At 59.4% G+C, this 69,485-nt stretch overlaps 1 protein-coding gene across 1 annotated transcript; it reads left to right on the forward strand.

The window, feature by feature from the left end:
* The first annotated feature begins 16,551 nt into the window (after positions 1–16,551).
* EPHA8 (EPH receptor A8) lies at positions 16,552–48,360 on the forward strand. The gene is made up of 17 exons (XM_054720706.1): positions 16,552–16,645; positions 21,837–21,901; positions 28,307–28,970; positions 35,718–35,873; positions 37,565–37,900; positions 40,930–41,054; positions 41,144–41,306; positions 42,493–42,586; positions 43,861–43,928; positions 44,742–44,906; positions 45,117–45,302; positions 45,580–45,641; positions 46,178–46,387; positions 47,210–47,359; positions 47,446–47,636; positions 47,933–48,106; positions 48,246–48,360. Exons 1-17 carry the CDS (start codon positions 16,552–16,554, stop codon positions 48,358–48,360), a joined length of 3,018 nt encoding a protein of 1,005 aa, XP_054576681.1.
* The last annotated feature ends 21,125 nt before the right edge of the window (positions 48,361–69,485 follow it).

Below are 69,485 nucleotides of genomic sequence, written 5' to 3' on the forward strand. Positions count from 1 at the left end.
CTGGTGCGGGTAACGGTAGTCCCCCCGTGTCTCCCTCTCGAGTGGCACTCTGCCATTTTCCCATCGCTTTCACCTGCGCCGTTGGTCCTCGCAGTCCCGTGAAGGTGAGGGCAGGGTCTTCGCTGTTGCCCCTTTCAGGGTGAAGCCTTCAGACGCCCGCTCTGTGGTCCTCGGCTGGTGAGCGGTGGGGTTGCGCCCCGCTCTCCGCCAGCAGACGCAGGCTCTCCCGCCTCTCCGCGCTGCCCCGCCTCCGTGGCCCCCGTCATTCAGGGCACTTCCCATCGCTGACTTGCCCATCGTTGACCCTGGCAGCAGTGTTCTGAGGAGAGGAGCGTGGATTACTATTTTGCAAATGAAAAACCGAGGCTCCAGGAGGCACCATCACTCAGACACGCGAGGAGCCAGCAGGAGGGCCGCCGTCAGAGCCCACTTTGCCCGGAGAAAGCACGAGGTGGGGCCGAGTCAGAGCTGAGGAGCCCCACGTCCAAGGTCCACCGTGGGCTGCCCGGCGCTCAGGCCTTGGGCAGCCACCCACCCCGCGGAGCCTGTCTCCCTCGCTGTCTGCTGCGCGCGGGGTGAGAGCGCTCGCCTGCCTCTGGGTTACCGAGTGAGAGCCGTGACGGTCCTGACTGAAGAGGGCTCGGGAGCCATGTTAGCTACCGGGCCTGACCCCAGGAAGGCCAGCTGTGGAGTCTGGACTCTGGGGGCGCAGGGCACCCGGAGGAGGGAGTCTGTGCAGGGGTGCCACCCCTGGCCTGTTGAGGCTGCCGCCTCAGGACTAAGAGGCAGAGTCAAGGCCTGCGTCCTCCAGGTGGGGCCTGGCTGGCTGGGAGACCAAGAGCAGAACCCTAGGTTTGTGGGCTCCTCAACCTACCACTCAGGAGGCCTGAGGAGAGGGTCCCCTGGATACCTCAGTGGCCCCCTCTGTTCTGACCAGAAGCTTTTCCACAAGCCTTCCTGGGGCTCGGACCCCGGCTGCCAGGGGGAGGGGCGGTGACAAGGCTAAAACGTTCCCAGCGTGAGATCCTGTGTAGCCTGCCGAGCGCACCTACTCGGGCCAAACTGACCGCCTGCAGGCCTTGCAGGGGCCACCCTCCCCCTCCTCCACACGTGCCCCTGCCAGCCGGCCCCACCAGCTTCTCCCCTCCTCCACGGCCCAGCCAAAGTGTCTCTCACTCCTGTGGGTGCCTTTTCAAGCAGAGCACGTGCTGAGGGGGTGGGCTCGGGGGCCGCTGGAGACCCCAAGACAGAAAAGGGAGGCCCAGGGCGCTCTGGGGCTGTCTTCACAGACCTTTCAACTGGGATCCGCTCAGGACGCGGATGTAACACTCATGCCCCGGCTGCAGCCCCAGTGCCCGCCCTGAAGTCCGGGCGGCCTCGTCGGCCCGACAGGGCTCTCCAAGATCTGACCTCTGCCGTCCCTCAGCTCATCATCCCCAGTCCTGGCCTCAGCTGCACTCTCCAGGTTGTCAAACTGCTGGGAGCCCCCCACCCCCCACTCTGCCTGGCCCCACCTCCGGCCAGGAAGGAGCCTCTGAGGGTGCCGTCCCCAGGCCCGTCCTCCCGTCTCCCTGGACAAGTCCTGCTCAGGCTGGAAGACATGTGAGCTGCGACTCAGACGCCGCCTTTTCAGGAGCCGCTCCTGTGCTGCTGCTGAGCGCCCGCCTGGGGTTTAGGTGACACGCAGCTGTCTGCGTCGGCCTCGCCAGCCGGGCCGGCCTCACAGGGAGGCCAGGGCGGCCCCGTTACACAGGGGAGAGGTGGGGTCTTGGGGAAGTAGAGGAACTTGCTGAGTAACCAGCCAAGCGCACCTACTCAGGGGCCAAACTTACCTGCCTCCAGGCCCTGGCCCGGCCGCCCTCCCCCTCCTCCACACATGCCCTCATCTCAGCTGCTGGGAGACCAACTGGGACTGAAACCTGGAGTCCGATCCCAGAGCCTCAGGAGTGAGACGGGGAGGTGGAGGGCTTGGGGGAGGGCACTGGGTGGGCACACGGGGAGGTGGAGGGCTGGGGGGAGGGCACTGGGTGGGCACACGGGGAGGTGGAGGGCTGGCGGGAGGGCACTGGGTGGGCACACAGGGAGGTGGAGGGCACTGGGTGGGCACGGGGAGGTGTCGCTCTCCATCCTTTGTCTCTCCTTTAACTCCTTCACCGCACTCGTCAGGATCTAACTTACTTCCTCGGTGGCCGGTCTCCTCACCGGCACCATCAGCACTGCGGGGCGGGCCGGCCCGGCTGGTTGCGGGTGGATTCCCAGGTTCCAGCAGCAAATGTGTGCGCAGCACACGCGTGCCTCCCGGCCCGGCAGCGGCTGAGCCCGTGGCATCTGTCCCCGCCCACCCTGACGAGGACATGCGGCCAGACGGGTTACCTGGCCCAGGATCAGGGCTGAGTGGCAGAGCCGGTGGCCAGGCTCGTCTGCTCCAAAGCCAGACACGGCCACAAAGAGGAAGCTGCACCCAGAGAGGCTGCCCACAGGCCTGCCGCCGCCCAGCCGGCTGAGGGGTGGGCTGGGGGGCTGAAGCCGCAGACCGGCTTTGTTCCCGCACAGCCCGCAGCCCGTCCCCAGGGCCCCGGGCGCAAGCAGGTCGTGTTCTCAGGATTGCGTTCTGCCCTTCGTCAGCGTGTGAGGACTCAGCCTTCGTTGCTGCCCACCGAGCTTGGCCTTTTCCCTCTCAATGAGCACACTCCGTGGCCGCGGCGGCAGAGGCTCCGGCCCCCTCACCATGGAGGCTTTCGGCCGAGGTCAGGAGCCTCCAGCAGCCCTGGCGGGAGCCTGTCACACTCCTACCCCGCCACCCCCCCACCCCCCGGCCGTTGTTAGAACTCTCAGAAGTGCTGCCTGCTCATCCGTTTCCTTCCCAATCCGTCCCTGAGACCTGAGTGCAAATCTCCCGGACACCGATCTCTGACTGTGACCTGCAACAAGTCCCCTCTGGGCCTCCCCCTCCCCCTATTCCCCTTCCCCATCCAAGGGAGGTTCAGAGTCCTGGATGTGTAATGGCTCCTCCAACTCAGGTGTTCTAGAACAGTGAGGTCCAGTTAGAAATATAACACGAGTCCTGGCCGGTGTGGCTCAGCTGGTTGGGCGTCATCCCGGGCACTGAAAGGTTGTGGGCTCCGTTCCCGGTCAGGGCACGGCCCAGGTTTCAGGCTCGATCCCCATGGGGGACGTGCAGGAGGCAGCCGATCGATGTTTTTTTCTCTCCCTCTCTCCCTCTCCCTTCTCTCTCTCTCTCTAAAAAAAAAAAAAAAAAAAATCAATAAATGATTTTTAAAAAATAATAAGAAGTATAATATGAGCCACATGTGTAATTTTAAATTTCCTAATACCCACATTATGAGGGTAAAGAGAAACAGGTGAAATTAGTGTAATAGTATGTTGCACTTAATCCATTACTTCCAAATTATTTTCCTTTTCACTGTAATCAGTATACAAATACTAATGAGAGTTCACGTTTCTAATAGTCGTCTCATTCAGACACTAATTTCAAGGGCTGCACCGCCACACGCTGTGCCAGGCTGCAGTCCTCGTCGTGTCCGCCCCAGCCTTTGCTCTCACGCATCCGGGATGCGGCGACTCCTGCCCAGGCCGGGGCCACCTGCTCTCCCAGGCCCTGCCCACCTGGCTGAGTGCCGGTCGGGACCGCAGTTACAGGGCCTGGGACACCAGGAGTGCGCTCCTAGGCCGGAGGGATCCTGCGTGGCCCGGAGGCACCCACAGCCCGGCTCCCCTCCCTCAGCTGGGAGGAGAGGAGGGGAGAAGGCCCGCCTTCCTCTCCCCAGGAAGGGCGATGTGGGGGGAAGGCAATGGGGGGGACAGATCTCAGAACCCAGGTCCATTTTACTGGGGGCAGGGGTGGGGGTGTCCCTTCAGCTCAGATTCGACTGAGCCAGGTGCTGGGCTACCTCCCAAGAGCCAGTGAGATGTGTGATGTTCTGCTCCCAGTGTTTTACTCAGGAGGAAACTGAGGCTCAGAGAGAGGAAGTGACTCTCTTCCTGGCTCCCAGATCCCTCTTTCATTCCATCCCTCCCTGTCCTCTCTCCTTCCCAGCCATTGTGTATGTGTGCACATGCATGTATGCGTGTGTGTGTGTGTGTGTGTGTGTGTGTGCATGGTGGAGAGCTACATGGGAATGAGCCCCCTTCACACGCACAGCCCTGGGGTTGAGCATTAAGTTCCTGTTGCAAACTGCCCATTGCGGGGGGTCAGGGCAGCGGGTGGCTGGGTCAGAGCAGCACTCAGATCAGGGGACTCAGGACGTCCCCCCTCACCTCTGGGACAGCATGTCCCCGGGTGGGAGGGGGCTGGGGGCTGGAGACAACTCCCTTCTCCCACCCCACCGCTGCCCTGAGCCCAGGCTCCCTCCACAGCCCTTGGAACGTGCCTGTCTTGTTCCTGGCTGGGCCCCACGCCCCCAGGCCTGGCACTGAGCGGGTGCTTCGTAAATGTGGGTCTCACCCCGCTCCCATCTCCCTCAGTGTGCCTCTCTTCATTCTCCCACCTCCCCACCCATCTGTCCCTGCCTCCCACTGTCTGTCTTCCTGTGTCTCTGTCTCCACCTCTGTCCTCTGCTGTGGGTGGTCCCTCTGTCTGCGTTTGACGTGTCCGTCTCTCTGTCTCTCTCTGTCTTGCCTTGTGCCCTCTGGGTCCTCCATGGTCCCTGTCCCCTTGTTTCCTGTGCCTCTCTCTCCCCGGGCCCCTCCCCCTCCTCTCCAGCCCCCTCCCCTTCCCTCTCAGTGTCTGTCTCTGCTCTGGGCCCCGCCTTGCCCCCCTCTCTCCCTGTCACTGTTTATGCCTCTCCTCCCTGAGCTTCAGTGGAGGCGGCTCCCCGGGAAGGCAGGCGCCGAGCAGCCAGTGAGGGCCCCTGGATGACAGCGAGCCCAGCATCCCTCGGAGCTGTCACCGAGGAAATCACACACCAGCGCCTGAAATTCAAATTAGAGTTTTGCTGAAGCTGCTAAAACTCATCAAATACTATCTTTGAAGTTCCCGAGCCAGCTGGTCACTGCTCATAAACGAGTCCCTGCTGGAAATGAGATGGTGGGCAGAGGTCTGGACAGGGCCACCATCCCAGGGCCCGGGGGTGGGGGCCCGGCCTCCACACGCCCTCCCCCCGACACGTCCAGCCACCCACGGTCACCAGTGGCTCCCTCAGAGCATGCTCCCTGGGTCAGCACCAGCCCCAGGCCGACACCTGCTGCCCCCACCTCTCCCAGAGGAACCCTGGACTTAGAAACAGAGGCAGCAGCCCTGGGCAGGGGGGGTCCCGAGGCCCCCGGTGGGGGAGGTCTGACTGTCCGGCCCCGTCCCTCCGCTGCTCCCCAGCCATGTGGCCAGGAGCCCTGTCCTCGCCCCTCCAGGCCTCTGGGAGCCCTAATGAGGGTCCTTACCACAGGCTGTGTGAGGGTTCAATGAGCCACAGTTGCTGCTGGATAAACAATGACTGTTACTATTATAGTAACAATAGCAACGGCCAGTGTAGTCAGTCACCACCATGGCGAATCCGCATCAGGCGGCTCTCAGAGCTGCACCATTTCATCCCAGATCAGCCCTGTGGGGACACTAGTAGCATTATCCCCCCATTTTACAGACGGGAACATGGGGCTGGAGAAGGTAAGAAGCTCACTCACAGCTCCTCCCCACCGACGGTCTCCCCATCCTCCAAACCCAGGGGTTTGTCCTGAGCTGCCCTTTGCCCTCTGCCCTCCCTCGGTCAGTCCCTTCTGGGAGGGAGGTGGCCTGAGGGATAAGGCCCCCAGGGCCGTCCCTGGTCCCTCTGCCTGCCTGGAGTCCCCAGCGCTCGAGCCAGGCCGGCCTGCTTCTCCACCACTGCCTGTCCCCGCCCTCAAAGGCCCCCTCTCACCTTTTCCACCGCAGATAAGCCTTGGGGGGTTGGTCTCGCTGCCGGCTGCCACCAGGCCAGCACAGGCATTTTCCTGCTCAGGTTCTTCAAAATAAAAGCCCGTGGCACCTCGTGTCCTGCTGCCTATAACAGATGACCCCCAGAAAGGGCAGACGTAGCTGAGACTGGAGTGGGAGGACTGAGCCCTGAGGCCCTGGGGAACGTGGGAGAGGGGCCCGCTGGCTTTGGAAAGGGAGCCCAGGAGGGAATAATGGCACTCGTCACGCTGGCCCGGTGCCTGGCGCTTTAGAAGGATGGTCCCGGCGGAGCGTGCCTGCGGCAGAATGGGCAACGCTCTCTGCGGGAGGGCGGCTGGCCCGGGCTCTCCAGGGGTGGTGAGGCCCGCGGCTGAAGAGCGAGCAAGAGCCAGGACACGGAGCTCTCTTGGTGGGGAACTGCCACAGAAGAAGGGATTCCTGAACGCTTCCTGAAAATGCACTCCTACAGGACTTGGTGGTTAAGTTCAGACTAAGCAACCTTCCTACTAAGTGAGCACCTACTACGTGCCCTGTGCTTAGTGCTGTGTGAACAAAAGCACTTGACCACAAAGGAAGCAGTTCGAATAGAGCCTCTCAGCCACGAGTGCCCGGCAGGCTCTGGCTCCCAGAGCTGCCAGGCCACCGTCCCAGCCAGGCTGCAGGGACCACAGACCAGCCAACATTCCCATTGAGTCAGACACCCATCACGGCTGCTCCGGTGACTCAGGCAAGATGGGCTTCTCTGATAAGGAAACTGACACCAAAGAGCGGGAGGCCTTGCTCACACAGGAGGCAAAGGTCACACGGGAGTCAGCGCCAAGGCCAGAACTCAGAGCCAGGCTCCCCAGCCAGGGCTTTGAATCCGACCAAGCGGGCCTCAGAGCACGCGGCTCTCGGTTAGGAGCCTTCCTCCATGGCTGATGCAGCTGAGTGTATCCGGCGAATGGAATCGCCGGTGCCTGCTGTGTGCCAGGCCCCGAGCCGCATGTGTGAGGCTGAGCTGGGGGACAAGGGGCGGGGAGGATATTAAATAGGACCTGACCCTCATCAAAGCCATTTCCGAAGGATGCAGGGGGTGAGCGAGTGCTCTGCAATCTGCAGGGTGGGGAGGCCATGAGGGGTGCAGAGTGAAGGTGCCCAGGCCTCCACGCTGGACCCCAGCGCCCCCATTCTTAGGCCAAGGGAACTGCTGGAACCGTCTCCCGGGTCCTCATCCCACCCTTCCGTGCTGCTCTCTGAGCCTGGGTGTGCGTGCACGCGTTTCCAGGCGTGTGCACGGGCCGCATGTGCACGTGTGATGAGCAGGAGCTGCTGACAAGCGCCCCAGGTGTATTTCAGGGGCCGTTAAAGCTCCGTGTTTAATGGCTGGAGCCACAGTGGTCACGGCTGTCATCGGGGATTTCACGGGCTCGTTTACATCTTTAGCTTCCTTCTCCGGAGACGACTTCATCATCCCCAGCCCCCCGGCCCCTCGGCGATGGTGGAGAGAGGAGGGGGTGGGCAGAGCGCTGAGCTCCACGTTGGGGTTCAAAGCTCTGATGAGGGGCCAGGCTGACAGAAGAAGCCAGAGCCCAGACCGAGGGCCAGGGCAGGGCTCAGGCGGGGTCCAGGGTCCCCAGCCACCAAGTGAGCCAGCAAGTGGAGGCGGGTGGGGCCAAGCAGTGGCTCTGAGTGTGGAGATGGGGACCAGGACAAGCAGGCGGTGCATCCAGAAGCCGGGGGTCGGGATGGGAAAGGTCAGGAGCTCCAGCAGCTGCCGAGAGGAGAGGAGAGTCTGCGGACGCAGCCCCCTGGGAGGAGCAGCCGGGGAGCTGCTCAGGCCTGTCAGGGGCCTGGAGACTCGGGGGCCCTGGCGGAGGTCTGACGGACCAGGGCTGGCATCTGGGAGAACCCAGAACGGCCCTCAGCAGCCGTGGTCTCAAGCGGGGGGCGGTGTGGGCTGGACTCGGGGTAGTCAGGATCCGTGGATTCTTGGCTCATACCAGCCCTGTACCTGCTGGTGCCTTGGAGCACGTCACCCCCCCCCGCCCCCCTTTAGGAAGTGGGCAATCATGAGGCACCCCAAGTGTGGTGGGTCAGATGGACAAACAGGCCTTGACCACACTCTGGCCAGTGCCCGGTGGACTGAGGCAGCATGGCACAGCCCTCAGCACAGGCCACACATGCCTTCGGTCTATCGCAGGGAGCTGTGGGGTGGTCACGGGTAAGTGCCGGGCACTGGGGGGCACCCAGCACAGACTGCGGGGCCTCAGTCGAGGGAAGGCTTCCCGGAGGAGGTGCCATCCCGGCTGAGGCCTGCGGGAGAAGTAGAGTTAGCCCCCGTCACCGCTTCTCCCCCCACCCCGTGAGGAAGTGGCGGGGGAGGGGAGGGTGCCAGGAGGAAGGAGTGGCGTGTGCAGAGGCCCCAAGCAGAGAGGGGCTGGCAGAAGGTGCGGCCTCAGCGAGAGGCAGAAGCCAGACCAGGGCGGCCTTGGCTTCTCAGGCCCAGGAGCCGGGCTCTCTCCCGGGACAGCGGGGTCGCTGCAGGGGGCAAGCAGGGGTGGCATGGTGCTTTAGAAAGCCCTGGCTGGTTTGGCTCAGTGGCTAGAGTGTCAGCTTGTGGACTGAAGGGTCCCAGGTTCGATTCCGGTCAAGGGCACATGCAGGCTCGATCCCCAGTAGGGGGCGTGCAGGAGGCAGCAGATCAATGAATGATTCTCTCTCATCATTGATGTGTCTATCTCTCTCTCTCCCTCTCCCTTCCTCTCTGAAATCAATAAAAATATATTTTTTAAAAATCGTCCTGACTGTGGGGAGGTGGGATTGGAGATGGGCCTGGAGGCAAGGAGGCCCGTAGGAGGCTGTGCGGGGAGAGGGGGAGGTGATGGAGTTACAGAGGGACGGATCCGAGGACGGTAGCGAGTGGAAAGGGCTGGTGACGATGACGCTTCTGGCTTCTCGGGGAGGCAGAGCGGCTGAGCCCCCGCCCATCGCTCCCGGCTGGGGCCAGGCTGTCTCCACCTCATCAGCACGCCCTCCGCAGCCCGGGGCCTGTCACCGGCAGCCCCAGGAAACATCCCCTCTGAGAGGCAGAGGCAGGCCTGATGGACCTGTCACCACGGTGCCATCGGCCGCCAGCCCCTCACCGGGTAATCTGCTTTCACCAGGAGCTCTGTCCTTCAGCTCCCGGCTCCCGGCTCGGAGCAGGGAGGGCGCCTGCACGGGCTGCGCAGCTGCCTTCCTTCCCCGAACAAATGACCTTGGGCCGGGCTGCACGGCTTGGCCGGAATTCAAACCGCCCGGCCGGCAGCCCCGGCTCTCAGCCCCTCTCCCACTCTCATCCCAGGGAGTAAAGCTGCACTTGGGACCGTTCCAAATCCAACGAACGGGACTCTTGGGAGGTTTGTAGGCGACCCCGGGCCCTGATGGGTCTCGGGCTCCGGAGTCCCACTCTGTCTCCCTCCCAAGAAGCCGCCCGGCAGAGGGGGACACACACAGTTAGAGTCAGATGTACTGGGTTCACCTCTCAGTCTGGCTGCTTCCGAGTGGGGTGACCTTGGGGGATCACCTGCCCTCTGGTCGTGACTACCCGCCGCCTCCCCACGCGCACGCCGTGGCCGCCCTTTTGGCTCTCCCTCCGTCTGACGCTTCAGTAGCTGCGTGTTCCCGCCTCTGCCGTGACGTGACCTGTTCGCGGTCTGTCTGCGCCACCAGACGAGCGGTTCCCGGGGGGCGGTTGACGTGTCCCCCTACCCTGCACCCCGCACAGCCCCACCCCGACACCGCCGGCTCAGGGAGTGTGGGTGGATGGCACGGGATGGAGGCGGGACAGGGGCTCTTCTCTGTCCTATGGCAGAGGAGCAAACGGACTGGGATCGGGCGGAGGGGGTCTGTGGGGGTGGTGCCCGGGGCTGGCGCCCACGGACTTTGGTGGCCTGACTGAGGCGGCTCCATAAGCAAGGGCCTCCCACAGGAACAGGCTCCCTCCTGGCCGGTGACTGGTGATGGTAGCTGGGGTGGCGGCTGGGAAGGGGGTGGCCGAGGTGTGGGTGGGAGTGGCCCCGCTGGTCACGACCCGGCTCTGGCTCCTGCAGTCAGACCTTCCAGGCGGTGATGGTGCCGGAGCCACTACCCCTCCCATCACCCGCTGCCTCCGCAGTTTTAATGAAAATCAGACAGAGATCTGGAGGGCTGCTTAGCATTTCAATACATTCGATATTGGATATTAGCAAGTCACCTCCTAAAACTGCTCCCCGGCTCCAGAGGTGAGAGGCGCCGTCACCACCCACCCCCTCCCACCCCCCACAACCCCCACCCCCCAGCAAGTCATTGTCACCGGCTCTCAGGAGCTGCTCCCATCTGTCAGAATGCTGATGTGGGCTCCTCTCCTCCCCACGAGGCACAGTGACGATCAGGTTATTTTTTAATATCAGGGATATTAATGCTCCTCTTTCTGATAGTGAGCCACAGCCTGATCCCTCCTGCTCTCTGAGGGAGGTCTTGGGGCTGAGTGGGGCGAGCTGGGATGCATGAGGGCCTACTGTGTGCCAGGCACCCTTTTACTCATCACAACCCTACAGAAAAGGCGGTGGTGCTCTCCTTTTACAGCCGGACCCCGAGGCTCAGAGAAGTACAGTGACTTCCCAGAGACACACAGCGCACGGGAAGGGTTAGGCCTGAGATCTGAACCACGTCTAACTCTGGAGCCCAAGGTCTTTGCTGCCTCTCAACGAATCTGGAGACTTCCCCCCAACTGCTGCCCGGAAGCTCTGTCACCCCGACACCCCAGAGGGCGGGTGCTGCTCTGTCCCACGGTGAAGCGGAGAGGTCAAGCCCCATCTGGCTCAAAACTACAGCCAGGGTCCGGGCAGGACCTCCCTCCTCCACCCCTGCGGTAGCCCAGTGGTGGCCTGTCCTCGGGGCCCTGAGCTCCTTTACCCGTCCCCCCCCCCCAGGAGCCCGAGGGGCTCAGAGAGGGTCAGCACACCCACTGCCTACCCCACAGATCAATGGCCCACGGTGGCACCTGCTCTCTCCCTCGCCTCTGACCAACCCAGGGCCCCAGACGTCCCCCTCAGCTGAGCGCTCACGCTCTCCCGGCTCCCAGCGGCCACGTGGGTGCTGGGATCACAGGTCTGCGCTAGAATCCCAAGCGGGTCACTTGAGTAGCTGTGGCATCTTGGACAAATCATGTCACCCCACCTGATTCCCCTCACTTCTGAAGTGCAGACAATAGAACTTCCTTCAAAGGCTGTTATTAGGGTTAGTGAGAAGAGTGGATACTCTGCCATATTATCTTGAGAGCCTTCCCCACACTGAGCAGGTTTGCCTGGAGTCACGCACACCCGAATCTAGCCCCCGTTCCAGGTCTGGGCCAGGCCTCGGAGGGAGCCCGGGCCCAGGCAAAAGTCCTACGGAGGGAGGGCCGCCCACGTGCGGATGCTGAGGATTGGGTGTCCAGCAAGAGCGGAGGCCAGCCCTGCTCTCAGGAAGGGGTGACTCAGATGTAGGGCAAGGAATCCACAGTGACCAGGTGCAGATGCGGGGGAGGTGGTGGCTGGAGAGGTGGCCGGGGCCAGGCCTCCTGGACAGGGACTTGCAGCAGGAAAAGGCCTTGGATCTTCATCCAGAGGGCGGAAGGCTCTGGAAATCAGGGAAGGGGAGGGCACGGGCAGGAGCTGACCATGACCCTGGCACTGACGGGGCTTTCTGGTTGCAGTGTGGCAATGACTGAGGGGCCCAGCGGGTGTGCACAGAGGCCGGCGACGTGGCAGCTGCCCCAGAGAGAGGTGATGGGGACTCAGCAGGCTGGTGGCAGCGGCGAGGAGTGGATGCAAAGGACGTGGAGTGTCCCGGATACACAGCTGATGGAGAAGGAGGGACCGAGACCCAGTTCAGGTCCCTGGACTTGCACAGCTGGGTGGGGGGTGGTGTCCAGTGAGGACCAGGCGTGGGACAGAGAAGCCTGGAGGGGGGTCTGGGGTGGCTGATGGTTAAAGGACAGTGGAGGTGATAATGGACGAGGAGCGACTGAGAGAGAAAGAAGTCCATGAGGATAGCCGACTCTTTCAAGAAGCTTGCGGGGAAGGTGGGGAGAGAGGGAGAGGCAGCAGGCGAGGGGTGAGAGGGAGAGAGGGATGATTTGTTGTTTTCAGGACAGAGAAGACTTGTGAACGACGGTGGGGCAGCCAGACCTCGGAGGCCGTGGCGTGCGGTCATGTTTTCCCTCCGCCCTGCTCCTCGCCACTGGTTCCCGCCCGTGGAAGTGATTGATTATATGTAAACAGGAGGAAGCAATTAGTCTGGGCATGCCCGGCCATTAATAAGCCTCTTACGTATTTATAACAGCACCTCACTCCCTCGCCAACCTGAGGACAGATATCCCGAGACCAGCCGGGAGCACGCAGAGGAGACCTCGGCGCAGCCACAGGCCCTGGGCCTACGCTCACATCCTCCACCCGGGGAAGCCCTCACGGAGCAGCCAGGGACTCCTGCTTGACCTGCAGCGCCGATAGCGTGCACCTTCTTGTTTAGCCGGAAAGAGCTGGAAGCCGCCCCTTCGGAGGCCGTGGGCGCTGCCAGGCAGGAGCCCTGCAGTGGAGAGGAGCAGCTGGCGGCTTCGGGGTGAGGGGACACGCAGGGATCCGTGACAGCAGGGAAGCCCGGGGCCTTTAGGTGACGGGGGTGAGTGGGTCCACCCACTTCGAAGGCACGTCTGCCTCGTCCCGTCCTCCCCACAGAGGTTTGGACACATCGCTGGGTCCTCTCCCACATCAGGATCCGACGGTCCTTTGTTCACTCCAAGCCACCGAGAAGGAGCTGAATCGCATTCGATATTTTCTGCTTCAAGAGGACTTTGTATCAAAAGCGATTTAAATTGTAAATTTTATTTTACGTTGTGGTGCTCAGAGTTTCTGAAACGTCCCCTTATGTGGAAGTGGCGTTTGCCACCGCCCGCTGAATGATCTGCTTCCCGCTGGACCAGAGCTCTGTGCAGCCTGGACCGCCCCCGCGGTCCCCCATCTCGTCCCCGTGCCTGGGGGGGCTCCACGCGGAGCTGTTGAATGACTGAATTGATTCGTAAATTAGTCTTACATACCGGGCGGCATGCGCTCAACAACTATATTATTCCACTTAATTTTACCTATTTCTTTTTGCTTTTTTACTGTGGCTACTAGAAAAAAAATTGAATTTCATATGTGGCCACGCTGTCTTTCCATCGGCCAGGGCTGCCTGAGACACTCCCCCACTCCCCACCCCCCCCCCCACGCCCCTGGCTCTGGCGTGCCACGCGGTTTTAACACAGTCCTTGTGGCCCCAGTGAGTCTCTCCTATGCAACATGCTAGTAAGCTGCTTTCTCACTGGATTCTGGGGCTGCGTCCCCTCCATCCTGGGAGCACTTCGAGGGAAGGGTCCTATCTTATTACCCGGGAACCCCAGACCTCCCCCCCTACCCCAATGGAGTGCTAGCACCTGCTCCCTTCATGCCCCTTATAACTCGGAAAACAGGGGCGTTGGCCCGTTACAGATGGGAAAACGGTCCCTAATCCAGGGAGCCACCTGGGCCTCATTGAGAACCCGGTTCTGGCTAAGATCGCCAACGGCTCTGTCCCCAAGCCGGGGAAGAAGGAGAGGTTCCTGTACAAATGTGAGGGCTGCCTGGCCCCTCCAATCCCCTCACAGAGTGAACCAAGCAGAGAGTGAGAGGGGCGGGGGGCAGGGTTTCTCTGGAGGCGTCTGGGCTGCTGAGGGGGCAATGAGGCTGCCAGGGCAGGGTGAGGGGGGCTGAAGGATGAGGGGACTTCACCACTACCCGCTGCTCCCACCCGCACACTCACACTCACACTCACACGCACCCATCCTTCCTGCCAGCACCGTTTCTCCTACTAAACTGGTGCCCTGCACAGCCCACCCCTTGTGGTACAGAACTGCCCAGCCCGCCACCCCCCTCCTGGGAACTACAGCCGTGCCTTCCAGCCCCCATCTCTGCCCAGGCCCCCAAGCTTGTTTGCACCTGTGAGCTCACCTGAGCCTCCCAGCACCTCTTTGAGTTGGTGGCGTATCCCCACTTTCATAGTTCGAGAAACGGAGGCTGCCCCCCGCTCCATCCTGGAGGCACGTCGAGGGAAGGGTCTATCTTATTAGCTGGGAAGGGAAGAAACACTCCTGGGAGGGTCCTATGTAATTGGGGCTCACTGATGTTCCCTACAACGCCCCTTCCCACTCCCAGAAGTGAAAGACGACCGTCGGGGGAGGGGCCGGGAGGTTGGGGGCAGGACTGGCTCAGAGGCTGCCCTGCTTGGCCAAGTCCAGCTCCCCCTGGCCCACCCCCACCCCCCTGCCCCCCACCTTGCCTGTTCCCACAGCGAGGACCCATGGGGTGCAGATTCAGCCCTTGGAGAGTGGAAGTCAAGGCCACTTAGCAGGTCTGGCCAGCACACCCGTGCGGCCATCCAGACATCAAACTGTGGGCCTCTTGGAAGTCTGCTCATGCATCGCCCTGCCATTTAGCAAAGGTTCCCAGGATGCCTCTGGGCACCAGGAGGACCACGCATGACCCAGCCGGGACCCTGCGATGGACGTTGCCCTCAGGAGGCTGGGAATCCAGTCGGGGAGAGGAGACACATGAGGTACAGCCAGCCCGGATCCCGCTCCCGCTTCCCACTGACTGTCCGTCAGTCCTCAGGAGTCTCCGTGTCTCTGTGCCTTTAAAACGGGGTGAAAGCCCTACATGGCGGGGATTCGGTGAGAGGAGGGATGGAGAGTCCAGCACGGATGGGGAAGCTGGGGAAGCCTCGCCATGCCCCCCCCCCCAGGTTTGCCCACACTACAGTGTTCTTACGATGTTTGCATTAGCTGCCAACTGTAAATATTAGGAGACACCACATCAAAAATTAGATGTAAAACTTCTCCCGAAACTGCAGAAAACTGGGCTCCCGTCCCCATGGCCGCGTTGTCCGGAGCTGGGAACAAGCCCCTAGCAGGTTCCGTCAGGGGGCCAGCCTGTCTCCTGCAGGCATGTGTGCTCGCCTCTCTGGGTCTGGTCCAGCCTGCTCCCTTTGTCCCCCACCCCTTCACAGCATCCCTGAACAGCCTCCGCCCAGAGTGGGCTTGAATGCCCCCGGTAACAGGCGGTTTCCTACCTCGTTGAGACCGTGGATCTGAGCTGTGGGGAAAGGGCTCCTACTTGGAGCTGTCTTTCCCTCTGTAACAAAGACGCACGGGAGAGAGTGGGCGTTGGAGCCCGTGGATCTGGGTCTGAGCACCTCTCTAGCATGTAACCAGCGGTGCGATCTAAGGCAAAGGATGGCCTTTTTGCACTTCCGTTTCCTTAGCTGCACCTGCCCGCAGGGCCGTGTGATGCTGAAAGTAGAGCAAGTTTACAAAGCTCCTAACGCAGGGCCTGGCGCGTGGCACACACTCCCCAGAGAGCCTTTATCATCCTTTAACCTCCAGCCACGCGTCCAACTCTTCCCCGGCGAGCGCAGGAGCTGGGAGTGCGGTCACAGGTAACAGTCTGTGCCCCTTAGAAGTCAGAGGCAGCGTCAGAACGTGTCCCCAGGGGGCACCCCCACTTGAGGGCCAGCCCCTGGGAGCTGCGGACCTCTTATCTGCTTCCAGACAACGTGGCCCACCAGATGCTCATGGGATTTGGGGGTGGTGGGTTGACACCTGGAGGAATCCCCAAGTCCCTGCCCTCCCCACCCTCCCCCGACAGCTTTCCCAGGATGAGAGACCACTCCTGGGAATGGAAGTGGAGGTGGGGGAAAGGCAAGGGAGGAAAAGCAGGGAGTGGTAATCCCCACCATCCGAGAGCAGCTGCCATCGCCAGCCTCCTGGCTGCATGCCTGGCGTGGGCGGTGCACTTTACCTGCGTCCTTGCATATAAATCTCACAACAGCCCTGGGACTCGGATGCTACTGTCCTTGTTTCACAGACACGGAGGTTGAGGCTCAGAGAGGTTAAGACACTTGCCCAAGGCTGCACAGTCAGGATGTAATCACTTCTCTGTCTGGTCCAGAGCTGGTACTCCAGACGGCTGCACTCTCAACCGAGGGTGCCCCCTTCATGCCCAGTCGTGAGAGTTTTCACCTAAAGGTGCTTTCTGAGGTCGCCTCTAAGCGGGTCTCTGCGCCTCTGGTAGTGACCGTGTGCATCCGAGTGGGTCACTGTGCGAGGTCCCCTGTGTAGGCGAGTGCGTCTGAGCCGTGTGAGTGAGAGTGAGGGGTGAGTGTGCAGGGGGGTGCGTCGCCCTGTGTGCACCGGGGACTCCTCCCGGTGGGTCTGTGCCTCCTGGGGTCGCGGGGGCGTCCTGACCGTGGCACCGGGCGCGGCGGCCCTGAGGCCACGTGCGGACACGGGGCGCGGGGAGCGCGCTGCCCCCGGAGGTGCAGGCGGGTGAGGGCGGGCGTGCGCACGGGCAGCGGGGGTGTCGCGGGCCGCTGTCCACCGCCCGGCTCCGGCCCGCCCCCTCGCCTCGGTGCTGATTGGCTTGGCGCCGTGACGGGCCGGCCCCCGTCCGGGGCGGCGGCGGCGGGCGCGGGTGCCCGCGTGTGCGCTGTGAGCCGCGTGTGCGCCGGGGTGTGCGCCCGGCTGCCGGGCGTGCGGGAGAGCCGGGGAGCGCGCCGACGCGCGGGCCGCCGCGGCCGAGCCGAGGGTGAGCGGCGCCCCCGCCCTCCCGGCCATGGCCTCCGCCCGGGGACGCCTGCCCCCCGCGCTCTGGGTCGTCACGGCCGCGGCGGCGGCAGCCACCTGCGTGTCCGCGGCGCGCGGCGAAGGTGAGCGGCGGCGGCGGCGGGGCGGGGGCGGCCGGGGGACGGGGGCGCGGCGCCCGCTGATCGAGGCTCAACTTCCTTTTCCTCGACCCTGAGCGCCACCGGGGCTGGGACCCTGGGCTTGGGGACGGGAAGCCTGGGCTTGGGGGGACAGGGATTGCCCGCGGGAGAGACCCCAGGGTCCAGGAATAGTGGGATGGAGAAGGGGACGGGACCGAAGGCTTGAGGCTGAGGGGCAGAGGCAGCGGGGGCCGGGGGACAGGGCTGTGGGATTCGGAGCTGGGGACCGAGCACTGAGGACCAGACACTGGGGACGGGGGACAGGACGGGGGACAGGAGATGGGAGGAGAGGTGTAGAGGAGAGAGGGGACAGAGCGGGCAGGGACGGGTGGGGACAGAGGGGCACAGAGACGCAGGATGAGGTTCAGAGGCTGGAGGAAAAGGGGCAGGGATGGCACTGGGAGGAGGGAACAGGAACTGAGGACCAGAGAGAGCAGGACAGGTTTGGGGGAAGCCAGAACCGAGGGGCAGGGATGAGAGTCTGGGAGGTGGTGGGCTGGAGGGCGGGAGCAGGGGCTGCTGCCGGGAGGAATAGCGGGTGGGGAGGCAGCCTTGGTGGGCAGGAAGGGGTGGCCTTGGGAGGAAGCGCCAGTGAGGGGAGAGCTGGGGGGCTGGCGGAGAAACTGAGGCAAGCGAGGCCCCGAGGTCAGGGTCTTGTCCAGGGACAGGGCTGGGGCAGCCCGGTCACTCAGGGGACATGGGAGAGAGGCTGGAGCAGGGGTTGTGAACTCAATAGTCAGGACCAAAAGGGTTCGGCAGGTGACCTGCCGGTGATGGGAGGGGACAAGGAACGCTGGGAGGGGGCATCCATCAGGGTCCCCGAACCAAGGCAGGGCCTCACACCTGGCACACACAGGGTGCTGCCTGAGTTCTGCTCCCAGCCCCGGCCCCCGCCCTAGACCTCCGCTGCCGCCCAGAGGAAGCGGCCTAGTGCTCCGCGCAGGATCCCACAACTGACGCCCTGGGTCTCACCCGGGAGCATGAACTTCAGACTCAAGGGAGCGCCAGTCAGTGTTTCTCATCCACACTCACACACACACACACACACACACACACACACACTCACACACACACACACACACACACACACACGAACAGCTCACAGAGATGCAGCCGTCCCCTCAAGCACACACGCACACACACACACACGAACAGCTCACAGAGATGCAGCCGTCCCCTCAAGCACACACGCACACACGGACACAGCAGGATTCACACGCATAGACCCAGGCCCGTAGAGACCCCCGTGCGTGACAGCCCCCCTCCGCCCACTGTCATGCACAGAAATGCAGGCAGTACATGCGTGCACACGCATGTATGTACAGATGCATACACTTGAAAATATGCACATTTGTGGGCAGACACCACATCTAAGGAGGCCTTCAAACTTGCATTCGTGCCATGGAAATGCGTGTGCACAGAATAAATGCACAGACACCGGTAAACTCATGGTTTCCAATGGAACGGGTCATGCGAGCAGGGACCATAGCAGGGGAGCTAAGGTGAAATGGCAGGAGGGACGGCCTGGCTGGGGTGGGCACAGGTCCCTGAGACACCAGGGGTCAGGAGGGGCGGGCAGTGACTCCGCGCTGTGGCCTGAGAAGCAGTCTCCCCAGGGTTGAGTACAGGGAAGGGGGCGGTTGCTTTCCCCAGTGGGATTCTGAGGGGACCGACATCAAGGCTCTGGGCATTGGGTGGTGCACCCTCAGTTCCTTAATTCAACTCTCTCCTGGGGTGGAGCCAGCACCCTCTGGAATTGCAGCAGCAAACACCAGAGTCCCCTAGGGAGGGGACTTTGGGGAGGATAGACATTGGCCTGAGAGAGAGGACGTGTCTGTGTCCGCGGAGAGACAACAGTTGGGTCAGAGGCAAGATCTATAGAGAGAGGCAGGCGGGGGCTCGGCAGGGCGGAGGGACGCGCTGTCCACACCTGTCTGGTCAATGCAGCAGGCACCCACAGCCGGGCCTGGGCTCCCCTTGCAGGTCAGAAGCCATGGGTGGAGACCTAGGGGATGTTCCGCATGGGACAGCCAGGAGTCCCTTCCAGCTCAGCCGGCGCAGAGCCGGGGCAGCCAGGGAGACGGGTGGAACTTGAGGAGGGGGCTCTGTTCCCCGCTGGGGTCCCAAAGGTGGCAGTGCCCCAGGCTGGTCAAGTGCCCCTATACCCGGTCCCTCCTCCGGCTGGGGGAGGCCCTGAAATCCCCCCTCCCTCTGCCCCCCACAGTCAGCCCGGCCAGGCTCGCAGGCCTTCATTACCCTTTTGGGGATTACCCACCACTCTGGGTGATCTCGGAGGCATTCGCGTCCTGGCTGACATCCCCTGGCCACCCCGAATCCTCCAGCCTCACCATCATGCGCTGTGTCCTCGGGGAATGTAAATCAATTTAAGTATTAGTCTCAGCGAAATGGAATGGGGGAAGGTGACGGTGCTGGAGAAAAAAGGAATCGCATAATGCCTCCACAGTCGAACAGGAGAGGCTACGGGATTGTCTGTTCTTCTCAGCACAGGAGGGGGACCCATCTGATCCCCCAGAACCGCCGGGCAGGTAGGCCCAGAAGGGATGTCTATGGACCTCTGGCAGACGAGGAAACTGAGGCACAGAGGAGTTGGGTGACTTGCTTCATTAAAGGCTCTGAGACCATCCAGCCCAACAATTACATTTGCAAGTGGGGAGACAGGCCCAGAGAGGGGGGAATTGACATCACAGATGTCACAGGGTTCGGCAGTGCAGGAGGCAGCCCTGGTGACCAGAAGGGGGTGCATCTCCTTGGGGACCCCGGCCAGGCCAGGCGGGCCTGATGCTGGGATCCTCTCCAGCCCCGATGAAAACTGCCGTGGGCCAGAGCTCCCCGTGAAAGACACTCAGTGTCCCCCCCACCGGAGGGGGCATGAGGTAGGGCCGAGGGGGACAGAGGGAGAAGAGGAGAGGGGAGGGGCCGAGAAGGATCTGGAAAGAATTAGAACAAGCAGCCCTGGAATCCTATAGCTCTTCCTGAATCCGATAGAATCGACGTTTGACTTATCTTTGGATTATCTGAGCCCCCCTGGCTGGCTGGTCCAGAATCTGCTGCAAATGTGGGGGGCTCCCCAGGGGAAGGGAGGGCTGGAAAGCGGGGTCTGCAGGCCGCTGCCCTAGAGTCAGGGTATTCCGGGGGGGAAAGTCCAGGAAGGGGACATTCAGTCAGGTATCCGCTGCGCAGGGGCAGGCCGAGCTGCATGGAGAAGGGGTGGGGGTGTCCACAGGTCTCTTTCCTCCCCTCTCCCCAAACCAGGCCCTGCTGGTCTGGGGGAAACTGCAGTGCGGCCCCCTCTCCCTCCCTCCAGGCAGCAGGAGAGAGCTGCCTGACCCAGTTTTCTTCCCATTGCCTGAGAGGGAGGGAGGGAGGCGGGAAGGCTGCTCTGCCTGAGCCCCTGGCGCGTGGGGCTGGGGCCGGGGAGGGGAGATCCATCCCCTGATCCTACCTGGCCTCTGGGGACCCGTCCCTGGTTCTGTAAGCCCTCGCTCTAGCCAGCCTGCTCCTATCAACGCCCCAATTGGGTGGGGAGGGTGAAAGGAGAAAGAAAATCAGCAAATAAGAGCATCCTCGCTCCAACATCTCCTGAGGACACTTGTCTCCATCTTTGAGGGGCAGGCATCGAGCTATCCAAAGCTCAGGCTTCTGCCTTCCAGCAGGAGGGCCTGCTTTAACCCTCCGTGAGCTGCTCAAGCCTGCCCATCGGGTTAGTTGGAAACCCATGATTGCTGGCTGGGTGAGGGGGTACATGAACAGAGAGTGAAATGGAAAGCCCCCGGGGAGCCAAAAACTCTCTCGGACACCTATCACCAGATACAGCAAAGGACTCAGGGGCCCAGAGAGGTGAAGGGACTTACCCAAGGACACACAGCAGTTAGAGACAGAACTGGGATTCAAGCCCTGATGTCTTTATCGCTGAAAAGGGAGTGGATGGATTTGAGGTACAAAGAGAGAGGCAGGACTTAGGGACAGGGGGCTGGCATTGACTCCAGGCTTTCCAGGTGACCCTCACCCACCCTTTGATATTATTATCCCCATTTTACAGATGAGGAAACTGAGGTTCAGAGGACCTCCTGCTACAAGTAGATGCATTGAGATATGAGCCCAGAGGGGTTTGGCTCCAATCGTGGGCTCGTTTCCCTACTGTGAGGGTCTGGCTTAAAGTAGACTTGCTTTCTGGCCGGAGCTCCTTCCCCACCACCTGGAGCCAGGCTGCCAGGGCTGGGGGCCTTGTCTGTGGCTGCCACAGCAGGTGCTCTGAATGCCGACCCTGCTGGCTACACCTGTGGTGCCCTGGGCACGTTCCTGAACATCCCTGAGGCTCTGTGTTTTCATCTATAAAATGGAGATAAGAAAGGCCACCTCTCAGGGTGGTTGTGTGGGTCACAGATGAGGCATCTCAAGCTCTCCTTGCAGAGCTCAGCACACAGTAGGTGCTCACCGAGAGGCAGCTCTGCTGCCCTAAGTCCCTCTGCGTCAGGTGTGCAGAGGACCTACTGGGCGCGGGGCATCTCCCCGGGAGACACTGGTGATTATAAAGCTGGGCCAGTCCTCTGGGGGAGGGATGGCCTCGCAGCATGAACCTTGGTGGTAACTGTGAATGCCGTTATGTCCCATGCGTAGGTGAGGGTCACGTCATCTTCACAAACCCCTGTGCGACAGGAACCACTGTCGCCCCATTTTACAGAGGAGGAAGCTGAGGCTCTGGGAGGGGAGGGGACTTGCTCAGGACACAGCTTCTAAGGGCCGGAGCTGGGGTCATGACCCAGGCCTCCAGCCTCCTGAGCCCGTCTCAGCCATCCCACCGGCCCACCAAGCGGGGCAGCTGGCTCTCGGGGCAGCTTGTATTCTGGGAGTTGAGGAGATCGTGTTTTGGCCGAAGTGGTAGAGGAAGGCTTCAGGGAAGAGAGAGGACTTGAACTGTGCCTTGGTGGACTGGGCAAGCCAGAAAGGGCACAGAGCTATGGAGCTGGCGTGAGACTGACCAGCAAGGCCCTGTGTGAGCGCACACAGACATCGGTAGACGCAGGGCCTGGCGTGTGGCTGGGTCGGGTGGCTCCTGTGGCGCTAGGGAAGGCGGTCCCAGGGGTCTGATGCGCTCCCGTCTCCTGTTTTGCAGTGAACTTGCTGGACACATCAACCATCCACGGGGACTGGGGCTGGCTCACGTATCCGGCTCACGGGGTAAGTGATGGACGGTTCGGCCAGCCTCATCCCTCTGTGAGCAGAGGGAGGCTGTGACTCACAGAATCTAATCAGATAGATCAATAAGAAGCAGAGGCCCAGAGAGGGGAGGGCACTTACCCAAGGACACACAGCAACAAGAGACAGAGCTGCTGATTTCGTAACAGTTTCGTGCACACAGAGCCTTGGGGATAGAGACCACCCCTGGTGCTGGGCACCGGATGCTTCATGTGTGAGGCCCCAGATGTGGGATCCTCATGTCTGCGTCCTGGGTCTACAGACTCACGATGTGCCACAGCTGGGCCCAGGGTAGCCTAAGACATGTCATTGTCGAGGCACAGGGCCAGGAAGGGCCCTATCCAGGGCTTTCACGGCTTCAGGATTGGTCCCCTCCCTCACAGCCGCCCTGCCCTCCCCAGGGGCTGCCAGGAAACCTGGATGCTCTGCTTGCTTCTCTTTTCCATCAGCACCACCTGGCTGGCATTGCCAGCCCCAGGCCTATGTGGCTCAGCCCATCAGCTCCCTTGGGGTCACTGCTCATGGGAGACACCCCTCCCACTCTCCTGGGGCGTGGTCATGGTAACTCCAGGGGCAAGGCTGCACTGCCCGGTCCCTCCACTTCTTTTATCCAAGTCCCGGGAGGCGGGGCAGGAAAGCCAAAGCAAGCCATGAGCCTGGTGGGGTCCTGGCTCTGCCATCGACAAGCTGGGGCCCTGGGTCACCGCCTCACCCCCCTGGGTGCATGTGACGACACATGATCATAGGCTGTGCCTGTTACCGACGAGCCTTCCCTGAATGTATTGTCACCATCACTGTTATTAGTATACGAGAGGTCCAGTGCATGACATTCGTACACTGTAGGGTCCCCAGCAGCTGCTGGATGCCGGCCGGGGCCTCCCTCCCTACCCCCCGCCTGGTCAAATTCCCGGACGAACACCCAGTCGAGGGGACAATTTGCATATTATGCTTTTATTATATAGGATATTATGGTTGTATCTCACATAAATTTCCTCCTAAAATTGCTCAGAAACACACACACACACACACACACACACACACACCACACACGCACGCACGCACATCCCTGCTTTAGATGTGAGCACATCATGTACCACAACTCTTTCGTGAACACTGGCTTCCGTGGCTCTGAGGACAGAGGGATAATCGTGTTAATAACAGTAACGATGATAATGACACCAGGAGTTCACATTTAGGAAGGGGGTATTTCTTTACTTTGAGGTAGGGTTTTCATCCCGGCCGTTTGTGGCCTGTGGCCTGTGGCCGAGGTCGGAACTCCCCTTCTCTCCCGGGTCCCAGGGAGCAGTGAGCTGAGTCCGCTTCCTGTCATCAGCCCTTGGGCACCAGGCTTCAGGACTCCAAGAGCCAGTAGGAACCCCTTCTCTGGCTGAGCAGGCCAGGCCTGCCTGAGACCAAGGCCGGGTTCTTGGGGTGTCCCTTTACCTCCCTGGGCAGTGCCCTCTGTGTGCCCCAGTTGGCTGTCTCCCAGCGGGGAGGAGGGTGAACAAGGATCTTGGCTCTGCCGGGAGCCAAGGGCTGGCCTATGAGGAGGGGACTGCCTGGCTGTTGTCTGGGTCAGCATTTCCCCCGACGCCCCGCAGCTAAGGGGGAGTGGGCCTGGCTGCAAGTTGGCTCTGGGTGTCTCTGTCCCCTCAGATCTTAGGACTTGGTTTTGAGGGTAATGAGGAGTGGTAAGGACGTTAGCAGGCGAGGAACAGGGCCTGGCGTGTGTTCCCCACTCGCGCTGTCATTCTCTTGTTTGCAGGGTGCTGTAAAGTATGGCTCAGAGCCATCTCATGTCATCTGGGACTTGGAACAAATAATAACTTATATTCAGTAGCTCTCAACAACCTATAGACGTTCTCTCTCTTAATCCCCACCACCAGTCTGCAAGCAGGGACAGCCACCCCCTTCTACAGATGCGGACGCTGAGGCTCAGAGCACGGGGAGATCATTGCTCAGCGTCGGACAGGTTCCAGGTGATGGGCTGGAACGCATATCTCTCAGCCTGGAGCCCGAGTTGAGTCCCTTCTGCCCTCTTTGGTCTCTGCCCTCTTTGTGAGGTTGGGAGGCAGCCCTGCATTGTCCCCCGAGTTACGGACCACCTCCTGTCTCTATGGGGCTTGCCCAAGGGAGAGAACAGGCCAGGTGAGATCCCTGGTTCCCAGCCTCGAGGCCTTGAACCCGTGCTGGGCTCCCAGGTGAACCTCGCAGCTGCTGACATCCAGGGGGTCTAGGGAGGAGCTGGGTCTTCGGTTTAATATGCCTTCCAGGTGAGTGTTTGCCCAGCTGGGGGCTGGGGAGCCTTTGGAGGTGATCCTTGAGGCTCCTTCCACCCCCTGGTCCTGCAGCCCGTTAGACACCCTGGTACAGGGTCTCCCAGGACTGTCTCCAGCAGCAAAGGTATCAGATTGTCAGGCAGACGGCTCAGCCTGAAGGCCGAGGTGCTGGGTCCCGATGAGCCGGTGCTCTGCCGCCTCCAATCAGCGTGACTCGGGCAAATCCTTTACTCCCCCAACCTCCACGCTTATAACGGGGGGACGATAACACAGGCGGGTGGAGTTGTCATCTATGAGAGGATGCATGAAAAGGACAGTTTACCGGTAAGAAACCAGGAGCTCTGAGAGGTTAAGCATCTCCGCTAAGCTCAGGGCGGGGGTGGGGGGTCGGGAGGGGGGCAGACTGGCCCCAGAACCCATGGTTTTCGCCAGGCTGCGCCCCTCCCTTTGCGCCCCGCCCTCCACACACTGGGCGAGCTTCACCTCTGGTAAAGAACAGCTGCTTCCGATGAGGGGGCGCATTCCTTTCCATTGTCTCACTGGATCCTCCCCGTCCCCCAGAGTGGGTGGAATGGGCAGGCTGTAGCTACCCCCTTCTACATATGGAGAGCCCGAGGCTCAGAGAGGGATGTGATGTACCCAGCGCTGCACAGCTGGCTCACTGCCTTCCGCTCGGGGAATGAGCCCGAGTTCCAGAGCAATGGTGGGGGTTGGGGGAGGAGGGTGCCAGGGCTAGAGAGGCAGCTGGGGTGGGAGTGGCACCCAGCCCGGGATGGGGTGCCCCAGGTGGAGAGCAGGACGGATTCCACCTTTTTGCCAGCCTCCAGGAATTCCTGCCACTCTGGGCACCGGCAGCAGCCCTGGGGCTGGCAGGGCCAGGTCAGGCCGCTGGCACCGGTGGGGCAGCTGGAACGGACTCGAATGGAGCTGATTAATTTATCCCGGTCCCTGGCAGGCAACAGACAAGGAGCAGCTGGTTGGCTCTTCGGTGCTTTGTTAATTGTGACAGTGACTTCAACCCCAGATGTGACTGACACAGCACTGCCTAGAGACCCCAGCTGCGGTGTGGGGTGCAGGGCAGGGGTCCTCTTGGGGTGGGGGTACAGGAAGCATGATCTCTTTCAGGCGAGGCTGGCACACGCTGGGCTTCTCCCCCAGTGGTCCCTGGGGGCAGGCGCAGGTGGGCGGGGAAGATGCTCAGCAGCGTATCGGCCCCATTCCTCGGTGCCTCTCTGCCAGCCCCGAGCTCTCCGTCCGAAGAGGCCTTGGTGAGGTGGGCCTGTCTGAGCCCCGTTTTACAGATGTGGGTGCTGCGGGTCCAGACCACACGCTGGCCAAGATGCGGTGGAACAGGGGGGCTGAGTCAGCCAGGAAGGACTTGGGGTGCCGGTGGTCCTCGCTCTGCCTCTTGTGGGGCAGCTCAGAACCCCACGGCTTCTCAGGGCACCACGAGGAGTGATGGTGGTGGTGGCTTTTACCTTTTGTCCCCCTTTTCTTCTGACTCTATTTCTTTCTTTTTTTTCTGTTACAGTTGACGTTCAGTATTGTTTTATATTGGTTTCAGGTGTGCAGCACAGTGGTTAGACACTTACACAATCGTACCCGCCCCCCAAGTCCAGACCCCACCTGGCGCCACACAGTTATCGCAGTAGCATTGAGTGTGATCCCTGTGCTGTACCCTGCACCCCCAGGACTATTGTGTGACTGCCAATTGGACGTCTTGCTCCCTTCACCTGTTTCACTAGCCCCCCACTTCCCTTCCACCTGCCAACCCACAGCCCGCTCCCTGTATCTATGAGTCTGTTTCTGTTTTATTTGTTCGTTTATATTGTTCTCTGGATTCTGCCTATCAGTGAAATCGTGTGGTACCCCTCCTTCCCTGTCTGATTTACCCCTCCGAGACCCCTGCTTAAGTAACAGGAGCTCTAGTTCAAGGGCAGTTGCACATAAAGTCCCAAGAGAGACGATCAAGACACTGATCTCGGGTGGAGCTAGGCCAGGGACCCAGAGCTTGTCCCCTCCATCTGCCCTCGGCCCCCAGCCCCTCCTCAGAGCCCTCAGGAGTCCACTGAACTCAGCCCACCCGTGACTGCTCCTCACCAACCGGCATTCTGCAGTTGAGGAAACTGGGGCCCAGAGAGGAGCAGCGACTTGCCCAAGGTCACACAGCAGGTCAACACGGCATCTTCGACGTGACTCTTCTGTGTCCAAACTGGGCTGTTTGGTGCTCGCTGAACACGGCTTACACGTCCAGCCTCGCTGGGCTCTCCCCTCCCGTCCCTGCAAGAGGTTCCTGCTTCAGCCAGCCCCACAGCAAGTTTTGCCCCCCGCTTGATGCCCATTCCCTTTGGCATATCACCCTCCACCAGCTTGTCTGTAAGTGGACTGTGAGGCACTGGAGGGCAGGGAGTAGTTCAGGTATATTTCTTTCTTAAGTTGTGGTAAAATACACATGCCACCAAATTTCCCACCTTTTATCTTAACCACCTTTAGGTGGGCAGTCCAGTGGCACTGAGTCCATTCACGTTGTTGTGTGGCCAACACCACCATCGGCTCCAGAACTTTTTCATCTTCCCAGATTGAAACTTCTGTGCCTATTCAACAATGACTCCCCGTCCCCCTCCCCAGCCCCTGGCACCCCCGTTCCGCTTCCCGTCTCTCTGAGCCTGACCAGTCCGAGTCCCTCGTGCACGAGTAAGTGGAGTCATGCCGCAGTTGTCCTTTCGTCCGGGTTTATCCCCCTCTGTGCGATGTCCCGGAGGTCCCCATGCTGCAGCCTTCGTCACGCGTCACCCCTTTGCAGGCGGAATACTGCTCCAGTGTGTGGAGAGGTCACATTCTGTGTCCATTCATCCGCCGACAGACACGTGATTCTACCTCTGGCTGCCCTGCATACGGGTGTGCGGGTCCCCGAGTCCCTGCCTTTATTTCCTTAGCGTGTGCACACCCAGAAGTGGAATTGCTGGACCCCGTGGTGGTTCTGTGTTTAATTTCCTGAGGAACCACCATACTGTTCCGCACGGTGCCTGTACCTTTTCCATTCCCGCCGGCAACACTCCAGGGCTCCCGTTTCTCATCCTCACCAAAACTCGTTGTGGTTTTTTTTTTGTTTTTTGTTTGTTTTTCTGTTGTTTTGATAATAGCTGGTGGGTGTAACGTGGAACCGCATTGTGCTTTTGAGTCACACTCCCCGACGGGTTAGTGATATTGAGTATGTTTCCTTGTGCTACTTCGCCGTCTGGATATCTTCTTCAGAGGAATGTCTACTCAAGGCCGTGGCCCATTTTTGAGTTGGGCTGCTTGTATGTTTGTTATTGAGGTGTAGGCGTTCTTTGCATGTTCTGGATACTAATTCCTCGTCAGAGACATGATTTGCAGAGGTTTTCTCCCACCCGCTGTTGCCATGTGGTGTGTTTCTTCCTCCGCTGGTAGCGTGGGGTGTGTTTCTGGGCCCGCGATGCCTGGCCAGCACCCGGCACAGAAGCAGTCACACTCCACTTTCCCACCTCCTGGCACCTGTGAGCGGACCCAGGCCAGCCCGGGAGCCCCCAGCCCTACGTGGGGGGCTGAGGGACCATCGCGAGCAGCAGGGCCAAGTCCACCCACCCATCAGTCTGCACTGGCGCCACATCAGGGGGCGCTGCCGCAGGATCTGAGGCGGGGTCTGTGCATTAGAAAGACTCCTCTGGGCGCTGCGGTGGAAACTGGCCTGGGGGCTCGCTGACTTCCCCCCGGCGGGTCCCCGCACTCTTGGCGGGATAGGAGTGGCCACAGAGAGACGAGGCCAGAGCCGTGCAGCCGTGGTATCGGTTCCAGTCCTGGCTCCATCACTCGCTCGTTATGGGATCTCGGGCACGGGGCTCATATGTCTGAGCCTCTGTTTGCCCATCTGTAAACAGGCCATACATGACCCCTCCCCAGATCTGCAGGGTACCTGGTATCTGGCAGCTGTGACAGTCCGCCAGACAAGATCAGCTACCCCAGACTGGAGAATGACCCCCCTTCTTCCCCAGCCCCCCCGCCCCTCCTGCACGATGGATGCATGGGGCATGTGGCAAGGGTGACTGGCAGATGCCCATTCCAGCGGGCTGTGCTCTTTCTGCTGCAGTGGGACTCCATCAACGAGGTGGACGAGTCCTTCCGGCCCATCCACACGTACCAGGTGTGCAACGTCATGAGCCCCAACCAGAACAACTGGCTGCGCACCAGCTGGGTGCCCCGCGACGGCGCCCGGCGCGTCTACGCCGAGATCAAGTTTACCCTGCGCGACTGCAACAGCATGCCCGGCGTGCTGGGCACCTGCAAGGAGACCTTCAACCTCTACTACCTGGAGTCGGACCGCGACCTGGGCGCCAGCACGCACGAGAGCCAGTTCCTCAAGATCGACACCATTGCAGCCGACGAGAGCTTCACGGGCGCCGACCTGGGCGTGCGGCGCCTCAAGCTCAACACGGAGGTGCGCGGCGTGGGCCCGCTCAGCAAGCGCGGCTTCTACCTGGCTTTCCAGGACATCGGGGCCTGCCTCGCCATCCTGTCCCTCCGCATCTACTACAAGAAGTGCCCCACCATGGTGCGCAACCTGGCTGCCTTCTCGGAGGCGGTGACCGGGGCAGACTCCTCCTCTCTGGTGGAGGTGCGGGGCCAGTGCGTGCGGCACTCCGAGGAGCGGGACACGCCCAAGATGTACTGCAGTGCCGAGGGCGAGTGGCTGGTGCCCATTGGCAAGTGCGTGTGCAGCGCCGGCTACGAGGAGCGGCAGGATGCCTGTGTGGGTGAGCGCGCCCCGTGTGGGCTGGCTGGCAGGTGGGCTCAGTCGGGGCAGGGCTGCCGGGGTGTGTGTTGGGGGGGGGGCGGGGCACCAGAGTCAGCAGGCGTCTGGGTGGCGGACACAGCACCTGGGACAGTGGGTGACCCTCCCGTGTTTCTGGGTCAGCAAATCCACAGGCCGTCTGTGTGTGATGGGGGGCGAGGAGGGAACCGCACTGCAGCCAGGCGGTACCCTCCGTGGCATTGTGGAGAGGTCACCCTACCGGACCCCGTGTGATTGGGTACCACTGGGTGCGCACCTGTGCTAGGGAACAATGCGGGGAGCTGACTTAGGTCAGCGTTGCTCTAAGCACCTTTCACCACTGACTCATTCCATCCCACCCCTCCCTGGGAAACAAACTGCTCTCGTCCTGGTTTTTAGATGAGGAGACGAGGCACAGAGAGGCAAAGGGGCTTGACCCAGGGTCGCCCAGCTGGGAAGTGACAGAGCTGTGATGTGAACCCAGAAGTCTGGCTCTCACGTCCGTGCTCAGAACCACGAAGCCGCTAGCCTGCGGGGTGGAGGGAGGTGGCGCCAGGCCCGGGTGGATGGGTGCCGTGTGGGGCCATGGTGAAGGTCTGCGGGCAGGGACCCCAGGGAGGACTGTGCAGGTGGGGCATTTCACAGGGGCACCTGCAGCACCCGCTGTGCTCAGGAGGGTCTCACTAAGGGCCGTGGGAGAGGACAACCGAGGTGCTGGTGAAGGAGGACAGCTGCGGGCACCTGGGTCATGAACTAGCATGACACCTGACCCCACAGGTGTACAGCTGGGCTTCCCATGTCAGGGACCAGGAGCAGGGCCGACCTCAAGCTGTGTGTGTGTGTGTGTGTGTGTGTGTGCGCGCGCACACGTGTGCGTGGTCAGCAGACTCCCACTTGGCACGGTGCTGCCGAGCATCCCGCGAGCCCAGGAACACGGGAGAGCAGGTGTGGACAGGCAGCTGGTACTGGTCCTGGCCTGGTTGCCCTCTGCCCTTCCTTGGCCTCCCCGGGGGCTGGACACATGGCAGCTCAGCCACTCAGCACAGTGAAGCCTGCTGTGGGGACCAAGGTCGTTCTCTGGGACCAGGATCGTCCATCCAGCCACCGGTCCCTTTCCAGCTCCTCTCTGGGGCTCTCTGGTTTCCTTAAAAATCTTTCTTCACGCTCCCAGCTGCTACGAGTCTTCGCTGCTCCTGGACCCTAGACTCAAAGCACCTTCTGTGACATTTGCCTGTTTCGGGGTTTGTTCTACCCTCTGTGGCCTAGTGCACCGGGCTCCCCAGGTCCCCAGCCTCTCCTGGTCCCTATCACAGACATTCCTGTATTTCTCAGCTCCCGGCTGGGTAATAATAATAACAACAGACATCCCTGTATTTCTCAGCTCCCGGCTGGGTCATAATAATAACAACAGACATCCCTGCATCCCTGTTGCCTTGACAGCTTGCAAGGTGATTCCTCAGATATCAGTTCATTTATTCATGGTAGCAAGGCAGGTATTATAATTCCATTTTATAGATGGGAAAACTGAGGCTCAGACGGTTGTGTCACCGACTGAGGTCTCACAGCTGGTGAGAGGTGGAGCTGGGACCTAGTCTGTCTTGCTCTGAGCGAGGGGTAGCGGTTTAACCTATTCCTGGCCCACCCCAACTGCTTTTCTCACCAGAGCTGGCTTCCAACACCCCCTTTAGAGACGATTTTTTGAGCATTTGCCATGTGCCAGGCACTTTAGTAAGTGATTCTTACACATCATGTTAGTTACTCCCTCTGATGAGCATCTAACTGTGTCCCAGGCCACGGGGATATAGACTCAGGGAGTCCCTGCCTTCGGGGAGTTCACGCAGTTTCTCATCCTTACGATAGTTCCCGAAGCTAAGTAATATGCCCCCATCTTATAGATGCGAGACATCGAGCCCCTCAACTTCAGTCACACAGGAGGGATCGGATCCCAGGTGTCTCGCTCCAGAGCCCTGAACTGCTTCCTGTGTCCTCGAAGCCCCGCCTCCCTCCTCCCCGGGTGACAGTGAGGCAGTAACTGGCTCGTCAGCAGGTGGACATCTGTCAGCCTCTGCCCCCAGCTCTGGATCTGTCCAGCCCCCAAGCACACACAAGTCACGTGCTTGTCCTGTGTGCGCTGAGGTGCGCTCGCCCGTAGGAGGGAGACCGGTCCTCCTGACTCCAGGGGTGGGGCCTTGCTCAGAGGCACTGCCCCAGCCTCCTGAGACAGAGGCGGGAAGTGGAGCCCAGAGGGGGACTGTGCCTTGCCCGAGGTCCCACAGCAGGTCAAGGACAGGGCTCTTGGTGGAAACCCCAAAACCTGAGCAGCGGAACCTCCCAGGGCCAGGAGAGGCCAAGGCCACGCCCATTTCCTGGCGCTGCTGGCATGGCAATAAAAAAAATAAAGAGAAGGCAAAGCAGGGTCAGGGAATTGCAGCAAATTTTGAATTTTCATTTAAATCACAATACACGTAATTATGCCAGTTGCAAGATAATTATAGGCTTTATAAAAAATATGAATTCATGGTACCCTGCGGGCAGCGAGGTTTTAGGACAGAAGGCCGGTTGTACGTCGCTCGATGAGAGGGTTTCTGACTGCCCTGTGGGTGGGCTTCTGGGATTGTCCGTGGAACCTCCTTGAGGAAGCAGCACAGGCCCAACACTGAGGCCCTCCAGAGGGAGGCCAGCTGTGTCCCCCATCCCACCCCCTCCTCGGTGGGTAGCCTGACAGTGCGGAGATGGGGACCAATAAGAAGCTGGGAACAGATGGGGGTGCATTTCCTGGGCTGTGGCTACTTGAGCGGGGTCCCCTCAGAGCTGTGGGACCTCCTCAGATTGCGGGACCTCCTCCTTCTCCAGTGGATGGATCTCTCTGAGCAAACTGAGGAGAGGAAGGGCTGGGACTGGCTAAGAGGGGGTCCTGAGTAGCTCAGTCCTGAGTGCCCCCCCGCACCCCCCTCCCCCCCGCACCTCTGAGGCCTGCAGCAGAGGCCAGGCCACATGACAGCCACCTGCCAGCCTCCAGGATCCTGTTTCTCAAGTTTCGCCCTCACAGTGCCCCTCAGAAGTGGGCTGTGCTTGACTTCAGGGAGAACGCCCGGGAAAAGGGACCTAGCTGGTCACAGCGCTCTTTGGCGGCCTGACTGTGACTGCCCTCCGGCCTCAGAGACCCGCAGAAGAATATCAGAGCCAGATGGAGCTCATGCAGCTTACCAGTGAGGAAATGGGGGCCCAGAGAGGTGATGTGACAGGCCCCAGGGCACACAGCTCGGGGTGCTGGACTGAATCAGCCCCCTGACCAGGAAGCTCCCCAGGCCTCACAGCTCCTGACCCAGTGACCTCCCCCACACCTGGCGCTCTCCCCTCCCACCCCTGCCCCAGACAGGGGAGGATCTCCGAGAGTATCACCCTGGGGAGCAGCAGCCCAGCCCGAAGTCCCCGTTCCGTCCTTCCTGTCACCTGGACACAGACTATAAATCACCCTCCACCGCCCTAATCATCTTTCTATAAATACCGGAGCCTCATTTCGGAGGGGAGCAGGAACGCCGAGCTCTCTTGCCTCCTGACTGTGTTTAAAATCTGATTTAGAATTAATTTCCTTTGGCCGTCCACCGGCGGACACCTTATTTGTCAAATCTCAAGCTCTTCGCGGGGGAGGAGAGAGAGGTGGCCAGGGCCGCGGGCAGCTGCTGGCCTGACAGGCGGCCTGGGCAAGGTGCCCTCGGCAGGGGCAGGGGCCCCTCCTGGCCCGCGGCCACACGGGCCGGGCACACGCAGACTCCGGAAGCGCCCTGGGCCGACGGGCAGGGCCAGGCCCCAGCCCAGAGCTGCTCCATCTGTCTCGGCCATTAATTCCCGGCTCTGCCTCCAGGTCTCTGGGCTCCCCGAGGCCTGGTGATTAGTATTCTTATTAAAGATTATTTTATTTCATTGCGCGGATTAATCCGGCCTTGACACGTTCGAGCCATATGGGTATTAGTGGAGCGTGTGAGAACCGCCCACTGGCGAGTGGCCACCTCCAAGGCCAGGGACGCCTCTGAGTTTGCATTCTGGCTGGGGGCGTGGCGAGGGTGGGGGGGGGGGGTGACTAGGGCGAGGCACTCAAGCTCCCCGAGCCTGTTTCCTCTCTGCCAAATGATGTATTAATGCCGATGACATAGAATTGTAACAGTAAGTGCCAGGCAGCATCCTGGCATGAGTGCACGTGTATGCATTCACGTTATCCTCACATCAGCCCTCGGAGCCCCCATTTTACAGATGAGGAAACTGAGGCCCAGCAACATGCCCCATGGCACTTAGCTTAGGTGAAGAGGTTAGACAAGAGAAGGAACCCGGGCAGCCTGCACCCCAGGGCCGGTCTTAGATGAACTCCGAATGGTCAGGGACTCGATGAATGAAGTCTGTCAAGTGCTGCCTTGGTGCCACGCATCACGCCAAGATGTCACCACATGTGTCCTTGTCTGCCTCTCTCGGCTCTGAAAGCTCCCTGAGAGCAGGACCAGCTCTTCCTGAGCTCGGGTCCAGGGATGCTCAGTGAATTTGGGTGAAGGAATAACCGAGCGACAGGATAAGCGAACAGTCCCTGAGGTGCTGATGGACGCGGATCCGATAATTACAGTGAGGATTACCGTCCGTCAGCTCCACAGCACATTCAACAAATACTTGCTGACCCAAGTGCAGAGCCCGCTTCCTGGGCTCAGAAGGGAGCTCTTAGGCTGGGCCTCCTGGGGGGCTCCTGGGAAGAGGAGGTGAGACCACAGTGTGTCACTTAGGAGCCCCCCAATTCCAAGCTCCCAGCCCCGAGTCGAGTCTCAAAACCGGGGCACATTTTCCTCCAACCTGGAGGCCCCTCTGGCTCCACGGCTTCTGAGTCTCTGAAGCAATTTAAGGACATCATCATGTCTCTGGATTTCAGGTTTTCTCTCAAGTTAGTAGAATTTTACAAATTAACCTGATTTTAGCTATTATAATAAAGAGATACGGGTTTTTTTTCTTAATGACGTAATGTCTTGTGAAACAGAGCGCCTCTCAGGCCCAGAGTTTTCTAGAACGGGACTTAGTGGAAGGAGAGCCTCGTGAGCTCCCTGGGGTCGCTGGTGCAGCGGGTTCCGTTCCAGGGGCGGGGCGGGGAGCTCCTGGCTGGGAGGCATTTGGGCCTCCTGAAGGCCTGGGGTCTCTGCCGGGAGCAGATAATGGTGGGAGGAGCTCACTCGGGAAACTCCCACCGGCATTGGCAACCTCTTGGCCAGGTGCTAGGAGCTTTGGGACGAAGACGGCAGTCCTGGGACCTGACTCACAAGGATCTGCCCACAAGGACCTTCTGGTCTGGGAGGAGAGAGACACACAGATAAATAAGTACAGCATCGTGAGTGCTACAGGTGGTGAGACTGAGCAGGCGCTGTGGAAGAGGGAGGGCCGTGGTCGCTTCTGTGTGTGCGTGTGGCCGTGTGTGTGTGTGTGTGTGTGTGTGTGTGTGTGTGTGTGTGTGTGGAGAGGTCCGAAAGGCTTCATTGAAGAAACGGTTGAAAGGAATCTTGGAAGAGTTTGACAGGTGGACAAAGGAGGAAAGGCATCCCAGGAAGAAGGCTCTGAGGAAGGACACAGCCTGCCGGTGTAGGAATGGCCAGTCCTTGAGTTCTGCCTGAGGATCGGGAGTGAGGGGTGGCGCTAGGGGAGGCTGCAGGGAGGGCGTGGGGAGCCAGGCTTATGGGAGCCCATAGGATTGGGACTGGCAATGACAGAGTCGGGTGTCCTTATAGGGAAGGGAGTCCCTCAACCCAGAGGATGCCCGGTCCCGGCACGGCTGACTCGTTCTTGTCCTTTAGGCCACAGCTCACATGTTACCTCCTGTCTCCTTCTTGGGGGAGGTAGCTGCTCCTTTATTTCCTTTCTGGAAAGATCACAGCCTGTTTACTGTGTGCCCCCAAATGCCACTCCCTGAAGGCAGAGACTCCGTGGATCTGGTTCATGGCCGTGCCTCCAGCGCCCAGTCAGTGCCTGGCTCTGAGCAGGTGCGCACGCCGCCGCTGGGGCTGGGGAAGCAGGGCTGGAGGCCGGGTGTGGAGGCTGCGGAGTCATCCAGGTGAGAGATGAGGCAGAGGCTGGAGAGAGGGCCACGTAGGAGACAAGTCCGTGGCAGCCACCGTGACAGTGACGTGATCCGAGAGGGTCCAGGCGCCTGCAATTCCTGGATGGTCAGCATTGCATGGAGAGCTTATAAAACAGACTTCCAGGCCCTTCCCCTCCCCCACACACTCCTGGTCTTCTAACTCCAGCACACGTGTCTTTTGCAGTCAGTGTCTGCCCACTCTCACTCCCTGTCCCGTTTTCATGTCCGGCCTAAGTGACATCCTGGGCTTTGGCCCCCTTTGATTCTTAGCCTCTTGGCCCTGCCCCTGAGGCTGGTGTCTCACTCAAGACCAGTGTCCTGTGATAGACAGGTCCTGGTGGGCGGGGCTGTGGGAGGAGAGGCCCTTCCCTGTGCCGCCTTTGGGGCTGGGACTCAGGTGTCAGGGTCCCGGCCTCAGCTCTGCCTTCGACTTGCTGCGCAACCCTGTGTGAGTCACTGGTCCTCTCTGTGCTCCAGTCCCTCCCTCACAAATGAAGGTAGGGTGGGGGTGCTGAAGGTCCGCACCCCTGTCCCTCAGCGGACCCCTCGCCCCCCGGAAGCCTGGGTCAGAGTGAGAGTGGTTCCTGAGACCAGCCGGCTCACCTCCAGCCACCTTCTCTTCCACAGCCTGTGAGCTGGGCTTCTACAAGTCGGCCCCCGGGGACCAGCTGTGTGCCCGCTGCCCTCCCCACAGCCACTCGGCGGCCCCTGCCACCCAGGCCTGCCGCTGTGACCTCAGCTACTACCGCGCAGCCCTGGACCCACCGTCTGCAGCCTGCACCCGTGAGTACCATCCCTAGACCCCAGAACCACGTATGTGAGGGGCTCTCTGGGGGCATGTGCACATGTCTGGGAACCTGTAGGGGACTCCTGAGCCCCGGTAGAGCCTTGTGAGCGCCACGTGTGCGCTCCTGGCCCCGCAGGGGAAGCGTGTGCTGGAGCAGGTGTGGCCGTGTGCGTGCGTGCCCTGGGTCCCTGAGGTGACTCAGAAGGAGTCTGGCGTCGCGCCTCCTTGTCTGGACCGTCTGCTGACTCGGCTCCTCCATTGCCTCCTGTCCCCCAGCCAGCACAGCCACCCCACTTGCCAGCCCCGGGCTCTTGTGGTGGGACGGGGCGGACTTCACACGGTTCTGACCGATCTTGCCCAGAATCTACCCCAACCTGATCCCCATCTTTCCCTGCCCCCACCTCCATCACCACCCAGCCCCAGGCTCCTTGCACAAGGCAAGTGAGGGTCCAAGTGTATTCACACCACACACAGGCACGCGTGCGGGCACACACACACACACACACACACACGCACTCCCTCCACCATTCTGCCCAGACCTGTGCGTTTCCTGTGCAGACCTGTGCATGTGGGGCTTGCCGGGGCAGAGTGGATGGCTGAGTGACATGGGGACATCGCTGGGCTTCGGGCCCAGGAGAGTCCAGTCCGTCTAGGTCACGGACACGTGCCCTAGACTCGGGTTTCTCTCCAAATGCACAATCCAGGCTCCAGAAATCTTAAGGCGGGGCTTTTAGTATTCCAGACCCTTCAGATCGAAGGTTCTCCATGATTCTGAGATTCCACCATGCTATTCTCTTAAGATCTGAGATTGCCTTCCTGGGATTCTGAGAGTTGGAATTCTGAGGCCCAGGGGTCTCCACAGCCCCGCCCCCTCCCAGGCTCTCCTAGCTCCAAAGCTCCAATCCCCCTCCTCAGGGGCTCACCCTAGCCCCACCGCTCTCTCCAAGGCTCTGCACTGCCAGATGGGGGCTCTCATCTTGGGGGAGGGAGGGTTTGGGGACACCCGCTGGGCTTCCTGGGGCCTCACTCTACTCTAGCCGAGTGCTCGGTGGCATTTACATGACATTCAGCTCAGGGGGCTAAGGAGTGGAGTGTGGGCACCAATGACTGGGACGTTTCGCACCCAGAGTGGCTGCTGTGGGCACCCCCAGGGCTATGCCGTCTCTTTCCGGCTCTTACGAGGAAACCTTGGGAAGCACAAGCTCCCTATTGTCCAGCGGAGGGAGGGGGGCCTTCGGTTTCTGTGACAGACTGTGGCCCTGTGGTCCTAGCCCAATGGCAGACACTGCCTCCACCCTTGCCTCCACTCACTCTGTGCTCCTAGAGCAGTGGTCGGCAAACTCATTAGTCCACAGAGCCAAATATCAACAGTACAACGACTGAAATTTCTTTTGAGAGCCAAATTTTTTAAACTTAAACTTCTTCTAACGCCACTTCTTCAACATAGACTCGCCCAGGCCGTGGTATTTTGTGTGGAAGAGCCACACTCAAGGGGCCAAAGAGCCGCATGTGGCTCGCGAGCCGCAGTTTGGCAGCCACGGTCCTAGAGCATAGAGTAGGTGTGACCTTATCCTTAGGGAGCCCCAGATATCATGGGGGAGCCAGAGACCTGCCCTGGTCTGTGGGGGAGACTGGACCACCCCAATAAATGCCCTTCACCCCCTTCCCCGTTACTCCCTGCTCCCAGGGCCGCCCTCAGCACCAGTGAATCTCATCTCCAGCGTGAATGGGACCTCTGTGACCCTGGAGTGGGCCCCTCCACTGGACCCGGGCGGCCGCAGCGACATCACCTACAACGCCGTGTGCCGCCGCTGCCCCTGGGCGCTGGGCCGCTGCGAGAAGTGCGGGAGCGGCACCCGCTTCGTGCCCCAGCAGGCGAGCCTGGTGCAGGCCAGCCTGCTGGTGGCCAACCTGCTGGCCCACATGAACTACTCCTTCTGGATAGAGGCCGTCAACGGCGTGTCCGACCAGAGCCCCGAGCCCCGCCAGGCCGCGGTCGTCAACATCACCACGAACCAGGCAGGTAGGCGGAGACGCTCTGTGCCCGGCTCCCCTGGCCCTGCCCTCCCGGGCCCCCGCGCGCTGCACAGGCTTGCTGTGGCCTTAGGCTGGTGCCTGCCGCTCTGGCCCTGCCCTGCTCACCGGGACCTGGAGCCACGGGCTCCCTTAGAACAGTAGGACCCATCCTGTGATCCAGAAAGCACAGAGGCAGGTGCTCACTGCCATCACAGGCCTGGGTTCCAGGACTTTCCCGCTCTGCCTCTGCTTCCTCCCTGGTGCACTGGCATACATAGCACCTGCCTGAGGCACTGTAAGGAGGCTTAAATGAAGGAAAGGAAAATGCTTGGCCCAGCACCTGGCCCGTGGATTGGGTCTCCTGGTCTGGACAACAGCCCGCCATTTACCTCTGTTTCTAGCCGGTTGTTGCACTGAATTTAGCTACTGGGACCTCTTTCTTTCCAAATTCTGGAGGGTCCTGCCCGTCAAGTGACAGCCTGACCTAAGCCCACCGTGGCAGCCAGCTTCCCTGTCAGCAGCCATCTCCCACGTGGCCTGGACCCCCACCGCGCCCCATCCTCGCCTCCCCACACCACAGGCCCAGCAGACACCACTCCCACCAAGTCCCGGAGCAGGAAACGGAGGTGCAGAGTGCCACCCAGCATCAGCCCATGGAAAGTGGCAGAGCTGGGAATCGAACTCGCATCTGTCTCACTCCCAAGTGAACTCTCTGGTGTCTTTTCTTATAAAGACACCAATCCCAATATGAGGGCCCCCCCATGACCTCATCTTAACTTAATTACCTCCTGAAGGTCCAGCTCCAATGATCACATTAGGGGTTTGGGCTTCAATATATTCTTTGGGGGGAGAGGGGACACAGTTAACACCTATAGCACCTCCCATGTCCCCATCACGTGTTGCCTGGACAACCACAGGAGGCCCCTCCCGCCTTGCCCATAATTGGTTCTCACACCATATCCTGAGTGGGCTTTAAAAATGAAAGATTTCTCCACATCCTCTCCAACACTTGCTATTTCTTGTCTAATTGATAATAGCCGTTCTAACAGCTGGGAGGTCGTATCTCATTGTGGTTTTGATTTACATTGCCCTCGTCATAGTGGCGTGGAGCATCTTTTCATATGTCTGTTGGCCATCTATCTTACGTCTCCCTTGGAGAACTGTCTATTCAGGTCCTTTGCCCATGTTTTATTCAGACTGTTTTTCTGTTGTTGAGTTGTATGAGTTCTTTATATACTTTGGATATTAGCCCCCTTATCGGAAGTATCGTTTGCAAATATCCTCTCCCATTAGGTTGGTTGCCTAAATTTACTAGTGTATAATGTTGTTAGCGTGACCCGCCCCTGCCTGCCTCTCCAGCCTTACCCCATCCACTCTTGCCTGGCTCATCCCTTGCAGCAACACGGGCCTCGGTTCCCATCCTTGAACACACACACCATGCCCTTCCCCCGCTGGGCCTTGGCCTTGCTTCTCCACCGCAGGGACACGCTCCTCCCTGTGACGTCCCCATGGCTGGCTCCTTCAGTCCTCAGCTCAACTGGCATCCCCACCCCAGGGAGGCCTACCCTGGCCAGCCGAGCTGACATGGCAGGTCCCTCCTGGCCGCTGTGGGCGGTCCTTTCCATCACAGCTCCCTCTTCCTGTCTCACACGGCACTTCACCAACCTGTCATCCTGCACTGACTTGGCTTCTTATTCACTGTCTCCCTTCGTAGACGGTGAGCGCCTTGAAGGCTGTCTTAGTCCCTGCAGTCTCCCCAGGTCCTAGCCCAGTGCCGGGCCTCACCTCTTCTCCACAACCCCCTCTTTCCCTAAAGCCTTCTCTGGGGCCCCGCCCACTTCCCTCCCACCTAGGCGTTCTGCTCTCCCTCTGTGTCTGCCCCACTCACACTGTTGCCTTGGCAATTCCTTCCTCTTTAAGAGGTGTTAGTATTCCTGGCTCCGTGTGCTCGGTGCCTGCAAGGGTCTCATCTGATCCTCAGTCTTCCTGGCAGGGGTGCCCACTAGCTTGCTAGCTTAGCTGCTGTCCGGATGGGGAAGCTGCAGCCATGAGACCCAGCCAGCAAGAGAGGGGCTGGGCTGTGAGTCCCAGACTGTGGGGACACCTATGTACCACACCCTCCAACGTAACTCTGGAGTTGCTTCTTAATTCTTCATGTCAAAGTCCAGCATTTACTGAGCAGCTAGTGTGTGTGGTCTCTGCCTTCAGGGGGCTCCCAGGCCTCCCAGGAGACAAGATGCCCAGAGATGAGGCAGGTGGGGGACCCAGGAGGTGTGGGGGTGCGCAGAGGGGGAGGGGGAGGCCTGCGGGCTGGAGGGACAGGGAGAGGGGTTTGCATCCCTGCAGGTGCTTTCCTGTTTGGCTGTGGCTGGGTGTCTGTCTGGCACTTTGCAGCAGACCCCCCTCCAGGATAATGCACTGGACACTGGAGGGAGGGTGGCAGTGCATGGTGGAGGGAACGGGTGAATCAGTCAATGAATGAGGGTGAGTGGGTGTCTTCGTGTGACTGTGAGAATACTTGAGCTCAAATGGGCCAGGCTCGGCTCATGTCCCTTCCCGAAGTATACTGATCGGTCCTGGGCATACCTCCAAACCCTGCGGTGAGGGTGCGGGCTCCCTCCATTCGTGCCCTCCCTTCCTCCTCCTGAGAGCTATGGCCAGAGGGCTGGGGTGGGAGACATGGAGATAGAGACATCAGGTGATGGGGCCCCAGAGTGGACGAGAACAGCTGCTCGCTGGGGCTGCTGGGGTCCTGCACTCCCAGTGGCAGGGCCTGGCCAGAGAGGAGAAGGTAGAGGAGTGAAAGCCGGGGCCCTGAGGCCCCAACATCCCAGGCCAGAGGCAGCTGTGCAGAGCCCAGGTGACTGACCAGGCGGCAGCCTATGATTTGCCAGGAGGACTGGAGGGGGCAGGCTCTCCTGGGGCAGAGGACAGCCAGCAAGCATGGCTCACACAGGGCCTGGGAAGGGGTGGGACAGAGGCTGGCCCCAGTGATCACCCACCCGCCCATCTGATCAAGGCCGGCTCCCGCCCTAGCCCCGTCCCAGGTGGTGGTGATCCGCCAGGAGTGGGCAGGGCAGACCAGCGTCGCGCTGCTGTGGCAGGAGCCTGAGCAGCCCAACGGCGTCATCCTGGAGTACGAGATCAAGTACTACGAGAAGGTACCAGCCTCTGGCGGCAGGGGGTGGGGGGGGGGGGAGGCGCGGCACCAGGCAGGGGTGCCCTTGGCTAACTGCGCCTCTGTGGACAGGACAAGGAGATGCAGAGCTACTCCACCCTCAAGGCTGTCACCACCAGGGCCACGGTCTCGGGCCTCAAGCCGGGCACCCGCTACGTGTTCCAGGTCCGAGCCCGCACCTCGGCAGGCTGCGGCCGCTTCAGCCAGGCCATGGAGGTGGAGACGGGGAAACCACGTGAGTGCAGAGAGCAGGGAGGGCCAGGGCGCTGGGCCGGGCCAGGCGGTCAGAGGAAGGGAACTTGCCCAGCGGGTGCCTGCTGGCTTGGCATGTTCACGGCTGAAAGTAGCTGAGGCTCAGAGAAGGGAAGTGACTTGCCCAAGGCAACCGAGCTCCTCACGGCCCAAACCCTGGCTTTTCCTGAGGATCAGTGTGACTTGCAGGCATCACGCTGCCCTTTGCCAGCAGGACACCCTGATCATCATCCCAGAGACCCTCCAGTGCGTTGGCATTACCCACATCCCCATTTTACAGACCAGGAAACAGCGTCAGAGCAATATAGCGAATTGCCCACAGTTACCCAGCAAAGCAGGATTTGAACATGGTCAGTTTGGGGGCAAATTCTGTGCCCCTTCCCCCCCCCCATGACCCTGCACCAGCCTCCGGAGCAGTGGGTCCCACCGTGTAGCATGGAACCAGCAGTGTCAGCAGCACCTGGGAGCTATTGGAAATGCCGATTCTCTGAATCAGAAACCCTGGGGTGGGGGCCGATCAATGTAGGCTTTATCGAGCCCACAAGGTCAAGCTTGATGCACCCCCCTCCCCCATCTCCAGCCAGCCGGGGTCTTTTCCTACCCTCGGCAGCCTCCAGGGGTGGTGCCAGGATAGGAGGTTCAAGGCTGAGTTAATGGCTGTGCTCCCCTGCACTCCTGGGCGCTGTGTCTCCAGTGCTCCCGGGTCTGACACCGCAGGGAGCCTGTGCGGGGAGGAACCCGGCCCTGCCGCATCCCATTCACTGTGTGGCTTTGAGTAAGAGCCTCAGTTTTCTTTTCTGGAAATGGGAGATAATATCTCCCCGGAAGGGATGAGGGAGGGTTCGTTGAGACTGGAAGGTTCAGTGGGCACTTTTTGACTCCTATTACAGGTGAGAAAACTGAGGCTCAGAGAAGTCTAGCGGCTCTCTCCACGTCACACAGCCCCAGGAAGTGGTGGCACCGGGGTGGGAACGCCAGGAAGCCTGGGGCAGCAGGGTCTTGAAGGAGAAGCTTCGGAGAGGGGAGGTGGGGTCAGAGGAGGTGGCCTGCGTCCTGACTCTGGGCTGACTCTCAGCTGAGGAGGCTGCCCCCCAGGTTCGGGGAGAGCCGCCAGAACCCTGGGCCCGAGGCCCGGGCTGAGCGCCTCGCCCACCCCGTTCCCCCTGCAGGGCCCCGCTATGACACCCGGACCATCGTGTGGATCTGCCTGACCCTCATCACCGGCCTGGTCGTGCTTCTGCTCCTGCTGATCTGCAAGAAGAGGTGGGCGGTCCTGGGCCCCAGCCCCTCCAAGCCCCCCCCCCCCCCCCCCAGCCCCCCTGGGAGCGCTGAGCCGCTTCCTGTGCCTGGGGCTGGGCACACTTACAGACACAGCTGTTCTGTCCTCCTTCTTGGAAGGGACGCTTTTCTCTTGCCTCCCCCTAACCCCCCACCCCCCCCACCCCCACACACACATACTTTTGTCCACATCTCTGGCCTGTCCTCCATCTCCCCAGCCCCTCCGTTCCAAACAGCCTCTAAAGGCTGGCGGACCTGGGCTCATCCTGGGCCTTTCCCTCTTTCCGTTTTCCCGGGTCCGTCTCTCTGAGTGACCTTATCAGGGCCCATGGCTTTCAGTTCCCCGTTCACGCTGACAGCCCCCAATTCATGTCGCACAGCGCAGACCCCTCCCCGGAGGTCGGGCTGCCCACTCCCATCTCCACACAGATGTGTTCTAGACAAACCTGCACCTTCTGCACCTCCCCAGCCTGCACCTCCACAGGCCTCCCCATCTTAGGACATGGCACCGCTATTCATGGGGTTACTCCAGCGCCAACCCAAGTTGTCATTCTCGACTTCTCTCTCTCATGCCACACCCATCCACTCGCACGTCCCGCTGGCCTCCCTTCAGCATCCACCTCCATCTCCTTTAATCCTAATGATACTCCCGTGAGGTGGAGAGTCTGACCTTACTTTGCAGGTGAGTAACTTGGAGGTCAGTGAGGTCAGGCCACTTGCCAAATAGATGCCAGGACTGGGACTTGAACCCAGGTCCCTCTTAACGAAACACCGAGCTCCGAGTCACTCTCCCGTCTCCCCTCCATTCCAGAGGAGGTGGGGATGGGACTCTGTGTTCCCATGGCTTTAGGGTCCCCGGCAGCGAGAATCGGGAGGCTCATCCAGTAGGTGGAGAAACTGAGGCCGGGGAAAGGAAGGGGCCTGCCAAGGTCACGCAGCAGAGCTGGCCTCAGATGCCTCGTCTCTCAGCCCTTCCCCAAGGACAGTTTCATGAGAAAAGGGACTGATAACCCACAGAGTTTGCTGGGAGGGCTAAGTGGACTCGACTGTATACATGATGAAGGTTTTATAAATGTCAAGGACATCACAGTTCGGCTGAGTTGAGAGCCTGAGGGTGGGGACTCCCCGCAGCAGGGGCAGGGGTTGGGGTGTCAGGTGCTGCCCTGCTGGGGCAGGGGAGTCCTGACTTGTGCCTGAATGGGGTTGGGGTGGGTCTGGGGAGGCGTGGCCCCGGGCAGAGCTGTGCCCATCCTCCACAGGCACTGCGGCTACAGCAAGGCCTTCCAGGACTCCGATGAGGAGAAGATGCACTACCAGAACGGGCAGGGTGAGCGTGGGGGCCGGGATCTGAGGGCAAAGAGGGGGTCACGGTGGGAACCAGGGCTGGGCTGGGAGGGGGGTGCCCACAAAGACCAGAGCCCCAGAGATAGACAGCAGGACATCACAGAGACCCGAGGCCCCAAAGGTGCAGTGCAGTTCCCCTTCCGCGGGTTCACAGACCCCGCCGACGATGCGAGGGACCCTCCCCCGGGGAAACGTACAAGTGTGTGCGCTCACACACAGCTTTGCATACAACCTCAGGGAGGTTCCTGTGTTCCTGGACAAGATCCCCTGCTAGAGAGAGTTTTTTCAGGACCCTGCAGAGGCCCCAGAAAACAAAGCAAATACAGGGGGTGCCTACCTCCACACCCCACTTCTGTGCCCAGGTGGACGCTGGTATCAGTCATGGTACTGGTTCCCATTCAGCCTGAATGCAGCCTCAGAATCCTTCTTAACACAGTGTCTAGAGAACCATTTTCAATCCGTCTAACTTGGCACTTGTAATGAAAAGGATTTTACCACTTTCTACCCCAGAACAATTCAGCAGGATCTCGGGACTCTAGAGGTGACCCCAGAAAATGACAGGCGTTCTCCAGACTCACTGGAGACCCCCCAGGTCCCTAGAGACTCCAGAGCGACTCCATAGAGACCCTGCTTCCACTTGGCAAGCACATGTTGGGTGCTTCGTGTTTGCCCCCGCACCCCGAGATTCCCAGACACACTCCTCCCCCTCCCCCCAGACCCGCCCCAGGCCCACGGGGTGCTGGGAGGGAAAGGCCTCTGGGACCCCACTGAAGGCCCTTCTGCCCTGGCCCCTCAGCACCTCCACCTGTCTTCCTGCCCCTGCACCACCCCCGGGGGAAGATCCCGGAGCCCCAGTTCTATGCAGAACCCCACACCTACGAGGAGCCGGGCCGGGCGGGCCGCAGTTTCACCCGCGAGATCGAGGCCTCCAGGATCCACATTGAGAAAATCATTGGCTCCGGTGAGCCCCGGGGGGTGTGGGGTGGGGACAGCGTGGAGGGGCACCAGGGCAGCGGGTGAGGGGAACTGGGGCACCTGGGATGGCCAGGCCCCAGGGGGGCACTGGCATGTGTGAGTCTGGGGAGGGGTGTGGAGGTCCGGGCTGAGGAAGGAGGGTACCACTGCCCTCCCCCGTACTGCCCTCCCCGCCTGCCCCACTCCCGGCCCACAGGAGAGTCAGGAGAAGTCTGCTACGGGCGGCTGCGGGTGCCGGGGCAGCGGGATGTGCCCGTGGCCATCAAGGCCCTCAAAGCCGGCTACACGGAGAGACAGCGGCGGGACTTCCTCAGTGAGGCGTCCATCATGGGTCAGTTTGACCACCCCAATATCATCCGCTTGGAAGGCGTCGTCACGCGTGGTAGGTGCCCGGGGAAGGCGGCCGCACCCTGCAGGGCCCCTGCGGCCCAGGACAGGGCTCGGGGTCCATCCCCACACCACCCCGCTCTGTCCGGGCCCCAGCTCACATCCTGGGACGACTCGGTCAGGAAGGGGCCCAGCGTCTGGGACCCAGGAGGGGCCCTGGGCTCCCCGGGCCCTCAGTGCTGGCCCAGCTCCTGGTGGGGCACATCCCCGGGTCTCTGGTCAGCAGCCCTGATTCCTCCACCAGCAGCCTCTGTCTCCCGTCCCTTTCCCAGGCCGCCTGGCAATGATCGTGACCGAGTACATGGAGAACGGCTCTCTGGACGCCTTCCTGAGGGTGCGTGCCCCTCACCTGTCACATGCGCTGGGAGAGGGAAGGTCAGCCTGGGTGTTGGGAAATAATGTTAGGCCTCCAAACACCCCAGAAACTTGGACCCAACAGCCCTGGGGAAGGGAGAGCCAGCTACAGTCTTACGATCAGCCAGTCACGCTGCCTTTTAACCCCATCACGTGAGAGTCCCTGTGTTGCATGGGTCCTGCTGCCCCGGCACCGGCTCAGAAGGTGCCTCTGTGGGGTCCAGGGCCCCACCCAGATGGGAGGCATGGTGGGTGTCGTGGAAATCCCTAGACTCCCAGCCCTCCCCGCCGTTCATTTGCTGGGTGCTCTTAGACACAGGACTTGACCTCTCTGGGCCTTTATTTCTTCTGCAAAATGGATGCACTGTCCTCCCGGCCCCACCTCCCTCTCGGGGCTGCTGGGGGCGGGAGGGGGTGAGTGGGAACACGCCTGCACCCGTCACACGCTTCCTACGCGGTGAAGCACTTTGCGAACTGCGAAGAGCCTCCCTGCAGCCCACGCCGTGTCCTCCGCAGACTCACGACGGGCAGTTCACCATCATGCAGCTGGTGGGCATGCTGCGAGGGGTGGGCGCCGGCATGCGCTACCTCTCCGACCTGGGCTACGTCCACCGCGACCTGGCCGCCCGCAACGTCCTGGTGGATGGCAACCTGGTCTGCAAGGTGTCCGACTTCGGGCTCTCGCGGGTCCTGGAGGACGACCCCGATGCCGCCTACACCACCACGGTGCGTGGCCACGCTCCCTGCTACAGGCCCAGGGAGGGGCGGCGAGGAACAGAGGGTGACCCCCCCCGCCCCCCACATACACACACACACACCCTGTCCTTCAGGGAAGGTTGCCTTCTCCCTGGGAAATGTGTCCCCCTCGGAAATGGGAGCAGCCTGGCCTCCTTCCACGGTCCCGGGTGGCTGTGGCCCCCAGGCCTGGCCCCCCTGCCACGCGCTGGGAGATGGTGGGAGAGTTAGCGTCTGTCTGAAACACACGGACCCCGCGTTTGTCTCTCTGAAGTTTGGCTACCTATCAGCATTTCCACAATGCGTTTTATGGAGCTTTGGGCTTCCCTGGAGGTACCTTAGCGGCTGCCTGGAAGGCAGGAGGCTGAGTGGCAGGGGCTCGGGCCCCCACCCCTGCCTCAGTCAGCACCTCCCTTTGCATCTCCTCCTCTGAGCCTCCAAATAAGACCTCACTTAGAGGAAGGATTTGTGACACCCCGCCCCCCCAAAAAGAGAGAGAGAGGGAGAGGAGGGGGAGGGGGGAGAGGCGTGCTCGGCCATGGTCTCTGAGCTGCATCCCTGGCTCGGGCCTTGACCCCTTGACTGATATGTACTGAGTGCCTACTACGTGCCAGGCACTCGCACCTTTCTTTCATTCAGTGTTCACGGCAGCTCTGGGTGCGGGTCTCCCTGGTCAGTCCTCCTCCCCAGGCCCCCTGGCTGTGCCTCCTGCCCTGGACTGCTTCGCAGGACCCCAGGGGGAAACAGGGCCCCAGGGCTCTGCCCCTGGCTCGGGCTGAGGAGCCGCCGTCACCGTTCCTGCGTGCCTCGCAGGGAGGGAAGATCCCCATCCGCTGGACAGCCCCCGAGGCCATCGCCTTCCGGACCTTCTCCTCGGCCAGTGACGTGTGGAGCTTCGGTGTGGTCCTGTGGGAGGTGCTAGCCTACGGGGAGAGGCCCTACTGGAACATGACCAACCGGGACGTGAGTGTGGGACCCTGGCCGGGCAGGGGCGGGGGGGCCTTGAGGGCAGGGCAGCCTGGAGCCCAGCCTGTGCTCCCCCTCCCCAGGTCATCAGCTCCGTGGAGGAGGGGTACCGCTTGCCAGCACCCATGGGCTGCCCCCGGGCCCTGCACCAGCTCATGCTTGACTGTTGGCACAAGGACCGGGCTCAGCGGCCTCGCTTTTCCCAGATTGTCAGCATCCTTGATGCGCTGATCCGCAATCCTGAGAGTCTCAGGACCACCGCCACGGTCGGCAGGTGCCTGGCGCCCGCCCCAGCTCTGCCCCCGCCCAGCTGCCCTCTCAACATGGCCCTGACTTAGTCCCGACCCTGGGAAACTCTGTCCTGACCCTTGGACCAGGTCCCACCTGGGCGCTGACCCCTGTTGGGCCTGGGCCTTCCTCAGCCCTCTCCTCCCAAGCCTGGGGTCTCACCCTTTACACCCCTTGCCCACTGCTGGGCCTGGACGGAGGCTGAGGGTGGTTGATGTCAGGGTCCTCGAGGAAGGCAGAGGCCCTGGCAGGCCACTGACCCAGGGCCCCTGTGCCTCTCAGGTGCCCGGCCCCCGCCTTTGCCCGGAGCTGCTTTGACCTCCGCGGGGGCGGGGGTGGCAGCGGGGGCCTCACCGTGGGGGACTGGCTGGACTCCATCCGAATGGGCCGCTACCGGGACCATTTTGCCGCCGGCGGTTACTCCTCTCTGGGCATGGTGCTGCGAATGAACGCCCAGTAAGTGGTGGTCCCCTGGGGCAGGGGCCGGGGGAGAGGGCAGGGGGCCGGAGGCAGCTCCAGGGAATGAGTCTGTCCCTGTCTCCATGGCTCCCAGCCGCCCAGGCCAACCTGGCCAGCACCACCCCTTCCTTCGCAGGGACGTGCGTGCCCTGGGCATCACCCTTATGGGCCACCAGAAGAAGATCCTGGGCAGCATCCAGACCATGAGGGCCCAGCTGACCAGCACCCAGGGGCCCCGCCGGCACCTCTGACCAAACCACCGCGGCCCCGGGTCATGCCAGCTGTCGGAGGACTCGCAGGGCTGGACCGCGGTCAGGGTTGGCCCAGGCTTGTGCCCCTCTCTTGGCTGCCTTCCTGCCAGGCACCAGTGAGGCTGAGGACTCCCCCACGGGGCCTGGAGTCACCCGGGGTCAGGCCACCTGAAAGGGACCGTTGGTGCCCGCACGGCTGGGACACCTGGCCCCAGGGCAGAGGGCCTTGTCTGCCCCAGACGCTGGAGCCTCAACGCCACTGAGCCCAACAGAGACGTCGATCACCTGCCTGTGTGTGTGTGTGTGTGTGTGTGTGTGTGCGCGCGCGCGCACATGTGCTCCTGTGCTGTATGGGGTGTGTTCTCACAAGGTCATGGACTGTGTGCATGTGTGTCCACCTGCCAGGTCCCAGGATGGATGTGTGCCATTAAGACAAGGACAGGCTGATTCATTAAGACTGGGAGCACGTGTACATGTGACTGTGGGTGGCATGTCATGGATGAGGATGAGTGTCACCAGCCTGTGAGCAGGGACCTCGGTGTGACTGCCCAGAGAATGTGGGTCCAGGTCCCAGCACCCACAGGGACTGGAGAGGGGCTCACACCCACCTCCCCCCAGGCCTGGAGGCCGGAGCCAGGGGCCACTTCTGAACCACACCAGCACCAGGCCCACCCTTGTCTCCCCTCAGGGGACCCCACTCCCGGCTCTATCTCAGGTCTGAGCCCTCCCTCTAGCTGGTGGGGGGCCGCCAGCAGCCTCCACCTGGCTCCCTCCGCTGCTTCAGCAGGAAAACAGGGTTCCCGGCCAGCCCTCTGGCCACCTCTGTACAGGCAGCACCACAGGGTTGGTGAGATGCCCTCAGCTGGACTTGGCTGCCTGGCCAGGGCCACCAAGTTCCCTCTAGTCTCTGGTGCCCCTCCACAGCCCAGGGCTCTGCGCTTGGAAGTCTCTCTGCCAACCTCCCTGCCCCCCAGCCCCCGGCCTGGAATCGGGGACCATCAAGTCCGCCGCTCCTGCACCGTCTGGGCAGACCAAGGCAGGGTGTCTCGTGCAAGGTACACAGCAGCCAAGCTTGGAGCTGAGTCTCTTCCCAGGCCTCTCCCTTCACCATCCCACGTGGACAGCTGTGGGTGGGAGGGGATTTGGGAAGCGCCCCCATTCAGAGACTGACCCCCTCCCTTACGGCCCAGCAGGGTATGTAAATATCTTTTTCTACCATGTCAGAATATTTTTTCCTCACTCCTGACAATGCAAAAATGGTCTTCAAAGCACATAAGAAGCACCCAGGGTGAGAAGGCTGCACCCCAGTGGGGAGCTGGTAGGGCCCAAGGAACCCCACAGGGCAGGATGCTGGGTACCCCCTGCTGGCCCCAAGGGAGGGCCAGGCCTAGCCCCGACCCCTGCTCAGCCCGCCCTGTAGCCAGCACAGCTATTCCGGGGAAACACCAGCATTGAGCCCCCTCTCCCTCCTGCAATAATTCGGGGAGTCAGCCCCGCCCAGGTGCCGCGGCCAGCTCTCTACACCTCTATATGGTCCCATATAGCCGAGCTGTTCTTCCTTCCTATGGAAGTCGGAAACATGGTCAGGACAGGATCTGGGGAGGACCTGTCTTCCCCCCACCCCCACCCCACTCTGACCCAGCGCCTGGACTCTGGATCCTCATAGTCGGGGGGACACCGTGGGGCCGGCACTTGCAAAAGTGTGCCCCTGTCCCTGGCGTGAGGTGCCCTCCAGGGCCCCAGGGATCCTCCTCTCTGTGGTCTCCATCATGAGTCTTGAACTTGCCCACAATGAGAATAAATTCTGCCTCATCTTTGCTTGTGTCCCTCCTTTTTTTTTTTTTTTTTTTCCATTCCTACCGTCTTGTAAGGAAGGTGCAACGTTATGCTGGACCGCTACCTTATACATCCCATGCATGTCTTCCTTTCTGGTCTCATCTCCCCCAGGAGGTCAGATCCATGTACCCATTGTGTATATGGAGAGGCTGAGTCTTAGGCCAATTTACCTAAATCAAGTTCTGAATCAGAGCCCAGATCTGTCCAACTTGAGCCCATGCTCCATCAGGAAATGACCCCATCAGCCCCACATAGTCTCTTCCAAGATGTGCAGATGGCGCTTAGCACTGGAGTGCGGTCCCCTGCAGCGGGATGTTGCCCTGGCCTCCGGTTCCCCCGGGGAAGGAAGATGCCCCCCCCCCCGGAGGAGCAGCAAGAGGAAGAAGCATTTCATGGGAACAACTCAGGGCCCAGGGGCCCATTGAGAGAGATGGGTGCTATGAGGCAGGGAAGGGAAGATGAGGTGCAAGCATATTCCATTATTCCATAGGACCCACCTCACCTCTGCTCCAGGAAAGGGCATGGCAGCAGGGGGTAGGGGGGTGGCATCAGAGGCTGGGCAGGAGACGGGCAGAGTGGAGTCAATGGCTCAGACATTTGGGGGAGGTGCCCCTGGGTCTGACTGGTGAACAAGGAAATGCTCCCCAGCAGCCTTCCTGGCTGAGGGCAGGGTCTTGACTCTGTGCTTGCCTCACTCTGGGAAAGCGGAGCAAGGAGGAAACACCTGTGGTGTGTTCCTACAATCTCAGCGATGTTCACAACAGCCCTATGAGATGGGTAATGTTGTCCCCGCCTTACGGATGGGCACATGCTCAGAGAGGCCACTGTCCCACGAGGCGTACCACCACGTAGAGCTAGATCTGTCTGACGTCAGGCAGGTGTGTCTCCCTGGAAACCCCCAACTCTATCCCAGGTCCCTCTCCGTGGAGGAAGAACCTGTTATACACACTTCTCTTACCTAAGGACCAATCATCCAGAGCCCACTGGGCATCACTGTGCCATGGGTGCCACTGGGAGTCCAAAGGTAAAGGTGATGCAGCCCCTTCCCTTCAGAGGCTGCGATGGGGACACAGTGTACAGAAGTGGCTCCCTCAGTCAGACCCAGTGTGCTCAGTGTCCAGGAAATGGGGCACTGAGACGGGTTAGAGGAGAGAGAGAGAGAGCCTGCAAGGTCAGGGCTATCTCCAAGGACTTCCTGGAGGAGGAGGCATTCAGCTGGGCACTGAAGGATGAGAAGGGATTGGAGGCTCACTTCCGAGGCAGCCCCCTGTCGGAGGACGGGATGCAGAGGAGAGGAAGGATACAGCCGGAGAAAAGCCGAACCCTGGTGGCAGGTGGGAAGTCCCCTGTCAGAGAGTTGGTCAGCCCCCTCCAAACTACTCTGTAGATTTTATTTCCAGGAGAATTTGCAGTGGGGTTTTCCCTGCAATTTGACAAGGTCATCCCAACATGTATATGGGATGATAAAAAAACTAGCATAGCCAAGATGATTTTGAAGAAGAAAGGGGAGGAAGGAGCAGGGAACCTCACCCTGCCAGATATCATAATTACTATAAAACTCTAATCATTGAAACAGTTTGATTTGGTCCCAGGAATAGAGAAACAGATGAAAGAATGGAGAATAGGCCTGGGAATGGACCCAAATATATATGAGAGTTTGAAACATGTCAAGGGGTAATGAGTGATGTTAGGACAATTAAATACTCGCGTCCCCCCCCCCCCCCGCCCTGGAAAAAGGTAAAATTAGATCCCTACTCACACCACTCACAAAAATAAGTTCCCAGTAATAAAAGTCCTGCAGACAATAAAATTGTATTTTAAAAAACTACAGGAAAATAACTTTATCAGAAAATAAACACAAATGATAAGAAAAAAATAACAATAAACCTTATTTCATTAAAATAAAAAACTTCTACATGACAAAAAAAATTTTTTTTAAATTGTTAAAGCCACGACTGAGAGAAGATACTTGCAACCTGTATAACCAACCAAGAGAGAATTAGTTTCCAAAATAAAATGACTTTAAAAACTTCAGAGCATCCATTTCCAAAGCCATAGGGAAATGCACAAACGATATGAGCAGACAGGTAAAAGAGAAAGAAATGTGAATGGCCGATAAAGACATAAAAAGATTCTCAGCGTTACTGGTAAACATGGAAATGCAAATTAAAACAGCAATGAAATCGGTATTGCACCAATCTGATTAGCAAAGTTAGTCTATAACACTAGTATTGATGAGAGTGTGTGGGGAGGGGAGAGCTGATGGGAATGCAAACTGGTACAACTGCGTGGGAGAGCAATTTGGGAATACTTCATACATTTTAAGGTGAGCAAATCGAAGGCCCAGCAGCTCCACCGTGGTGTGTGCCTGTCTTAGGTTAGGTTCCTAAGCAGTGCCTGGGATTCTGTGCAGGTGATTTATTGAGGGGGAGCTCCCAGGTGAAAGAGGCGGGGGAAAGGCAGATAGCGGGGAGGAAAAGCCAAGCAATTATGTGTTCTCTGTTGGAGATTAGCCTCCATCTGATGCCACAGAGAGGTCTGGAGCATTAATAACACCGCAGCGTTGATCCGCCTTGAGGCAAGGGGGCCAGTCTTTGGTACCCCATGTTCATCAGTCATTGCCTAGATGCTGCCCCGTGGTGATGGGGAGGTCCTGGGCGAGGAGGTTCCCAAGAAGGAGGCAGCGAGGAGCCAATAGCAGCTGGGGAGGGCGTACACCTGCAGGTCAAGGAACCGGGGGAGGGCACCTACAGTGCTCTGTGCGCATCCTTTTTCATACTCATATGCAAAGCGTGCACGTCCGAGGGTATTCATCGCACCTTAGTCCGTAATAGGAAAATGAGGAGCAGCCTGCCTCTCCGCAGGCAAACAGGAAATTAAGCTGCTGTGTAAGTACAATGAAATCGTCTATCACGGTTAAAGTGAACGAACTCCATCCACATGTACTGAAACGGATAAGTCTCCAGGACACAATATGGAGTGAAAAAAATAAAGGACAGAGGAATATGTACAGTATTATACCATGTATTTAAACCTTTAAAATCTGTTTAACAATAGAATTACAGGTTTTCAATGCAGAACTAGATAAGGACAGTACATGCCTGAGACAGATAAACACCAGTTTTGCTCGGTTACCCCTGGGGATGGAGGGGAAGGAAAGAAGGGGTGTTGAGCTGTATCTACAACGTTTCCCTGGCTTTCTTTTTTTTAAAAAGAGAGGGCTCTGAAGCTAATATGGCAAAATGTTAACACCCATTTCATCTTGATAGATACATATGTCTGTTGCATCATTTTCTGTATGTTGAAATGTTTTAAACTCAAAAAAAATATTTTAAAAAACACAAGAGAGGGGTTCTTAGGGCTGCCCTCAGAATCTCAGAGTGCCCTGAGAAAGGGGACTGGCCCTCCGGAAACATGGGCGGTGCGCTGTCCAGGGTGCTGGACCCCAATGGGGAGGGCTGGGTGTGCTGCAAGGAACCAGGAGCTCTCTCCAAAATCCTAATCTAACCATTTATCTCCACTCGCCCTGCATCTGAGCTGCCGACACCACCTCTCCCCTGGACCTCTGCAGGAGTCTCCTCACTGGTCTCCCTTCTTCTGCTCTTGCTCCTCCCCGCTAATCCATTCTCCATAAGTGGCCTGAGGGATCTTTTAAAAACACTAGAGGCCCAGTGCACGAAATTCATGCATGGGGGGGGGTCCCTTCAGCCCAGCCTGCACCCTCTCCAACCCGGGACCCCTCAGGGGATGTCCGACTCACAATCCAGAACCGCTGGCTCCTAACTGCTCACCTGCCTGCCTGCCTGATCGCCCCTAACTGTCCCCCCACTGGCCTGGTCGCCCCTTACTGCCCCCCCCCACCGGCCTGGTCGCCCCAACTTCCCCCTTCTTCCAGCCTGATCACCCCTAACTGCCTCTGCCTGCTGGCCTGGTCGCCTCTCACTGCCCCCCTGCTGGCCTGGTCACCCCCACCAGCCTGCCCCCCCCCCCCCCCCCTGCTGGCCTGGTTGCCTCACGCAGCCTGCTGTTCTGTCGTCCATCCAGTTGTTTCTGTCGTGACGGCTCCTGGCTTTTTATATATTAGGATAACCCAGATCTTGCTGCTTTTCCAGTTTTAACCCTCCAAAAGCTTCTGGTCAAGTTTACCAGTATAATGACACCTGAAATCCTCACCTGGCCTAAAACGCCCTACCTGATCTGTTCCTGCAGGCCTCTCTGATCCTCCTCTGGCCATCCTCCCCCTCACTCACACCCTTCCTTTCAGTCTCCAAATTGCCAGGCCTGGGCAATAGCTCCTCCCTCTACCCAATGCTCTTCCATGTCTGCAAAGGGCTCAGCTGGAGTGTGACCACCTCCCACCTGCGTCACTTTCTGCCATGCCGCCCAGTGGGATTGTAACAGTTAGCACCAGTTGACGTGATCCCATTTATGTTTATTTATGTATTCTATGCCCCCATCATCCAGTATGCTCTAAAAACTCAGGCACCTCACCTAACTTGCTCAGTGCTTTAGCCCTAGCACACAGCACATCGATGGCCCTCATTTCTGTGTGACATATATTTGTTGAATGAATGAATGCATATTTACTGAGCACCTCTTCTGCGAGAGGCCCTGCTCTTGGCTCTGTGAACTCTGGAACAAATAAGACAATTCTTGCCCTTAAGATACTCACAGGCTAGAGACAGCAGAGAAACCAAGTCGCAGGATCGTAGAGTGTTGGAATAAGTCCCTTTGCTCTTCTCAGAGTATTAGAGGACTTTGAGGGAAACAGGTTTTTCACTCTCTACCCCTTCTTTGTTTCTGAAATAAAAAAAAAGCCAGCCTTGCCCAGAGAGGGAACAGGACTCGCCCAGGTTTACACAGCGACAGAGGCATAGTCTGGGTCTGAACCCAGGTCACCTCACTTCTCATAGGTTGTATTCAAAGGAAGGCCCCCCAAAGCAGCCTTGGCCTCTCCTCTACCTCCTGGCTCTTGGGTGCCATTGTAGGTACCACCTGCAGAAGGGAAGCAAATTCCCTCGAGGACCAAAGGAAATCCTTGGGCAGAGGGGCGCCTTACCCTTTAATCAGACACCTACCTGAATTCCCACCGACGGGACCTCGCCTCTCGGGCATGAGCCTTGCTCCCTTTGGACTCCCTGGGATAAAACAGAAGCCCCTGGAAGAATGACTCTCGGAGTCCCCAGTGTGGCCAAGGCTGGTCAAAGCCTTCCACCCCTACAGGGGGCGTATGAGGAGAGGAGAACAGATCACATAATGTGGGCCGCCACCTCTCACTCTCCATCCCGATGCCCAGGCACCTCATTAGGACACCTCCATTCCCTCGCCGCAGGCGCTGGGGAAGGGTCATCTGCTGGCATGAAATTCGCAGTCCTTGGAGGGTTTGCATTTCCATGTCTCCTGTGTTGGGGCCGGTGGTAGGTGATGAATAAAAGATGGGGATGCGGGGGGGGGGGGGGCGGGGGGGGATCCTGTGGCTTTAAGAGAAATGTGATGAGCATTTAGAATGGGGAGAATAGTGCAAGAGCTTCTCTCTGAATACCAAAAACGAGGGGTCCAGCGTCAACTGTAAAATAAGCCAAAATAAACCAGAAAGGCTTCTTCCTGCCTTGAGGTGGAAGAGCCCTAGGGGAGAAAAGGGTCCGGGGGCCTTGGCTGGAGAGGGAGCCAGGGTAGAGCTGATGCAGACTCAGGTGAAGGGAGCAGGGACCCATTGGGAGAGAAGTTCAGGAGGCACGGCCAAGGTGACCCAGGGCTGGGGCCAGGGCAGGAAGGGAAGGGGAGTCCAGGTGCCCCTCCTCCCAATGCTGACATCCTCTTTGGTGCTGAAAGTAAGTATTCCCCCCTTATGCGCACACACACACACACACACACACACACTCACGTGAAAGGGGCTGCAAAGAGATAGAAGGTTGTCGGTATGACATCTAAGGGGAACCCATGTGGGTGGATTGTTGTTATTGCTAATAATGAGTCACTATTTGCTGCACTTTTATCATGTGCCAGACACAGTGACAAGTCTCTTCTATGCATTATGCATCCCAGTTCTCACAGAAGCCGTGTGAGTGTTACTATTACTGTCTCCTGCACACTAGTCAGGAAACTGAGGCACCGGGAGGTTATGTAACTGGCTCCAAGTTACACAGCTGGTGACTGGTGAACCAGTACTTAAATCCAGGTCAGCCGGGCGCTCTGGGGAGAGGCGATGGTGGGATGCGCTGCAGGGGGTGGTTAAGGGTGTGAGCCCTGTCCCTAAGCTCTGGAATCATGCCCAGCCAGTAGATCACACCTGAATCTTTCTCCTGGGGGAAAGCATCCCCGGCCCACTGGCCAAGAGGCTGAGTGATGGGCCAGAGGGGACGGGCCCATTGCTATGGGTGTGTGCTTTGTTGTAAGTGGGGGACTATGAAGAGTTGTGTGGAAACGTTTGTGCATGTGGTGGCATGTGACTGTGCAAAAGGGCATGTGAGGCAAGTGTGTGTATAACTGTGTGTGTGCCTATGTGAGTATGACTGCGATGGGTGAGTATATGCCCTGAAGGTGAGGATGGCTGAGGTTAATAAATGTGTCTTTATATGTAGAACCCATTACCTTGGCCAGACTCCCTGAGCCTCAAATCCATTCGTCGCCCGTGACGCTGGGAGCTGTCCGTGGTACTGAAGCCGCCTCCGGAGGGCTTGCCTCCAGGGCCTGGCCAGGGCATCTCCGGGCTCTGGGAGGAGCGGATGCTAGATTGGTAGAAGCAGAGTCTCAATCAGCGGGGATGGTTTTGCTGCCACGCTCCATGCTGGGGGGAGAAACAGGGCAAGGGGAGATTGTGGCAAGACCCTGGTGAAGACATGGGGCATCACCAATCATGTCTGCAGATCCTGGAGGGCTGTCCTGGGAGAGGGACTCAGGCTGTTTCTTCCCAGAGTCAGACTGTGGGGGCTTCAGGAAGACAGATCTCAACTCCGCTTAAGAAACCCCTCTTACAGTCAGCGTTCTCCCAGCAAGGGGTCAGTTTGCTTCAGGAAGAGCTGAGCTTCCCGACAGAGAGAAAGACAAAGCATACCATTTTCTCTAGGGTCCCCAGGAGAGCAGACCAGTCCTTGGCACAATGGATGCCATTAATTGAACACCTATGATGGGCCTGCCACAACTCACAGGTGTACATATCATTAGCCCTGTGTAACAGAGGAGGAGACTGAGGCTCAGAGAGGGCCGGTGACTTGTCCAAGGTCGCATGGCTAGTGAAAAACTGAGCTGAAATCACACCCAGGCACGGGATTCCAAACCTGCACTGTTCGCCTCTGTGCTACAAAGGCTCCCAAAGCAACCAGAAGGTGTAGAATTCCTACTCTCTCCCCAAAGTCCCCTCACAGCCTTCTCAGCTCCCTCCCCTTTCCCACCCCATGGGTTGAGTCTTAAGGAAGAAATAAATTTAAAATGAATGAGGCTCCCAGCCCAGGGTGTGAGGCCTGATCCGATTAACACTGATGTTTCTTTCATGAGGAATGGGACAGCGTTTCTCACCTGCATCACCCCAGGGCGGTGGAGGAGGCTGCCTGTAGGTCGCCGAGGCCACCTGCCTCCTGCTCTGCGGGTTCTCTGACCCGCCCTGCCCCACCATCTGCCACCATCTTGCCCTCCGCCCCTGCTCCCCATGGCCCAGCCATGGCTCTCAGAAGTCCCACCAGGCTCCAACCGCACCTCCCACTCGGCCTCGGGCGGCAGAATGAGCCCAGGCTTTGACTCAGACCAGAGTCTAGATCCTGGCTCTGCCTCTTACTGTGAGATTTTGGAGAAGCCACGTGAGATTTGGCTCCCCCTCCACTCACATAGAGAAGACGCCCGCCTCACAGAGTCACTGTGGGGTGTGAGTTCATGTGTCTAGGGCTTGGGATATAATTTATCTTCTCTTGGTTATCACTCAATTAATGGCCATTACTGCTACTACTGCTAGTACTATTAATACTGCTGCTGCCGCTGCTGCTAATACTGATACTGTTGCTGCTACTAATGCTACTGCTACCACTATTGCTACTCTAGCAGTAGTAGTGCTACTGCAGTTATTATCATTATACTAGAGGCCCAGTGCATGACATTCATGCACTAGGCGGGGCGGGGGGGGGGGACGTCCCTGGCAGTCAGACATCCCCCGAGGAGTTCTTAGCGCTGCTGTGGAGGTGAGAGAGGCTCCCATCACCACCGCTGTGCTCGCCAGCTGTGAGCCCAGCTTCTGGCTGAGCAGTGCTCCCCTGTGGGAGCGCACTGATCACCAGGGGGCAGCTCCTGCATTGAGGGTCTGACCCCTGGTGGTCAGTGCGCATCATAGCGACCAGCCGTTCCTTCGTTCTATCGATTTGCATATTAGCCTTTTATTATATAGGATTAATGGGTGGAAGTATTTTTTGTCCCTAGTGCTTGGTGACCAAAAAGAGAAAGTGATAAACATCAAGGTGGTGGGAGTTACGGCTCCATTCATAAAGGAGCGGGGCCCTTCTTAGGAAAACAGCCATGTTCACAAGGTGTGGGGACAAGCAATAGAGAATCAGACTGACCGGGGCCCCCGTTCTTGGGGTTTGCCCACCTGACTTTGCAACTAACTGAGAGACAGATAGAGAACAGAGGCGTCATGGTCGCTGGAAAGGTGACATTGAACGATGTGGCCTATGTCTGGGGGCTTGTAGGTTTCCCATGGTGAGCCCCGGGGTCCCACAGACTCACTGCCCAGCCACAAGGACACTGGACCTGGCAGCCCATCAACTGCAGGGAGCAGAGTACACAGGGGCCTCCTGTGGGCAGTCTGGCTCCCAGAAGAACAGACCCACTGCCTTCGTGCTGAGAGCCCTTGGCCTGAGAGCTTCCCTGTTCCAAGCCCCAGCTTGCTACCCTGTAAGTCCTGTAAATGGGGGTGAGAACAGAACCCACCACACAGAATTGGGGCCAGGGTCAGAGGGTACAAATGAGGTGGGGGGAGGGGGCACCAGACCAACAAGCCCCCTCCAGGGTTTCCCAACCCCCCATGTCCCCAGGGCCAGGATCTTTCACTGGGTGTGAGCCCCCCACAGACACTGGGTCCAGGTACCCCATAGAGAGGACCAGGCACTGCCCCCACTCCCCACCACGGAGCAGACCTCAGGGATGGCTCTGAGCCTTCTTGCCTTGCGTGCCAGATGATGCACACAGCTGTGAGGAGGAGGGGAAGAGGCTGTGACGCCTCGGCCCAGGGGAGCACCCCGCACGCAGGCTGGGCTCCCTCACGCCAGGGCCTTGACACGCGATGTAAAGGCGTCCACCAGGCCTCTTCTGCTCACTCCCTCCCCTCTCCCCCGCTCCCTCCCTCACATCTAGGGAGGGTCAGCAAGCCCGGCCTCTGTCCAACTCCAGCCTCCACTGCCTGCTGCCCAGTCCGTCTGTCCGCCCGTCCATCTGTCCTCTCAATGGGCAGACTGGCTGCCTGCTTCTCCCTTGATCCGCTTCCCGAACGGTCACTGTGCCCGTCTGACTGCTCGGTGTTGGATGTCAGGCTTCTTTTTGAGTCCGTATGTCTGTCAGTCTGTCTGCTGGTCTTCCTCTGTGTTTTCCTATTAAGTCTATCTGTCTGTCCTTCCAATGGTCAGACTGGCTGCCTATCACCCAGGCCACTGGTAGTCTGTCTTTACAACCTTCTGTCAGTCTGTCTGTCCGTCCTGTCATTGCTCAGGCTGGCCGCCTTTTTTCAGTGTGTCCAGGTGTTTTCCTCAGTCAGTCCTGCCTTCCTGTCTGTCTGCCTGTCCATCCACCATGTCATTCCCCACCCCCATTTCTCTCCACCACCACCAGCTGGGCTCACTCATCACCCAAGACCGCCTCTCCCGCCGCCACCAGGCCGGTGCCCCGAATGGAGCAGAGCAGGCAGGCCCGCCCAGGAGCCCCCAGCCCTCCAGCCCCCGTGTATACACCCGAGCCTCCACGGTACAGCCTCTCCCTTCCTCCCACCGCCCCCCTCCCACCTCCTCTCTCTAGCCCTGGAGTGTCATAGAAACATTTAGTGAATGGTATTTAGGGGAAACTAAGTTCAAATTAATGGTGAAAATGAAGTTTTAGGATTGCATTTCAGTCTTATTCCTCAACTGATTTCCTCCATTACCACTGAGCATGCATCAAGAGTGGCTGTTCTCTGCAGTATTTATGGTAATTCAGGTTAATGTCTGAGTTCGAGGAGCTCAATTAGCAAATTCATGGACAAGGAGGTCTGTTCGCGCTTCTCATGTGAAGCCCGATGATTCATTAGCCACAGGGAGACGCTGGGTTTCATGTCTGCATACAAAACGCCAGCCGCTGTTCTCCAGGCGTGTGGTGCCCGGCTCAGGAAGTGGTGGGGCTTTGCTCCCTGTGGCTGTCATAGTATTTGGCACAGAGTAGGGCTTCAGTATTTGTCTGCACTCGGCACAGGCACATGGCAGGTACTTCTAAACATTGAATAAACCAATTAATCACGTTGTCCCCTGTGTCAAGCACAGAGCCTGGAACAGAAGAGATGCTTAATATTTGCAAAAAAAAAAAAAAGACACATCCCGATCTCCTGTGCCTAACATGGGTGCCACATGGTAACTGGTGGATGAGTGTTTGTCTGATGACCGACCAAATGATTGATAAGGATTGAATGAGTAAATGAGTGAATGAATGAACACAGCTGGTCTTCTCCAGCAGCAAGGCTGCCTAGATCCCCAGAATCCTACCCCCAGGATGACTAGAAGACACAGGATTTCAAGGAGGGGGTCTTAGTCTGGAGGTTCGAGGGAGGGAGGAGACATACAGAGCTCCCAGCCCCACCTTAGGGCCAGACTTCAAAAGGTGGAGCAGCCATTTCCAGGTTTGTAGCTCGGAAATGCTGGGGGGGTGGGGGGGGAGCGCCCAAGTTGAGCAGAAGTGCTGTAGGTGGCACTTCTGCTAGTTGCCCACCCTGGTCTCAGGGTGGAGAAGCTACACGGGGAAAGGAACCCCGGCCTCCTAGTGCCCTCCCAAGACTGCCCTCACTGGAGACGCATCTCTTGGGATGCGCGGCTGGGTGGCTGGTTCCATTCTGCAAATGTGGAAACTGAAGCCCAGAGAGGGGAAGCGCTTTGTCCAAGTTCACACAGGACAAAGGGGCTGAGGCAGGATTTGAACTCAGGTCTTCAGTTCTCTTTCCTTCACTACCTGCTGCTGCCCAGCCCCATCCTTTGTTCTCTCGGAGCCTCTGGACTCCCACACCCTCTCCCACTAGAATGTCAACTCCCCCAGGGCAGGAGTCTGTTCTCCATTTCTCCCCAGTGCCTGGAACTGGGCTGCCTGATGCTAGTGGCTGTGCCACAAAGCCTTGCTTAGTTTTACCAAGTGTTCCGTTGGAGAACCTGAGTTTACAGAGGCGACTTGCCTTGCCCCTGGTGGCGCAGCTAATGAGGGTGAAGTGAGGGTCAGAGTCCCACCCAGTTCATTCTGCACCCAAGCCCTGAGCCCATACATACCTCCTGGACCCTTCGTTTAAAGCTGAGCCCACCCAGCGGCCCACCCACCAGCTCCATTTAAGGCCGGCCCCTCGGCTGATGGCTCCCCAGCCCCAGGAGACCTTCTGGTTCGCCTCCTGGGGCTGGAGCCAGAGCGGTGACAGGGAGGCCAAGAAAGGCCAGGCCCAGAGGGAGTGAGGCCGGGCCCTGGGCTGCTCCCCGGCAACTCCACCAGCCAGGGGTCTCGTCAGTGTCAGCAGAGGCCTCTCAGCAAGACGAGGCTGACATTTCCAGCACAGCCTGCCATGGCTGCCTGTCTCTCCCAGGCAGGGGCTCTGGTGGGAGGGCGTGTGGCATGAAAGGCAGATGTGACAGCCAGGCCCGAGAGGCCGGCCCGCTGTGCCCTCCTTCCCCGCGAGCTTGAAGAAGAAGACTGAGGCTCCAGGCCCGCGCTGAAGGCTCCCAAGAGCAGCAGCCGGCAGGTCGGAACGGCTCCCACGTGCCAGGATCCGCGCAGAGTGCTTCACGAGCACCCTCTCCGTTGCCCTCACAGCTACGCAGAGAGGAGGCCCAAGGAACGGCCCCATTTTACAGTTAGGGAAACTGAGGCGCAGAGCCCTGAAATGGATTGCCTGAGGACACACGAACAGTGCAGCAGATGCGGGGACACGTTCTGTGTGACCCCAGGGCCCTCACCCTCAAACTCCACTCTCAGGAGCCTCAGTTGAAACACGTATGTCACATAAATGTGGTTCCCCGCTCGCTCGCTGGGAACGTCCTCCTGCGGCTTAATGAGGCACGAGAAAAGACACAGATTTAACCCTGCTTCTACCACAGACTCCCTCGCTGTGTGACCTTGGGCAAGTCGCCCAACCCCGCTGGTCCCCAGCTGTGACATCCTCAACAGGGAGGCTTCAAGCATCCTTGCCGAGAGGGATCACCCTGCTCTCCTGCTGCAGGCAGGCCCCTCCGCCTCTCTCTGGTTTCCTGGGCGGAGGAAGACTTTCCTGTTCAGAAGGAGGAGGCAGCCGGTGGCAGTGAGTTTCGGGAGAAACACACAACATAAGAAGGTCCCCAAGGGTGGAGTGGAGCGGACCCGGTCAGACCCTCACCGGGGATCTGACGCCCAGAGGGAAGTGACTTGCCCAAGGTCACACGGCACATTAGCATCCATGAAAGGATTCCCAGCCTAGCGCCTTCCCCCGCGCACTGCCGCAGCACTGAAAATGTTCAAAGAATTCAAAAGCTTTACCTTTGGCCCTTGTTTTTTGGGCTTTTTAAAAAATCTTTATTTCTTTTTCTTTGAAGAAAATAGCACATTGGGGGTTTTTGGAAACTCTTTTTCTCTTCCTTTTAAACAAAAAATAAGCAAGCTCAGTCTAGAAGACCCTGAAGATAGAAATGGCATCTCGGCTTCCTCTCGCTACCCCGCCTCCCACCCCCCGGAGACCCGGTGGCTGTCTCCCCGAGTCCCTGGCGGCTGGCACCGTGACGGAGAGGCCCGGCGGGGGATGTGCTGGACCAGCTGCTGCATAAACAGCCAGCGACTTCAGACAGACTGGAAAATCAGGCGCCACTTCAAAGGTGCGGTGACAGGCGGTGACGGCGGTGGGAGCGTGGAGGTGGCCTCCCCTGACGACCAGCCGAGAGCGGGAGGCTGGACGCGCTGCTGTGTTCGCACGGAGAAACAGCGACAGAAGGACAGGTACCGTCTCTCCCCGCAGCCGGGAAGCTCTTACAATATTTGTCCACCCCTGAGCTCCAGGGGCACGCGGATGAGCATGCTCGGGGGGTGGGCAGAGCAGAGCACTGGCCACGGGCGGGACAGCCGGCCTGACCCTTCCCAAGGCCACGCTCAGCTGCAGAGCTTCGGCCTCGGGCGGAGGGCCGGGTGGCAGGGAGCCCGCAAGGCCCCGGGCAGCTCCAGCTGAGGAGGAGGGGAGAGGCCAGCCCCGCGCTGACCCTGTGCGTGCTGGGCAGTGTGCGGGCCACAGCAAACCTCGGGGCCACACGGTTCCTCTCCCCCTTTACAGGCGAGGGAAAGCTAGCCCCCGAGAGGCAGCAGGAAGCCCCTGGAGAAAGAGTAAAGCAAAAGTAGGGGGTGCAGGTGGGTGCATGCCTGTGTGTGTGCACCCACACGTGTGTTTTAGCACCCCCTCTTTCATGCACACACCTCCCTGATTCACTCATCCCACCTCAAGCCCCCTCACCTTCACCTCTCTCCGTCCTCCCTCCCCTTCTTCCGTGTCTCCCCCTCAGAAAGACGTTGGAATGAGACAGCCCAGGATCCAGACCCAGCTCGTCCCTCCCAGGCCATGTGACCTCAGACAAGGGCCGCCCCCCCCTCTCTCGGAGCCTCAGCTGGAATACGGGACGTGTGACTTTACTTTCATGGAGAGGTGGTGGTATGTGGAGCGCTGAGCTCGTGCCTGGCACCCACAAGCCCCCCATGGCCACAGGTCCCTCCTCGACCCTCCTTCCCCTCCACCTTCCATCCTCTTCTCCCCTCTCCTCTCCTTAGTTCCTTCCCAACCCCTTTCTGTGCCTCTGTTTCCCCATCTGTGAAAAGGGGGAAATGCTACCTATCTCCAGGACCGGTGGGGAGGATTAGGAAAGACACGTTTAAGCAGGGCCGTGTTCCTCGTCATCCTAGTGTCTCAACGACACATAAACCTAAGTTATTGCTGGATGGGGGAGGGGCCTTGGTCTGTGTGTGTTTAGCTGTTTGCACTAATCTTCAGTGGTACCACAAAATGGTTTAGTGCATAGTATGCATCCATGAAACCACCACCCAAATACAAACGTGGAGCCTTCCCAGCATCCCAGAAGGTTCTCTCTCTCTCAGCCAATACCACCCGCCTCCACTATTCCAGATACAGGCAAAGCTTCAGCCTAGAAAAGCTGCGGGGTTGGACTACAGGGAGGAGGCACGGGCGAGACCAGGGGACCAGGGTGCAGGTACCCAGCAGAGAGATGGTGGAGTTTGCATTTGCAGTGAGGAGGCAAGACAACGCTGGCTGTCAGAGAAGGCCCCTGGGCCTGGGGTCTCGGGGGACCCCGTCTGCATAGCCCCCCACTGCCCGAGGGAGAGGCAGGAAGCACGCGCAATGGCTTGTGGTCGCACGCACCTGGGGCTCCGGGCTGGGCCGGCCGGCAGAGCCAGAAACACGGGCAGCTGCCACCCTCAGGCCTTTGATGTGACAGAGATGGAGACACACACTCGCCTGACAATTAATTAATTGTGACTTTCACCGCACAGCGGCCGCTTCCTATTGATCTGCGCCCGTCTGGTGTGAGAGAGACAATTAGGAGGGAGCCCAGCGGCCGCAGCTAATTACCCACGGAATGAAAACCATGCCTTTCAATTTATTAAACTTTTATCATAAAAATAACCTGGCCACCCCCTCCTGCTGAGAAGCAAAGGGGAGGTGCTTTGGAGTGGCACCCCCAGTTAGCCCTTCCCAGATGCCGAAAGCCCTAGGTCCTAGACTAAATGTTACCGTGTAGTTGGAAGCTGTGAGGATTAGGCAATTGTGGCATACTGTGTGCAAAGAGGTAAAGGGTAGTATATGACAGTGGTCGGCAAACTCATTAGTCAGCAGAGTGGCAAACCACGGCTCGCGAGCTGCATGTGGCTCGCGAGCCGCAGTTTGCCGACCACTGCCCTAGGACATCATGACCACCTCCTGGCCATGGAAGACCCTCACACACGTGGGCTCTGCGAAATAGAGCTGAGAGCGGGGACCCAACATCCTCAAAACCAGCCCCGGGACCTGAGGCCTGCGTTCTGAGTACAGCAGGCAGCAGACCCAATGAAATCAGGCAGAGGCCTTCAAGGAATCTGGAGGCTTAGGGGAAGGCCGGGAACTGTCCAAGCCGAGCTGCTCTTGGAGATCAGCCAGCCCCACGCCTGGGGTGACAGAGGCAGCCAGGTGTCCAGCAGGGCCAGGGGGTCATGCGGCCCCTGGGTCAAACCTCAGCCAGCTCTCCTACGAGTGTTACTTCCTACCAGTGTTTAGCACTTGCAGGGGAGAGACCGCCATTCCCAATTTACAGATGTGAAAACCGAAGCTCAGAGAGGCAAAGGTGCTCGCCCAAGGCCACACAGCTGTATGCTAGAGCCCAGGCTGAAGCTCTCTTAGTGCGTGGCCGTGGGTGAGGGACATCGCCTCTCAGAGCCCTCTTTATTATCTGTACACTACGAGTGATATATCTACCTTGAAAGGAAGTGGTAAACATTTGAATATAATAATTAAAACCCCTACCTGGCCCTGGCTGGTTTGGCTCAGTGGGTAGAGCATCGGTCTACGGACTGAAGGGTCCCAGGTTCAATTCCGGTCAAGGGCACATGCCTGGGTTGCGCGCTCAATACCCAGTAGGGGGCGTGCAGGAGGAGCCGATCAGTGATTCTCTCTCACCTATCTCTCTCTCCCTCTCTGAGATCAATACAAATATATTTTAAAACATAGAATAAAAACCCCTGCCTGCCCTGCAGCACGGAACTGCCATTGCCATCGGCGACAGGGAAACTGAGGCTCTCAGATGGGGTCACTGACTGGAGGCCGCAGGTGGGCTGCACGGGGAGCAGAGTCAGCCCACAAACATCTCCAAGTTCAGGACCTGGTCTGTCTCTCACTGGATGTCTGTGGGGGACCCTGAGCAGGTCGCCCCAGGAGGCAGGAGGGATAGTGCCTGTTAGAGATGTAGTTACTGACACCTGAGAAGCACGGGAGGAGACAGGCAGCACAGAGCCAGGCCGATCACCCGGTCTCCCGGCTCCCGCGCCAGGGCTCTTCCCACGCATCCGCCCAGAACTAGTGCCCTGGCCTGGCTCTGGCAACAGCTTTGAAACCACACCCCAGGCTGGACCCAGAGGCTTCCTCTGCTCCCCACCAGGTCAAGCCAGCCTCCAGAAAGGCCTCCCCCAGCCTCTCTCCTGCAGGAGGTGGTGCGAACGAAAGGAGGGGTGCTTACCCCACCAGCCCCTACCCTGGTACGTGCCAACTTCCATCCGGGTCTTCCAGCCTATCTATCTGCCTGGAGCCAAGAGGCTGGAGAAATGGAGTGGGGGAACCTCGGGAAGGGCTGCTCAGAAGTCCCTTTCCCAGAGGAAGAGATCGCTGAGCCAAGGGCCATTTGCCCTGTTTTTCCTGTGCCTTCACTCCAAGCCCCCAGAGATGCCCACTGTCTCTGAACTCACACTCCTTCTTAAGGCTCATCCTGCCCAGTGAGTTGGCCAGGATTCCCTGAGCAAGCCTATAGATTTCTTGAGTGAATCATCTCTGGTATTTTGTGCGCCGGGCCTGGACAAGGATGAAGTGAGTGAGGTGCCCAGGGTGTGCAAAACATTAAGAAGGTGCTCGCTCCCGGGGAGTCCTGAGGGTGTGTGCTCCTAAGTACTGCTCCCTGGCAGCCTCGCGCTCCTTCCTGGTCCTGGTCCAGAACATCAGGCAAGGCAGCAGGAGAAGGTGCCTGGAGCAGGGGGACACCCTGGGAGCCTTTCCGTAGCCAATCACAAGGCCAACGCACCCCTGAAAGGCAGACCTGCTGAGGCGAGCCCCCGGGATGGGCTTTGACTTACCAGCATGTGGCCCACAGGGGGCGCCATGGGCTTAGCTGGGTGCTTTCTGAAAAGGGTTCCGTTACTGAACACCTACTCCGTGCCAGACCATGCGAGGTGCTTTATGTGCCGTCCAGCGCTCAGCGCAGCCTGGAAAGTATGCATTGAATCCACGGTTCAATGAGAACACCGAGACCCGGCAAATCACTCGCCAAGGTCACAGAGGTAAGGACCCGTGGAGTTCAGGTTCAAAGCCAGACCTCCCTGAGCCCCCAGCCTATTTCTCTGCCTCCCCCAAGGCTCCAGACACAAGCGGCAGGTGTGCTGGGGAACCCAGAAGGGGAGCCCCCCACTCCTCCTCTGACCTCTCCAGCCTCCTGAACTTGAGGGACGGGCCCCGCCGTCAGGGTCTCCCTCCCCAGAGCCTGTCCCTCCCTCCTCGGCGGGGTGCTGGCAGCTCCGCCGGCCTTTCCCAGGAGCCTCCGGGGGTTGATTTGCATACTACGGTGCCATTTGCATACTACTTAGGAAAGCCTTTGCTTTTCCCACCTGCAGCAAACTCCAGGCTGATTAGTTCTCCCCACTTCGGAGAGTTAATTACTCTCCCGCGTCGGCCGGGTGTTTATTTGTAATCAGCAGCGCGCCGGGAGGAGGGGGCGGAAACGGGGCACGAGCAGCTGTCCTTCGCCCAAATCCGGATTGCTCCGCAGGAGAAAGTGAGTGCGAGCTGGAGCGCAAACCCTGCCCTGCCCTGCCCTGCCCTCCTTGTGACCCCAACGTGTCCCGGTCGGGAAGCCGCTCAGTTGCTGTAAAAGATACCAGGCTGCCTGCCTCCGCGCACCGGGCACCTGTGAAACCGCAGACGCTCCGCCCCAGAGATTCTGATGCTGTAAGTGGGGGTGCAGCTCAGGCTGTGCTCTTCTCAACCAGCTCCCCCAGGTGGCTCTGACCACTGCTGTTTCAACTCCCCCCTCTTTTTTACAGATGGGGGGGTGGGGCGGGTAATGTCCCAGGACACTCTGAGCTGGGATTGGAACCCAAGCCCCGTGCCTCCCGCCCACGGTGGCCTCTCCTGATGGAATCTGGGGCAGGGAGAGATACCCAGAGGGCAGCCCGCCGTGGCAATGATGTGGGGGGTCATGGTGGACGAACCTTGCTGGGGTTTGTGGCTCCCCCACAGAAGCAGTGGCCTTGACCCTATTCCCCTGGGAGGCAGAGAGGAGCGCCCCCTTCAGCCCACCTCTTCCTTCCAATGAGCCAGGGCGGTGGGGAATAGTCACTTACCTGCAGGCTGTATGATCTCTGGAGGGGGCCCTATAAAATGTAGAATGGACCTTTTTTTTTTTTAACATAAACATATCCCTGCCTACCGTTGTTGGCCTGAAATGCAAGTTGAACTGGGCATTCCATGTTTTTATTGGTTAAATCTAGCAACGCCGGACCCATGAGCAAGTCACTTCATTTCTCTGCGCCTCAGCTCCTTCTTCTTTGAAAACAAACCAGAATACTCCCTGTGGGGATACTGTGTAAATTAAGTGAGATGATGTGTGTAAAATGCCTGGCACGGGGGAGGTGAATGTGCGAAGCTGGCAAGTCTTGCCTTCTTCAGCGCCCCACACCCCATACTTTCACCCCCTCCGTTCTCCTCTTTCTTTCAGAGTTCCTGTTTCAGGCCTCAGATATGTGGGACGACAGTGGAACCACGTCAGAAAGGTACCTGTGTGGTACCTTATTGTCTGCCATTTACTGGCTGTGTGCCCCGTGTAATTCGCTTGCCCTGTCTGAGCCTCGGTTGCCTCATCTGTAAAAGGGGCTCATCAATCAAGTACTCCCTCCTGGGAGTTGGGATGATTAGATGAGACAGTGTATTCAGCACTAGTACTAAGCCTAGCTGTCGGGCTCACTAAGTAGGGCCCAGTCACCTCTTGCAAATGCACCAGGACACACCTTCGTGAAACTTCCTACAGAAGGCAGTGCCGACCCATGGAAGCCAGGGGTACGTACAGGTGGGATGTCGGGCAGGTGAGGGGCCGATGACGGAGACCATTTCTCCCTGGGAGCTTTCCCCCAGTCACTCGCCCGTGACTGACCCTGGGGTCTGTGTGAGCCAGTCTTCTCCTGGCCTCTGGGTGCCATGGTCCCTGAAGGCCCCCAGGACCCAGCCCCCACAAGGCAGAGAGAGGCAAGGCCTCCTCGCTGCTCCCACAGCCTGCTGTTTGTTTTCCAAACTCTCCCCAAATCCTCTTAATCTTTTTACATCTCACCTGCCTGCACCC

Source organism: Eptesicus fuscus, chromosome 9, assembly GCF_027574615.1.
Source record: "Eptesicus fuscus isolate TK198812 chromosome 9, DD_ASM_mEF_20220401, whole genome shotgun sequence".
Classification (NCBI taxonomy): Eukaryota; Metazoa; Chordata; class Mammalia; order Chiroptera; family Vespertilionidae; genus Eptesicus; species Eptesicus fuscus.

Bases quoted from the DNA above. Each gene is read 5' to 3' on its own strand.
- EPHA8 (XM_054720706.1), top strand. From the start codon at position 16,552: ATGGCCTCCGCCCGGGGACGCCTGCCCCCCGCGCTCTGGGTCGTCACG. The intron at 42,587-43,860 runs GTGGGCGGTCCT...CATCCTCCACAG, and splicing joins CTGCTGATCTGCAAGAAGAG to GCACTGCGGCTACAGCAAGG. The intron at 48,107-48,245 runs GTAAGTGGTGGT...CTTCCTTCGCAG, and splicing joins GTGCTGCGAATGAACGCCCA to GGACGTGCGTGCCCTGGGCA.